Source organism: Moschus berezovskii, chromosome 4, assembly GCF_049115385.1.
Source record: "Moschus berezovskii isolate FMDL1 chromosome 4, NW_MosBer_1.0, whole genome shotgun sequence".
Lineage (NCBI taxonomy): Eukaryota > Metazoa > Chordata > Mammalia > Artiodactyla > Moschidae > Moschus > Moschus berezovskii.
The window spans coordinates 95893159-95964476 of NC_142463.1; the positions used below are offsets into that span (position 1 = coordinate 95893159).

The 71318-nt window shown below is 46.4% G+C and overlaps 1 protein-coding gene across 1 annotated transcript; it reads left to right on the top strand.

Moving 5' to 3' along the window:
• Positions 1 to 16106: 16106 nt before the first annotated feature.
• Positions 16107 to 48718, top strand: ATP1A1 (ATPase Na+/K+ transporting subunit alpha 1). Its single transcript, XM_055402081.2, has 23 exons — positions 16107 to 16408; positions 27599 to 27703; positions 28282 to 28341; positions 30259 to 30462; positions 31952 to 32065; positions 32451 to 32585; positions 32697 to 32814; positions 33266 to 33534; positions 34064 to 34262; positions 34513 to 34622; positions 36545 to 36679; positions 37355 to 37547; positions 39733 to 39908; positions 40896 to 41032; positions 42259 to 42409; positions 43011 to 43179; positions 43294 to 43448; positions 43822 to 43945; positions 45098 to 45243; positions 45369 to 45499; positions 45963 to 46064; positions 48160 to 48251; positions 48357 to 48718. Exons 1-23 carry the CDS (start codon positions 16397 to 16399, stop codon positions 48383 to 48385), a joined length of 3066 nt encoding a protein of 1021 aa, XP_055258056.1. The 5' UTR covers positions 16107 to 16396; the 3' UTR covers positions 48386 to 48718.
• The last annotated feature ends 22600 nt before the right edge of the window (positions 48719 to 71318 follow it).

A 71318-nucleotide genomic window follows, 5' to 3' on the forward strand; every position in this document is an offset into this window, starting at 1 on the left:
TCTTGGTCATGAAGATCTTTTTTGTACAGTTCTTCTGTGTATTCTTGCCACCTCTTCTTAATATCTTCTGCTTCTGTTAGGTCCATACCATTTCTTTATCGAGCCCATCTTTGCATGAAATATTCCCTTGGAATCTCTAATTTTCTTGAAGAGATCTCTTGTTTTTCCTATTCTGTTGTTTTCCTCTATTTCTTTGCGTTGATCACTGAGGAAGGCTTTCTTATATCTCCTTGCTATTCTTTGGAACTTATATCTTTCTTTTTCTCCTTTGCTTTTCGCTTCTCTTCTTTTCACAGCTATTCTCATTCCTAGCACATGACTAATGACATTATTACAAAAATTCAAAGAGGAAATAGATTTATCTTGCATAGAGTATGTAGAGACAATACCTACTCTTTGAATCTAAAGGCAAAAATACTTAAATCAGCTGTAGCTGAAAGAAGAGCCATGACAGGAAAGAATAACAAACTCTAAAAACTTTACCAATGATTAAAAATTCCTACCACATTTATGCCAGACAAGGACATCAAAGACATGATTTATAATCATGTCTCCACAAACCAAATGCTTTCATCAAAGGTTTTTAAATCTGTGGCTAAAAGGAGATGCTCCCACCCCATGAAGACCACCACTGGCCCTGGGCTTTCAAAAGCAGTCCAGGAAGCATTAACTCTGAGCATCTGTTCTTTGGAGTCTAGGAGGAAGCTTCTGTGGGTGACTCTTCTGCAAATAGATAGTTTGAGCAGAATCCCAAATACCTGCTGTTGTGCTGAGTGTACTGTGCTTAGTCACTCAGTCATGTCCAGTTCTTTGTGACCCCATGGACTGTAGCCCTCCAGGCTCCTCTGTCCATGGAGATTCTCCAAGCAACAATATTGGAGTGGGTTGCCATGCCCTCCTCCAGAGAATCTTCCCAACCCAGGGATCAAACCCAGGTCTCCCACATTTCAGGCAGATTCTTTACCTTCTGAGCCACCAGAGAAGCCCATGAATTCTGGGGTGGGTAGCCTATCCCTTCTCCAGGGGATCTTCCCAACCCAGGAATTGAACTGGGGTCTCTTGCATTGCAGGCAGATTCTTTACTGCCTGAGCTACAGGAAGATGTTACATGTGTTTAAAGCATAGTTGAAATAAATAGGAATCCCTCTTTTGCTTTGTTATTGTTCATCTTTTCCATTAGATTAGAAACTGCACAACAGCCGGGACTTGATCTATCTTGTTTATGTGCTTAAACCAGTGGTATGCGCAGAGTGGGCTCTCAATGAACACTTTTTGAGTGAATGAAGGGAGCCCAGATCTATCAGAAAAGGAGTGACAGATCCTTCTTGTTTCCTCACATCATACTTGGGCATCAGCTGACCTTTGTGGCGGAAGTGGAATTGCTAGATGGAACTTGCTATAATAAGCAACTACTCAGTCAAGTGCTATCTCAAGAAGCACTTTGAATTGATCTGCCTGGAATTCCAGTGTTAAGAAGGATGAACACAATGGTTGGGCCTAACCTGACTTAACCCCTTAGTTCCAGTGAATCCACACATTCCTGAGTTTATCTTTCAGTAATCTGAAATATAGAGCCCATGGCAATGGTCTTGAATAAATGACTAATGCAACAAGTTACAAAGTTCTTAAAAGAAAGTTTGAGGATATTTCCTTATTCTCTTGGGCTTTTCCAGCTTCTATTCATTGCATAAGGTGGGTTACATTGGGGAGGGAGGAGGGTTAATATAAAATAATAATCAGTTCTGTTTTTCCTTTGCTCCTACCCCTCTCACTTTATTTTTCAAGAGAAAGAATGAAGAGGATAGGACTGGAAAGGTGGCAGATTTCTAATTAAATCTCAATTTTTTTCCTAAAAGGAAATGATAACACTGAAACCTTAAGTCAAACGAGTAGCGGGTATTAAAGATAAAATTACCACTCAGAAGTCAATGGAAATGTAGTTAGAGGCAATTATTGCATGTTCTCTGTGTCTTTTGTGAGAGAGGTGACCTTTAAAAATAAAATTGTTCTAGATTGTATTTTTTAAATCTTGTTTTCCATGATTCTGAAATTGTTTCCAATTGTTATCTGTATATTTTTTATTTTTTAAAGTGAAAGTATTAGTCACTTGGTCATGTCCTACTCTTTGCGACTCCATGGACTGTAGCCTACCAGGCTCCTCTGTCCATTGGATTTCCCAGGCAAGAATATAATAGTGAATTGCCATTTCCTTCTCCATGTATATTTTTTAAGTCTTGAAATATACTGTTATAAATAATAACAACCAAAATTTCTTGGATTATTAACTTTTCCTTATATTTTAAAAATATTCATATTGTATATCTCACCATGAATAAACAAATCATGCAACTGCCATAAAATGGAATACTATATAGCCATTAAATAGTATTTTTTAAGGAAACTTTAAGATAATATGGTAATATTCATTATGAAATCTATAAAAAAAAAGGATAGAAAATGGCATACAGAGAATGTTCTTCATCTGTGTTTTGTTTAAAATGATTGTGAGGTTATAAGTGATATTATAGTTGAGTTTTATTTTCTTTATTATATGACTATCTCACTGCAGTTTCCATATTCAGCTCAATAAATGTCACTCTTATAATCAGAAAAAATATTAAAATGCTCAGATATCTTTTCAATAGAATTTAATTTGTCTCTAAAGTATCTTTAGAGATAGATAGGGAATAGATATAATTTTTCTACTTTAAAATAGATAAACTGCAAGGTGTCATGAAGTGCCTGCTTCTAATCTCATAACTCATGACAGAGAATTGGAATCAAAAGAGAAGCCAGCCTCTGGGAGTTGTATGGGCTCCGGGGCTGGTCTCTCCTTGGAGCCTCTAGGTGGCTGTACTCTCAGGACCAGCTTCCTCACTGCACCTGGAGGAGACCCTGAGGCCAAGGTAAGGCTCCACCTCCCTGCGTCACAGCCCTCACCAGCCTTTTGCCAAGGGAAGGGAAAAATCCTTAAATGTATCTCTGGATTACCACAATTTCCAAATAACTGGATCTTCTGGTTAAGATCACCTTAGATACAAATGCTGTCATCAGCAAAGGCCAATATTCCATGTTTTAAATTACTGGATGTCTAATTTTAGAATCTTTGGGCTCTTTTTACCTTGAACACCTCTTAAGAACAGGTTCTGTGTAAATTCTTTTCCAGAGGCTCATAGGCAAATTCCTCATACAGAGATATAATACTCATTAGCTCATCAACCATCTGCCTTAGGACACTGTACCTTGAGGGCACTAGTTCACATTCAGACTTCGTGGACAGTAGATGCAATATGCAGTGTCTTATTACCATGCGAGGTGACTCATTCATCCCTGCGGGATCTCTAAATTTCCACTTGGAGAAGCAATAAATCTTATGATTTGCTTTTCAAGTGGTTCTTGGTTCTTTTAATTTTTTTTTTTAAGTCCCAAATGGCAGCTATTTCTTTCATAGCTCTTGATTAAAAAAAAAAAACAACAACAACTTACCTGAGCTCACCTATGAAGACTTGGCTTTGGACTTACCTGGTGGTCCAGTGGTTAAGAATCCACCTGCCAATGCAGGGGAAACAGGTTCTATCCCTGGTCAGGGAAGATTCCACATGCCAAGGGGCAATTAAGCCTACGAGCCAACTACTGAGCCTGCACTCTAGAGACCTTGGGCCACAACTACTGAGCCCATTCACCGTAAGGAATGAAGCCCCACTTACTCTAGAGCCTGAGTGCTGCAACTACTGAAGCCGAAGCCCTAGAGCCCATGCTATGCAACAAGCGAAGCCACTGCAATAAGAAGCCTGCATCCACAACTAGAGAAAGCCCAATAATGAAGACCCAGTACAGCCATAAATACATTTATATATATATATAAATATACGTTTGGCTTTAACTGGTTACCAGTGAGACCCAGGCACTGATTTGCTAATTTTTTTTTTTTAATCTTGTGTGCTAATTCTAGTGCTCAGCCAGGGTTGAGAGTTACTAATCTAACCTCTGAATCTTTGCTTCTATGACATATTTAGCATCTCTGATTTATCTGAGGCCAAGTCTTTGGTCAAGAATGCAACATCCAGGACTTCCTTGGTGGTCCAGTTGTTGAGACTCTGTTTCCATTGCAGGGGGCATGGGTTTGATCCCTGGTTGGAGAACTAAGATCCCTCAGGCACACTGTGTGGCTAATAAAAAAATAACATTAAATAAAAATACTTTAAAAAAGGCAACATCCAATTAAAACACAGATCCCATGGGTAAAATTAGATTTAGGATTTTCCACATGGTTTCCAGAAACATACTGCAGCAACAATCAACTATTTTTGGATATTTTATAGTTGTCTAATGGCACTTAGGAGAGGCCTGTTTTCTTAAATCTATAGCTCAATTTAGAGAGAATGACTTCTTTGCAATAGTGAGTTTTCCCAGTCCATGAACATTATTTATTCCTGCATTTATTTAGGTCTGGTATCAGTCAGGGTTCAATGGAGAGATAAAAACCAGACCAGACTTTGAATGGAAAAATTCTAATATAAAAATTTTTTTACAACGAGTAAAAAGGTGAATATTCAGAATCTTGGATATGCCTCTAAGGGGTACAGCAGGGGCCACTGTAGAAAGGACCTATGACCTCTGGGGCAGAGGAATAGTACATGTGAAGATACTTGGAAACTTATTTTTTATTTGTTTATTTTTGGCTGGGCTGGGTCTTTGTTGCTGTGTGCAAGCTTTCTCTAGTTGCAGAGCGCGGTGGCTCACTCTCTCGCTGTGGTGTGTGGGCTTCTCGTTGCAGTGGCTTCTCTAGTTGAAGAGCACATGCTCCAGGGTACATAGGCTTCAGTAGTTGTGGCACATGGGCTCAGCAGTTGTGCACAGGTTTAGTTGCCCCGTGTCATCCTGGACCAGAGATTGAGCTTGAGTCCCCTGCATTGGCAGGCTGATTCTTAACCACTGGACCACAGGGGAAGCCCAGATGCATGGAAACCTAAAAGAACCCACTGAAAGGGAATGGAGAGTCAGACTTCTTTGGAGGTGTGGCTGCCATAGAAACATGCAGTCCACTAGTGATGGAGAAACAGGAGGGTGTGGACCACAGTTGAGTTGTGGGAAGGAGGAGGAAGTTGCTAGAGGCATGGACTGAACTGAACAGGACTTCTGTTATGGTGGTCGAAGAGGTGGTAATGGGTAACAATCACTCATTCCCAGCTTTAGGGTGAAAATGTTCACTATTTCACCAGATTTATTTTCTTAATGTTCTTAGAGGCTGCAGACAACACCCAGGGAAAATCACAATATAGTTCTCCCCCAAAAAGGCAACATTTTACTACCAGTGGGGTATGATTTATGGTAAGAGGGGTAGCCTTAAAAAGGAAAATGAGGTTACCAAAGAAATCTCTGATCCCTGTGTTGAAAACGGTAGGAATTTTGCCACTAACACAGAAGCTCTTACCTCGAGGGCACTGGGGCTTATCGGTACCCCCAGCCTCCCAGTAAAAGGATCTAGAACCAGTACTACACCTCCCACGACCACTATCCCAAAGTGTGGGGATCTGATTTTCTGTACATTAAACATGATCCAGATTCGGGCAGATGGAGTTTTTCTGATTAGAATTTTCAGAGGAGCCAGGAGAGGCTGCTCTGTGTTAAGGTATGGCTGTGGATAGACGGATGTTGTGGCAGCAGAGAGAGAAACAAGAGTGGGCGAAGGAACACGGAGATTTGAGACACTGTCCATTTGGCAAGAAAGAGGAGAGTAATGAGACAGTAATGCTTCAGATGCTATAATATATTACTGATTGTAGATCAATATTGAAAGAGCCCTATCAGACAGAAACTAGTTTTGAAGAGGAAATTGGAACTTAACTGCTTCAGGACAGGATATGGTGGATAAAATAATTTTATGGCACCTTTTCAAATTTAGGCAAGTGCCCCTTTATTGGATTAAGAAACAAGATCTAAGCCAGGCTGATGGAGCAGAAGAGAGCGTGCTGGGAGTTGGACCAGGCAACTGGAGGCTACTCCAACTGCCTCAGACTCCCCCCTCCCCTGGCCCCCATTACCTGCCCAAGCCCCAGCTCAGCTTCCAGTCTCTGGCCCCCATGCTACTGCCCTCTGTGTTCTTTTTTGAATGCTCTTCCATCAGCTGGCAGAAGGAAGAGAAATTTGAGGATATTGGACCCAAGATGGCCATGGAGTGGAGCTGGCATTGTCACCTAGCAGCTTGAGGAAACCCCCTACAGGTGTGATGCCAGGCCCAGGAGACTGTCACTGATCAGAGAGCAGGCGTCCCAGGAAAGAAGTGAAGGAGCTTGTCCAAAGCCTGGGACCCCTGCAAGGGATTTTAATTGGATTTTACACTGACACCGTCCAAGGCTTCCTCGAATTCTCTCAAATTCAGAATAATAGTATGTGTTTTGGCTATGTGTGTGTATCTTTGTGTGTGTGTGCATTCAGATATAGCTCCCTTGATGTGAAAAGAGGTCAAGATTTTTAAGATGAACCTATATGAGTACCCAGTGCATCATGGAAAATTCTATTTTCAAAAAGCTGGCTCTTTAAACTACATGTTTTGGATAACCCTCAGTTTTTGGTTTGGAAGCAGAACAGCTCTGTCCTTCAGTAGATGTTTTCAAGTGGTCCTAAAGCAAAGGAAACAGCATAGCGTGCTGGAAAGATAAGTGACTGGGGTCTCTTTTTGACATTAAGCAGGTGGTCAGTCATACTAGGAAAAGCATATGCAGGCTTGATTCTGTAAAGGAGGAGAGCAGACCAGGTTATCTGTGGTGTAGAAGTCTCATTCCATAAGCTCAGTGTCCCTTGTAAAACATAACTGCCTGTGAGCAAGATTTCTGTCCAGTGCAGAGCTCTACTCCCAACTCTAGTATCCCATGTTGCCTGAACACGGCTCCTAATTGTACTCAGTTCTGTTAAAGACATTTCAGATACCGGGAAACAGACCTGAAGTGTAAGGACTTGCTCAAGACCACCCAAGTTCCCAGCATTCTGTTTCTTTTTATATCTCTGTCCTCGCCAACCCTCCTGCTTGACACCAGCTCTGCTGTGCATGTAAACAGGAGGCGGGGTTACGAGCTGCATAAAAGGTACTGACTTTTCCTGGTGTGTGGGCTTCTCAGGTCGGGAAACGACTGCAACCCCATTCATGCTGCTTGATGGTGCCTCCCTATGAGGCACAGGGGTGGCAACTAAGAAGGCTGCTGAGAGAGGCAGAGCCTGGCATCCAGCCCATAGACACCTGATATCCCTCCCTGGCTGCCCACCCTTCTTTCCACCATCCAAGGAACTGGAAACACTCAGCCTCCCGAAACCTCTAAGAAAGCAAGGTGATTTCACTCACACATATTTCTATGACATGGATGTCCAAACAGGAAGCCAAAGAAAACCAGCTTTTCCGTTTTTGGGTTTTTTTTAAGGCAGCATGTGACCAGGAATGGATGAGATGAACACAACTGCTTTAATTCTAAGTGTCTGCAGTCTGAGAAATCTACCATGCCTTGAGGTAACCTGATAGAACACCACTTTGGCTACTCAGAAATTAAGGTTTCTGTCCTGTATCGTGGACCGCGAGCCTGTATTTAGAAGTCAATGCAAGACCTAGGCTGACACTTCCATACCTGCCAGGAGCTGCTGATGAAAACCAGGTGGCCTGCTTTAAGCAGAATTCAATTACCCAGATGGCAGCTGTTTCTTAATTCAAAACTTTAACATCGCCTTTTTTTTTTACCCCCTTATGAAAAAAACCATAGGGGGAAGAGAATACATTGAGTTTGAGCACTTCTGGTTGATGAGTTTAAAGGCACGACAGGGAAGTGGATTCTTGCCCCCGCCACCCCCCACACCCCCTCTCCCTATCCCCTCATTCCCCGCCCCAAGCTTCCTGCAGCTCTAGCCTGCAGCACCGTGTCTGGCAGACTTTCACCAGGAATGGGAGTGATGGTCCTGAAACCCAGCATTCTCGGTCATTCTTAGGAAGAGAAAGAACTCTGACTTGCCAATTAGAGACTACATTAGCGGGTGGTATCTTCCTTCCTCTCTCTCTTTCTCTCTTGCTGTGGGTGAAGGGGGAGGGAGGCTGTAAAAAGAAAAAAAAGAAAAACCGTAATGGTTTTAAGTTACACTTGGACACAATGCTTTCTCTGTCTCCCGCTCCCAGTCCCCTGCCCTCCCCCACCCCACCCCCAACAGAAAGGGTGCATGCCACCCTTCTTTCTGTATCAGCCCCTGCAGTCCAGAACATGGATAGTCAAGCTTCTTATTCCGAAGGTGACAATTTCTCAGTGAGGCCAGTGCTGCTGTGCTCCAGTGCAGGGTTTATTTCCCTAGTCCTCACCTGTGGTTTGGTGATAACAGGGACAGGGGACCCTGGTGGGCTTCTGTCTATGGGGTCACACAGAGTCGGACACGACTGAAGTGACGCAGCAGCAGCAGACCAGTTCAGCCAGGTGGAGTGTTATCCAATCCTTTCTCACCTAGCTCCTGCATTCTGTGCTGTGGTTTCTGCTACAAGCTGGCTGCATATCCCTAGAGAGGCCCACTGTTGGATACGGGAGGTTGCTGGGGCAAGAGGAAAGCCAGCACAAAGCAGGTTCTCTTCTTACTCCCTTCTCCTCTAGACAAATTTTTGTGGGTGTCTTCATCCTTCTTTGAACCTTGTTTCTTGCAGGATGAGTAGGAATTTGAAATCAACAAGATCATTCCTTACACACTTACAATGTGACAGGCAATGTTTCCTTAAGAGTATCATGTCAATTGATTCTCACAGCAGCAGCCCTGGTGATATGGTTACAGATAATATAGGCTCAGAAGTTACATTTGAGGAAGGCAGACTCAAATTGAGCCACCTTGTAAGGTCAGGGATTTGTACCCTAACAGATTGCTAAAATTATGTCCAAATCCCAATTTTTCACCATATCTAGCAACTTGAACGCCTCTGTTTGGGTTAAGGAGTAGATAATCGGGATCATGATGAGGATCAAGACATGCATGTAAATGCACAAAAAAGGAAGAAAAAAAATTAACATGCCATCTCAGAGCTAAACATGGATATCCTGAGATTCCGAATCCAATAATACGATCAGAAGATCTTTGGTAAATGCACTGATTATGAAAGCTTATCCCACGGCTCTGGTTGTTGTTGCTATTGTTGTTGTTCGGTTGCTAAGTTGTATCTGACTCTTTATGATCCCATGGACTGCAGGATACAAGGTTTCCCTGTCCTTCACTATCTCCCGGAGCTTGCTCAAACTAATGTCCATTGAGTTGGTGATGCCATCCAACCATCTCGTCCTCTGTTGTCCCCTTCTCCTCCTGCCTTCAATCTTTCCCAGCATCAGAGTCTTTTCAGATGAGTCAGCTCTTCACATCAGGTGGCCAAGGTATTGGAGCTTCAGCTTTAACATCAGTCCTTCCAATGAATATTCAGGTATGATTTCCTTTAGGATTGACTGGTTTGGTCTCCTTGCTGTCCAAGGGACTCTCAAGAGTCTTCTCTAGCATCACAATTTAAAAGCATCTGTTCTTCAGCACTCAGCCTTCTTTGTGGTCCAACTCTCACGTCTGTACATGACTACTGGAAAAACCATAGCTTTGACTACTGTTTTTTATGGACCTTTGTCAGCAAAATGATGTCTATATTTTTTAATATGCTGTCTAGTTTTCTCACAGCTTTTCTTCCAAGGAGCAAGGAAATACTACCACAGAAATCTTTCCAAAGCACGAATCTGATCATGACACCTCCCTGTTTAAAACCCTGCAGTGTCTCCCTATGGCCAACATGATAAAGTCCAAGTCCTTAGAATGGTATCGAAGTCCTCCACAATCGACCCTGCTCACTCTCCAGGCTTATCTCCTACTGTGTTCTTCCCCTCTCTCTCACACACACAACCTATGCTCTAGTGATTTTAAACTCCTGGCCAGTCCTCCCCAACAGATTAAGTTTATTTAGGTGCCAAGGGTCTTACTCATGCGGCTGCTTTTGCTTACAACCACCCCACAGTACACAAGCACACATGCGTGCACGTACATGCGTGTGCACGAGCACACACACACACACACACACACAAGAGGCTCCACTTTATGAACTCCCATCTATCTTTCAAGATCCCACCAGGGAAGCCCTTCCAGCTTCACAGGCAGAACTGACCACTTCTTCCTTCATGTCCCCGTGATATGCTACATAGATACAGCACCTCTCACTGTGTTACTAATATCCCTTTGCATGCCTTACTTTATGCCAGATGGTGAACTATTTGAGGGTAGAAAATGTGTCTTAGTTGTCATCATATGCCATCATCAAGCATGATGTTAGGCTCAGAGTAGATCCCCAGTAATGGCTATTTTGGGTTTGGGGGTTTGTTTGTTTGTTTGGTTTTTAAATTTAATTTTCATTTGTTTGTTTTGGCATGAGTTAGCTCTTACCTCTGTTAAACAATGGAGAGTGCCAGAGGTAGGGGTGGAAGAAGGGATGAAAGAGAGGGAACTTCTCGAGGGGGCTTATCAGTAAGAGTCTACATGTAGAGGTTACCCATCAACCAAATGGCAGCCTCCAGAGTAAAACCTAAGCTGTTAAAAATGAATTGAGCTGGTTACTATTTTTGTATCTGACCTACTTTGGGGTTACTTTCTTCAAAAACTCCCAGACTTTTGTAAATGGACCAAACCACTTTGATGATTCTGTATTCTCTCCTATTATGGTGATTTCTCACTTCAGTGAAGGGAAAATCTGCAAAGTCCCTGAAACCCCATTTTAGTGCAAAGGGATCTAAGGAAGAGTGCTGTTCTCAGTGGAACCAGCCTTCACAGAACTTTCTCAATTGTTTTTCCATGGAAGATTTAAAGGCCAAGAATAGCAGATCTATCCACCCCAACAGCAGCACTCATTTCCTCAGTGCTTATGGCTGTATTCCCCTGAGAACAAGGAGGGTTCCATGACAGTTTTCTCCTGCTGCCTCTTCTCTGCCTCCAACTTGCCCATGCTGGCTTGTAAGCCTGCTTGAAGCCACGTTTCTGCTGCCTGGGTGCAGATAGGACTCTGGCAGTATAATACTTTTAGTTCCAGACCCTTTGTTTGTTGCCATTTAATTTTTGTTTGCAATGCCCATGGTGGTTTATTTGTAGAGAACAAAATATGCATTTTTACATGCCAGGATGTTGTAACATTTAATAATGTTTTGCTACTATTATCACAATAATCATCCCTGGGGTGAGGGGAGTAGCAGTGTGTTGGAAAGTGATAGAAAAGAAGACCGAGCCTGACTCTAAATTTGAGGACACAGTGTAAAACACTTGGGGGGGACAACTAAAGAGTCCTTTATAATTGCTTTCTTTACAAAGACTGCTATGAATAAGAGCAAATTGTTTAAGTGGCAGTTGTAATAAAGGAGGGCTTCCCAGGTGGCTCAGATGGTAAAAATCTGCCTGCAACGCAGGAGACCGGGGTTTCATCCCTAGGTCTGGAAGATCCCCTGGAGAAGGGAATGGCAACCCACTCCAGTACTCTTGCCTGGAGGATTCCATGGACAGACGAGCCTGGCGGGCTACAGTCCATGGGGTTGCAAAGAGTTGGACATGACTGAGCAACGGACACTTTGTAATAAAGGAATGCTGAGGAAAAACCTGAGAACTTGATTCTGTATGCCTGATAACAGCCTCCAGGACAGGTACCAAGTAAATGTTGACTTTTCTAAATTTCTAGAGGCAAAAGCTGAGGGCTTCAAAAATCATTAACAGAAGAAAATATGTTTACAAGCATACTAAAGAGCTTTTATAGGGAAAAGAGGTGAGTGGAAAATGGAGTCAGGGAGGGAAAATTTCAGGGGTCAGAATTCTTTGGCTGACAGATTTCTGATGGTCAGTGGTCTGCCTAGAACCGTGCTTTAACAACAACAAAGATTATTTATTTATTCAGCTGTGCCAGGTCTTACTTGTGGCATGCAGGATCTTTAGTTGAGGCATGTGGGATCTAGTTCCCTAACCAGGGATCAAACCCAGACCCCTGCATTAGGAGCATGGAGACTTAGCCACTGGACCACCAGGGAAGTTCCTAGACCTGTGCTTTTAAAGCAAGGGGTAATACATATGTCTGCTGCTAGATGGGGACAAGCAGATTTGCAGTGGTGGGACAGATATTGGCTAGGAGAAACTTTGAAATTGTGAGAAGAACTGGCTTTAATGCAGTAAATATGGTAACAGTGGCAGCTAAGTGGCTTCCTGGAGTACCAAGGAAATGGTAAAAAATAAAGATGCATGCCTAAGATTGTTTCCATGATACCTCTAGTGCAAGCTGGACCAAAGAGACCTCTATCTTTCCAGTTTCCGAGCTCATTGATCTCCCAAGTGTTTGCTTCCAATGGAAAATGCTAACTTCGTTGTAGGTTCCAACTCTTTTTCTAAAGCCCTTAATTGCAATGGCATGTTTATTCATTTCAGCAAGTACTTACTCAAAGTGCTAGCACTCTTGGCTCAAAATACTGACTTGCATCATGTTTTTCAGACGTCTGCTGACTATTCACAATGCCTGGGCCAACACTGGTTGTGTCAAATCCTCCTCGAAGCCATCCACGTTTGGCAGCCTTGGGGGCTGTAAATGCTGAGTCTCTGGTTCCATCAGTTTAATAGTTTCCCAAGCTAGGAGCTTAATAAGAACTGATCGGATACGAGGTAGATAGAGTAGAGAGACAGAATTTGTCCCCACATTCTCTTCTGGAAGTTTCGTTATCCTCAGCACTGCTCTGGGAGTTTGAAAAGATGCCCAATAGTTCTGCCAATGTTCAGGGACTGTCCAGTTCCAATCACTCTCTGAGCTTCAGTTTCTTCACATAAAATGAGGGGAATGTTTGCTCTCCAAGGTTCCATTCAGAAAGCTCTCCCAAGACGGGAAAGAGGCCTGTCCCCTCAAAATGGTATTTCCCCCTTTAGTCACCCACAACCCAAGGCATCTGTGACTTCTGCACCTCAGTTCCATCCACAATGTCTCTTTGTCTTAATTTTATAGGCATGCTCAGGGCTCCATTGTATAATCCAGCAGGGATGCTTTTCATCACTCTTTCCAATAAAGAGTTTTCAGCTCCAGCTTCCTTACCATATTTTTTTCCCTTCACCTCTTAAGATTTGTCCTCAACACCTGACGATAAACTTTATCCCTAAAAACACTCCTGAGAATTGCCCAGAAGTGCCCGGACCATAACACTTGATTGAGCACTTATAGAAACATCAACGTTAGAGGAACAGTAGCAACAACATAACTTGTCTGATATTCTGAAATGTTTTTGTCAAATTATGTGTCTTTCAACAGGACTGAAATTAAAAAATGGATTACCAAATAACTTAAAAATGGAATGGGATACACCTTGAAAAGTGGAATTAGGTGGATGAAAACAGGGATAAGCGAGTGTCTGTTGATCTATAGCAGACACTTTTATAAAATGTTCTCAGCCTCACGATGACGCGCACGATAGACTGATGAAGGGTAGAAAAAGGCAAAAGAGGCTCTCGCTGGGGTCTTCTTGGTTATAAAGAGGAGAGGCACATGGAAGCCCTCTGTATTTGTGAGGACAGCCCCGCTGAAAGCAATTAGTGTCCTTCAACCAAAAATTCCCTGGTGCCAAATTTTACAAGTAGGAAGATGGTTCCCATCTTGCAATTTTGAGACCAGGCTCCGCCATCACTAGTTGAGTGGCCTTGTTTTGAGAAAATCCTCAAACCTCCCGTTTCCCACTCTGTAAAATGCAGCTAAAGCCCTTTGCCTTCCAGACTTGTGAGAAGCCCAGGGAGGATTTTATATGTAAAAGTGTAATGTGGAGGCAAAAGTAAATTTCAGATTTTAATACTTCTTCCTTTTATGCCTTTTCCCCAGTCTGGAATATAGCTAGAACTTTGAGGTCCTCTTGAAAGGAGCTTCAGCAATCTTCAGCTGCCAAATAAACAGCTGAAAAGGCCAAAGGAAATAAATGCCTGATCTTTCAGGGTTATGTTGTTGAATGAAAATTTTAAAAGTGATAATTTTAGTTAGTTAGAGTGGAAAATGGAGAAGGCACTGGCGACCCACTCCAGTACTCTTGCCTGGAAAATCCCATGGACGGAGGAGTCTAGTAGGCTGCAGTCCATGGGGTCGTGAAGAGTTGGACACAACTGAGCAACTCACTTTCCCTTTTCCCTTTCATGCATTGGAGAAGGAAATGGCAACCCACTCCAGTGTTCTTGCCTGGAGAATCCCAGGGATGGGGGAGCCTGGTGGGCTGCTGTCTATGGGATCACACAGAGTCGGACACGACTGAAGCGACTTAGCAGCAGCAGCAGCAGCAGCAGAGTGGAAAAGGTGATCCACCAGCAGGAGAAACCTACATTGTTTAGACTTTTGCTTGTTGTTCTTGCTGTGCTTTTTCCGGTCAGAGCAGGGCCCAAGGGATAATTAATCTCAAACAAGCTGAAAGATCTTTAGTAAGCAAAATCCTCCTACAGGTTAGCAGTAATGGGGGATATAGTGCATGAAAATAAAGCATTTTCTAGACTTTTGGAGGCAGAGCCCTGATAATACTGCATAAATTCCTTCTGTTGAATTAGCAGCATTGGGAACTCTGTTCTGGATTTGGGGGTTCTTTCCCCAGCAGGCATGGATTTGAATTTACAATTCCTCTGCTCTTCAGGGCCTGCGCTGATTTAACCAAGCCTGAAGGTCGCTGGAGGAGGCACCAGTCCTGAACAATGCATTCTCAGGCAAGAGGAAAGAGTTTCTTCTAAGAAGGAACAAGACTTACTCTAATGGCCTAACTGCTAACACAGTTGCTAGTTTTCTCCCCCTTCGATTTTCTTTCTTCCTTCTCTTCTTCCCAGTTTCTTTCAAGGCTTCACCTCTTTATTTTTTCATGTTAAATTAATAGTTGAAATTAACAGGACCAGTTTTAACTTGCTTAGGAAGTTAATGTTTTCCCTGTTTGTTGTCAGAATTCCCAGAGACATGGAGTGACTGTCTACTGCAAACCTTGTGCTTTCCCAGAGCATGCTTGACTTCCTGAAAATATTGTTAATAATACCTTGCTTTTTAACTGCAGGAAACCTTCAGCCATTGCAGCCTCTGCAGAAGCTGTAAAGGGAGGAATGCCACACAGCGCAGCCAGGTCAGGGCCCTCTGGGGGGTTTCTGGGCTCCTCACCACACTCCGGGCCCAGATCCCTCAGAGAACCAAAGGCTGAGGTGAGAGAGGCCTTGCTGTGCCAGGTGGGAGGCCAGGAGACAGGCGCTCAAACATCTTCCCCTCCGAGGAATCCCTTTTGCTAAAGATATGCATTCCCTTAGGCTTCAGGTGTTCCTCCCCCGCTAAAGTGAATCCCCAAACAGGACAAACAGTTTATATTCACACAGCAACATGAATGAATTAATCGCAGGCCCTCTGAATTATCATTTGGGGGTGCTGAAGCAAAGGAGGGGTAGGGCGCTTGGGACCTCTGGCAATGCCAGCCCAGGCCCTGTGGGATATAGATAACGGGGATCCCAAGACCACAGGAGACATTCGTGAGAGCACCGAGAGGCTGGCCCCAGAGCCTGGCCGCGGAGGCCATCCGCAGGTAGGCGCGGGGCCTGGGGTCTGCAGGGACGCGCAGTCCCTCTTGCAAGCGCTGGCTACAGTCTCTCCGGACTCCCCACCTCAACCTAGTGTTTCCTTTAGGCCCAGAGGAGCTCCCTGATGCCCAGAAAGGCCCCTCCGCGCGACGATTCTGTCTCGGGTCCCGGGAGATTCGGGGGCCCAGTTCCACGGACATCCCCGCACCCACTGCGGACCTTGCGCGCGCTCCAAAGCGGGCCGGTCACGCAGGGTGGAGGGAGGAGGGACGCGGGAGCTGCATGGCCGCCGAATCCCCGCTGCCCAGCCAGCCGGGGCGCCCCGCAGAGGCACGGTCTCGGCCTCCCGGGACGTGGGCACGCGAGCCCCAAGTCCCGGCGCCCTCCTGCCTGGAGCCCTGGCCGGGCGCAGCCGGCACGGCCCCGGCCTGGGGGTGGGGTTGGGGCGGGGGGCGGAGCCAGGCCCGTGGTCGGTGTCAGGTTGCTCCGGTAACGGTGACGTGCCGTAGCGTGGGCGGGGCTAGCACGCAGGTTGCATATTTTAGGAAGTGAGGAGGAGGCGCGGGCTTGAGCTGCGGCGGGGTCTGGGGCTCAGAGCAGCGGCGGGAGGAGGCGGACACGTGGCAGCAGCAGCAGTAGCAGCCCCGGCGGCGGCGGCGGCGGCAGAAGGCATCGGCCCGAGCCGCCTGCCGTCTTCCCTCCTTCCCGCCTCGCGGCAGCCCTAGCTCCTTCCTCTTCGCTCCCCCGGCCGCGCTTGTTCGGCCGGGAGCCGCTCTCTTCTTTTCCGTCTCATTCTCTGAACAGAAGGACCCGGCGCGGGGCGCAGACCACCGCCGCTATGGGGAAGGGGGTGAGTGTCGGGCGAGCCAGGGGAGGGGCGCGGGGAGCCCTGGACGGGAGGCGGAGGAGGGGGAGGAAGTCTGGAGGGCGACCGCAGCCAGCGGGAGGCGGAGGAGGAGGAAGCGGCGCGGCGCGGAACGGGCAGGCGGAGCGGCGAGGCTTGAAGGGCGACGCACTTTGGAAATGGAGGGAGTGCGGTAATGAGGGGCGGACGGGGGAAGGGAGCGCCGAGGGGCCCGAGCGCGGCAGCGCCGGGCGGGGCGCAGACCCTGCAGAGAGAGGGTCTGCGGGCCCCCGAGGCCGAGCGCGCCCGGCGGCCGGGGCTCCTGGAGGCGGCGCTCGGGAGCCGCCGGCCGGGGAGAAGGAGCGAGCACGGCGGCCGGGCGGCCCTGGCCGGGAGCGGGCCGCCGGCGGCATCCCCAGCCCGCTCCTTCCCTCCTCCTTCCGCCCGCCCTCACCTCTCGTCTCTGGCCTTCCTTTCTCCCTCCGCCCTTCTCGCGGGGAGGAAAGCCGTGCTCCTCCCCTTCCCCTGTGGGCGCTCTGCCCGGCCCCTTCCCGGGCTGCGGTTCCCGCCGCGGCTCCGGCCCGGGCTCTAGGGAGCTTGCGATGCGGGGCCGGCCTTGGGGTCCTAGGCACCTCCTGGAGGCGCCAGGGTTTAGCCAGTTGTCCGCTGAGGCGGCCGCCCTCCCCCAAAGGGGGAAAAAAAACTGGCTTCCCCTTAGTGTGGAGCCGGTCGGGCGGGCTGGTGCCAGAAAGGGTGTGCCTTCGCTTTAGGATGGCCTTGAAGGTATACTTTTGAGAGCTTTGATGGGCCACTGTCCATAAACACGGGACGCACTCGGGGCAGCCTGAGCAACAGGAGTGGTCATCTTGATGGTGGGGAGAGTGAATGTAGATTTTTTTGGAAGAATGAACCTGGAAGGAGCACAGGCTGATCCACCAGTGTCTCCGGGTACTATAAATACGAAAAAAGGAAGGGAAGCGAGGACAGTACAGGTTAGGAGTGTCTACGCACGGGAGATTCTAGAAGGAACGAATCTCCTCCTTCCCGGGCAGGAGAGGCGAGCACTGTGGGAATACCAGAACGAAGGCTGGTTCCTGCATTTTTGTAACTCAGAGAGTTAACCTATAGGCCCGAGGCCAGGAGTCCATTCGAAAAAAGTTTATACAAAATGACGATCAGAAGTATCAATTGATGGGATAAAATGACCAAGTCGTGAGAATACTGGTAGGAGAGAATCCCCTCCATTGTGTCCAGGGCTTGTCCTCTGTCCGGCGCTTAGTAGGACTCTGAAGGGTCTGAGGGCTCCTCCGTGTGGAGTGAGTGATGGGGGAAGAGGGAGGGTTAATTTTTGGGGGACTCTAAATGGATTTTACAGAAGGTCATTGAAAGATTTGGACCTGGTGGAGAAAGGAAGAAGTGGGAATGCACAACTTGAATCTTTTAAAAGCACTAAATGTGGAGGGCTGCTGGCTCAGGTCAAGTAGCTGAAGAGAACTGAGCGCCAGCGTCTGTACTAGGGAGTGCAAACTGGGTTACTGGCCTGTGCTTGTACACACCATCAAACCCTAGGCATTCCAGTGAATAGGCTCTTAAAAGCTCATTTCTTTCTCTTCCTCCTCAGAAAAAGAGTTGATTTCTTGAGCCACACATTACTGATTGCAGGATTGTTGAGCCCCGTAGATATGTACCCAAGCTTGGCCTAGGAAGGTGAAGGGATTTGCTCAAGGTCAAATGGTTGGTTCGTGACACACCAGATGTCCCTGATTCGTGAACAGCCTGTAGTGTCCAAGCCTAAATACTCACTCACTTACTCCTTAACCTTGACTTATATGCAGAACTCTAAAGTTATTTTTCAGATGAAACTGGGGTGTTTGTTATGTTGGATTAGTGAAAGATGTTTGAGTAAATTATGTCCATAGACCTGTATGTCCCTTGGGTAACCACACACTTGCACAGTAGTGGTAAAGATAACAGCGTACCTGTGGGCTGTGGAGGTTCAACCTCGATGTCATATGGATTCTAATAACATGTCTAGCGTCTAGCAAACCCAAAGTTGGAATTGCAACTGGTTAACACAGGCTGACATGCTGCTTATCTGCTAGGTTGTCATTAGTATTTTGAGTCCTCCGATGAATTGAACATTAGGGAAGGTGTCTGTGTGTGTGTGTGTTCTGGTGGTGGCGGCGGTGGTGATGGTAATTCTCCTGGGATAAAATAACTGCTTTTGTCCCTAGTGACTTACTCTGATAGTCCAAATGTTCAGAAGGATATTTTATGCTGAAATGTTGGGATTTTTCCACATGGGGATTAAAATGTGGGTGGAGTGGTGACTAAAGCCCTGCTGATAATTGGTTAACCAGGAAGCCTGTGCTGGCAGCTAATTTTTAAGGTCATTGTTCATTTCTTCCCCTCCTCTTCCCACTACTGTTGGGGGCCCAGGTTTTGACTGTATTTCAGGTGATTTTAGTTCTTCTTAAAAAATTGATTTCCTAAGCTTTGGGTAATGAAATGAAAGAACCAGCTCCTGCTGAATCATTCCTGGATGAAATAGGATTTTGTCCTTTTTTTTTTTCATACTGGCTGCTTTTGCCAGTGACTTGGCTTAAATCCGCAGCTCGGCCTACCACCCACAATTCTTTAGCAAACCAAAGATACGCAAAACACTTTCTTTTTCTCAAGTTTACAAAAGACCAGGGTGGGGAGGAGGGATGTCACCAGGCCTTTCACTGCAGTTCTCCATTGTTAGACCATTAACTTAGTTACCTAGAAAAGAAACCATAGCTTATAGCTTATGAGTAGTGATGTAAAGAGGAGCTGGGGAAAAGGTGCTACACAAGGTATACGCATGTCAGCAGAAATCCTGGTTGCAGGGTAACACTGTCAGCTGCCCTTTTGGAGTTCAACTTGAAAGTGACTGAATCTCCTATGACTGCTGTAAAGCCAGTACTTTAGACTGAAAACATCATAAGGCAGAGTTCTCAGGATGGAAAGTTGCCTGGGCCTAGCCCGAGCAAGTGGAGTGGTTATGGGAGGAACTGGTGACTAGCCCTGGGGACAGAGAAGAAGGTTGGGGTTATATTACAGCCTTTGCCTGTCAAGTGTTCAGTGTATATGAGTGTGATCTTTTTTCCCCTGCCTCCCCCCGGCCCTCCCTTTTCTGTACCCTACTGTTCTGAGGGTGTATTCTCTTTGGGTAACTTACTGTTGGTTAATTTGTAGTTTTCTCTGCCAGTAAGTTTGTAACACTCTGGTGACTCACCTTTGGGTGGGAGGGTAGGAAAGGGGGAGGTGTGCATCATAAATCTGAGAAGATTGAGAGTAGGCTTGGCCTGACAACCCCCCTCCCCCAAAAGGAGGGGGAGGAATTTTTAAAAACCTAGTAAAATGTTTAGGCAGGTGAAGAGTAAAACTGAAAATATCCAGCCCCCACCCCCTGCCCAAGTGTTATTCCTAAATTGCATTTTAAAAAGAAAAAAGTGGATTCAGCATTACAAAACCCATCCATTCTCCTCCCCAGAACCCTTTTAGAGCATTGTTTCCTGGTTATTTTAGCAACAAATGAATAGATCAGTGACTTTCTGTTCAGTCAGGCTGTGTTCTTTCACATAGTATATCCAAATTTAAGAATGACAGTGGCTTTAGAGATAATTTTCTTGAGAGGAGTTTGTGTGGAAAAGTAAAACTAGTTTCTTTATTTAAAACAAAAACGGTTTTTAAAGCCCCAAATTGTCAATTTCTCATCTGACCCTTAACTAGAGTACTCACCCAAGTGACATCGCCTCTGTACCGTTTAGAGTGCAGGGCAAGTGAGAATGGCACCTGTTGTTGTTAAGCTTTTGGCACTGAGAGATCAAACATGTATCAAGTATGGGTTTGTGCTGTTCACCAGTTAGTCTTAAGCCTTTTCAAAACTACAAAACAGTTTTTCTTTCACCTGAAAAAAAAAAATACTGAGGGTTGGAAAGAATGGAAAGTATTATGAATTACCCTTCCCAGGGAAGCTGAGTGAGAGTGTCAGTGGACTCTGCTGGGATGATGGCTTTTTAAGTTCTCATCTACTTTCACTTTCCAAGTAAAAGGCTTTACATTTTTAGAGTCTTGGTCAAGGTCGTAGGAAATAAAATGGGCTTTTCAGCCCTCTCTGAGGAGTGGGAGGATGAACATTTGTGCTGTGGTGCCTCCTCCTAGCTGCCCAGGGCCCTCTGCCAGCCAGCAGGCCAGAAGAAGAAACACGAGTGTCAGATCAGATGGCCTCACAGTAATCAGAGTGGCTGCTTTTGGCCAGCACAGCACTGGGCAGAATGTTTCCCCGTCCCTGCCAGAGCTGTCCAATTCTGGATTCCGCTGAAATTACATGTCCAGTAAGTGATAATGTGAAGGACGGAGACTTTTAAAATCCACTAACTATTTTCTTAAACTCATCTTCGTTTATGTATTTTTGGAAAAGGAGACGTAACCAAATCAGGCTTGAACTTTCTCACGTTGCTATGAATCGAGTGAGTGTGTGTGCGAGAGGAAGTGTATTCTTTGGCTGGAGTCGGAGAGAGACTGTTCCTCTGCATATGAGTCACCTCCTTAGTTATGCTTAAATCTGTCATCAGGAATCCACACGAAGTTCTTCATTTGTGTGACTGATGTTTGAGACAGCAGGTTCTGTCAAGTGAGAATAGAAGCACCCAACTCTACCCCCAACCCGCCCTGTTTTTCTCTCTGGTTTCGTATGGACCTTGAGCCAAGGGAATTTTGGCCAGTAGACCCCATTCCTTAGTTCCGTTGTGGCTTTACGGTGAATTATATCTGAACGTTAATTAGTTCTGTATCTGGTTTTATTCAAACCCCATTTAGCAACAGCTATTAGATTTTTTTTTCTGTTGGTGATCTGAGAAGTGGATCCCTGATGCTTAGTAAAGACTAAGCATCTTTGAGACCTGCATTGTTTTCTGTATTCAGGTTTCATGGATCAAGGGGACTTGGTACTTAGTTTGTCTTTCCCGTTTGTCAGCATGGTGAGGGCAGAGGCTCATGCACTTTGGCATGTTAGCCTCTTGTGTTTTTCTTTTATCCTCCATATGATGCTTCTGTGGTGCCATATTGGTTTTGTTTCAACTCAGGGGGCATTTCTCTAGGTTATCACTGCCTTTGTTCTTTTCAGCCCTGCAGCTATATTACTTCCCACCCTAGGCTTTGGGGTACCAATTGAGAGGCGTGAACAGGACTTTGGAAATTAATTCAGTCTGCTTTTAATGCTTGTGCCAGTTGTTAATCCATGGTTTCTGAAACTAGATTCGTTTGAGTCGCACTAGCCAGAGTGGTGGTGAAGGCACTGGCACCCCACTCCAGTACTCTTGCCTGGAAAATCCCATGGACAGAGGAGCCTGGAAGGGTGCAGTCCATGGGGTCGCTAAGAGTTGGACACAACTGAGCGACTTCACTTTCACTTTTCACTTTCATGCTTTGGAAAAGGAAATGGCAACCCACTCCAGTGTTCTTGCCTGGAGAATCCCAGGGATGGGGGAGCCTGGTGGGTCGCACAGAGTCGGACACGACTGAAGCGACTTAGCAGCAGCAGCAGCCAGAGTGGTCCGACAAAATGAGAAAAGGGATGAGGAGGGCAGCCAATGGGGGGAATAGTCAGAATATTTTAACTCTTCATAACCTAGGTACCCAGTGTAGAGGTAGAAAGTAACACCCCATTTTTAAAACCAGGTTGGTTTGTTTTTTAACAACTGAAAAAGCACATTTTTAAAGAGGTAGTAAATCTAAAGTACATTGATTATTTAGATGCTTTAGATTTTTTTTTTTTTTTTGAATGATCATGAATGTATACTAACTGTTGCAGGTAGGGTGGGCTGTCAGGCTCCTTAAATTTCACATGCAGGTAAATTGGGGAGGAAGGTTAAGCCTTGTTCATTTTGGGCTGAGGGAACCCGCCAGCTAGAGCTGGAGCTGTTTTCTTTGCACTCTGCTGGCTGATGGACTGCAGCCCAAGTTTAGAGGGACTGAGCTGAGTTCACAAAGAGACCCACTGCTATGGCCTGGCTCAAATGCCAAACGTATTCCCCAGCTCCACTGTGGTTTAGATGAGGGAGAGAAGGAATGTGAAGGTAGGGTGGTCCCTTGGGTCACCTCCTGTTCCTCACTGCCCTAAATGCTACTCTGGGCTGCAGAGCGGCTGTAGAATCACAGCAGTGCCTGCCCTCTCCCATCTCCAGCCTCAGATCCCTGGCAAGAGAAAATTCTTTGTGCATAAACTACTTAGTCATTTGGGAGTGATCAGAGCTGTAATGAACTTGATGTGGTAATATTTTCTGTTTTCTTTGTTTCAGTTGATGATAAAATTTAAAAACGCCCAAAATGAGGTTTCTCTTTTTAAGGTTATGACTTTTCATAGTCAATGAGGAATGGCAGTGATATAAGTTAATTAAAACCGAGTTATAATAACTTTCATGTAGTGCTTTGCAGAGTACCTTCACATACACTATTAGGTTTGATAATGATGTAATAATACATCAGGAAGATTTCCCCCCACCCCTGCTCCTTTGTATATAAAAGAAAGATGTAGTTCACTCTAGGCAGTACTCCTAGGCAACCAGCAGGATCAGAGAGAGATAGATCATCCCTTTGACTTCCCTGCCTAACTGGAATCAGAGGTACCCTTTCTACAGCCCTTTTGGCCAGCTTTTAAATGGTATGCCTTTGGGGCAGTTACTTTTACCCTTCTTCTGGCCCCTCTTGATAGTCCAAAGCTTGCTTTGTCAGTTTTAGAAATAGTGCTGGTTTTAGGTGTTTTGTTTTTGGATTTGACGGTGGCCCCTTGATTCATCAGACTATTGGAATGCCATCTAGAGTCTTGAGTAGTTACCCCCAAGTGTTATTCCATTTTAGGCAAGGAGGAAACTGAGGCTGACTGTTCAGGATTGTCTTGCTGGCATATGGCAGAGCTAGAATGACCTGGGGCTGACTTAAAAGCACCATCCATAGTCCTTTCCCAAGGGTATAGATGTCTCTGCTCCAAGTACCCTCCAGACGTCATCAACAGCAACTTCTGAAGTCTGAAGGCCTCTGACCTCCCTATTGGCCACAGGAGATTGTGCTAATAGGGTGGGAACTGTGGTCAAATTGTCCACTCTGCTCAATTGAGAACGTCTCCAAGGCCTGCCCTCCTGGGGGCTGGTAGAGGTGGATCTGAGGGCCTCGGGACAACTTTAGCTTATGCAGACCTCCATGACTCAACCTCTGGGATAGAAGCTTCTTTCCTAAACTCATTGTACCTTCTTTGTGTGCCTTTAAAAAAAAATTAGGGATAATTCTTGACTTCCCTTATGGCTCAGCTGGTAAGGAATCCGCCTACAATGCAGGAGACTCCGGTTCAATCCCTGGGTCAGGAAGATACCCTGGAAAAGGAAATGGCAACCCACTCCAGTATGCTGGCCTGGAGAATTCTATGGACTGTATAGTCCATGGGGTCACAGAGTCAGACATGCCTGAATGACTTTCACTTTCACAGGGATAATTCTCTGTACCTGTCATATCTGCTTCCCACTCCTCCTCCTTTAAATTGTCATTTACTGAAGAGGAGGAAGGTGCCTCGCCAGCCCCAACAGGACGTGCTCATTGTAAGGATTCAATCTGTGCTTTTAAAGAAGTGAAGGTTGGGGCCTCAGCCTGAGGGCTGGGGGCACCTCCCCTGTGCTGCGTACCAGCCCTATTCTGCTCTGTGCGTAAATTCACAGACATGACTAGATGACAACAGAAAATGGTGTTAGAGCAGTAAGAATCAGCAACTTTGTACAGGAAGCTTTGGAAGATGTTGTTTACTGTTGTCTGCCTGCAGTTTGGACAGAATTGAACAAACAAAAGGAGTTTGGTGCTTGGGGCTGTGGGGAAAGCTGCAAGTGAACTCTGTTCTCTTCTGTCAGGAGAAGTCACTGAAACGAATGAAGCTCTTGCCAAAAATTCAGGGCTTGTCATCACATTTTGTTGTGAAGATGGTTGGCTAATCAAGATGACACTCAGTAACCATTCAGAACTAGATGAGCTAATTCAGATGAAGAAGCAACTGAGAAATACATAATCTATTGAGAAGTGAAAACGAAACCCTAAATAGACTAATTTGAAACAATTTAAAATAAACACTAAATAAATGAACCTTGCTCCAAGTTTCAGCCTTGGCTCCTTCGGTTAGGAATTTTCTCTGCCCACATCCTGAGCACCCTTTTCCTCTACCCAGATCAAATGGTGGCAGAACTTGTAGTGAACCTTTGAGAAAATGAAATCCCCTGCAAGCACAGGATGAAGTAATGACACTTGATTTTAGGCTGTGTCACCCTGGGCAAGCCCCTGCCCTTGTTGTGACCTCCCACTTCCTAAATTAGAATGGGGGGGGCAGTTCACAAGTGTCCCTTTTGGGGAGGGTGTAGCAGTAACCTTGAGCCTCCATTGCACCTATCCTAGGGAGATAGCACTGTGGTGCCCCAAGGGTGCTGCCCACGGAGCGTGGGTCCTGCCTGGCCTCTGGGCGTTTCCTAATTGAAAAAGTGACTTGTGTACCTGGAGGAGTGCGAAGGTCAGGGGAGTAGATTGGGGAGGCCATGTTATCATTCCCCTTTCCATGACCTTTGTTTTTCCCAAATGCTTTTCAAAGAAATAATAAAATGTTATCTACCCAATTTTAAGTTGTTCCCTGTTCCACCCTGCATTCCACCCTTCCACACACAGATTTTTTTTTTTTCCCTGCTTTGAAACTAGTAATTGAGATTGGTAGGGACTGGAGTAATGTTTGGTTCCCATCAAGATGAGTTAGTATTATTGTTTTACTTGTAGGGAAGAACTGAATTGCATAAGCAGCCTGGTCTTCTGGACAAACAGTGCCTAGCGAAGCAATTAAAATCTTGAAGGAAAAGAAATAATCTCTTGTTAGTACTTCCCCATCTCTTTCACACATCTCCTGTTTAAACTTACCCTCCCTTAGTATGCCCTGAATTGATGGAGAAAGGGGAAGGTTATTAGGGAGCCTCTATTTCCAGCTACCTTAAGCATTGAGAACTGTGAAGCTTCAGGCCAGGGGTCTGTTTTGTAAATGGGGATAGAACTTTGGAACATATCCAAGTCTTCAGATCAGATCAGATCAGTCGCTCAGTCGTGTCCGACTTTCCGCGACCCCATGAATCACAGCACGCCAGGCCTCCCTGTCCATCACCAACTCCCGGAGTACACTCAACTTAGCTGCTCTAATAACTCTCTCCCCCTCTTTCAGAGTGTAAAATGTTGAAAGCCAGAAAATAAAGCCTACAGATGGTGAGGCTGAGGGATTTTAACTCTGATTTTCATATATTTAAATTAAATATCTTTTAATGATACTCACCTTTGCTTAGGGAATTGGTGGACTGGATTTTAAAAAATCAATACAGACTGGCCATGTGAGTCTTTGAGAGCTCCCTAGTCGATGTGTTTAATATAAAGTTTCAGTGTTGTGCTTCTTCATTAAATATATGAAGGAAATCCAATGGTCCGCGGTAAGGAGGGTGGAGGGGGCGGCCATTTTTTTTTCGGTTTGTGTTGTCTGTTTGCTTCCAGTGCGTGTGATGATTTTCCATTTTAACTCTGGCACCAGGGCTCTACCAGAGAGGCTCTCACCAGTGTGGTTGCTCCATAGTGGAGAGAATGTCGAGAATGTTGACTATCTTTAGCTCTGCTTCATTCTTAACAGATAAGAAACAGAAGCTAAAGGACACTCTGAAAAAATTAATCTGCAGGGAACACTGTAAATGTAACCACACAAGTTGAGCAATGTGAATACTGTACACGTCCTTATGTCTTGGCAGCACGAACTTGAAGTTACGATCTCTTTAGAGTCTTAAGAGGGTGTTTTCAAATTCAAGTGATTATTGTATTTATTTACAACCATATCCACTATAAGATATCTATATGTTTTGATTTTTTTATTTTCACACAGTGTAATTTTAATCTGGACGGCGTTTCTGCTTACTGCTTTAGTAGCTGATGTACTCCTGAAAATTAGAAATGAGTAAGGGAGAGCCATGAATGAATAGAAATTGCACCACAGAGCACCCATTGTAAGAAAATTGCTGAGATCGCCTTTCTTTGCCCTTCTTAGGAGATGGTGGTGGTTGCAAGTAGATTGTGGACTGGGGGCCACTGGAGTGAGGGGTTCTCGTCTGCTCTGGGGACCGCCCTTAGGAGCACTAAGTTCCAGCTTTGTGTAGCTGAGCGCAGGCATTTTCAACAGGAGGTGGGGGAGTGGAACAAGCTAAATTTAAACTATGGAATCAACATTTTCTCTAAAAATTGTTCCAGTTTTCAAGAGGCGTAGGTGGATCCTGTGAATTGTGTGACAATGCACATGCTTCTCCTATACCCTGCCTGTCAAAACATTTCCGGGGACTTTTCATTTGGGGCTTTATTCTCAGGCTGCAGATTGGGGTGGGGACTCCCTTTTTTGTTTTTCACTTAAAGAATTGGGCTGACTTCTTTTTTTAAATAAGGTAAAAAAAGTTAGTACTCTTAGGCAAGCCCTAAAGGTATTATATTTAAAGTTGGTATGTAATGACTTCTTTGCAAAGGTAAGAATCAAACATGATAATAAAGTCATTAGCATTTAGATGTATATCATTTAGTCCCCTCAAACATCTAAGGGAATGGGCACCGTTATCTCCATGCTAGGGAAGAGAATAGTGCAATTTCAGAATCAGTGATTTGCTCAAGGGCACACAGCTGTTAAGTGGTGAAGCCCAGGATTTGATGTCTGATTCAGAGTACAAGTGCATAAGTATAGTTTATTATACTCTTAAGTTAGTGATGTGAAGATAGTTTCATCTTTCAATGGGGAAGATGAAGGGCCATGGTATGGAAATGTTGACAGTACAACCCTCTCCTCCGCCCCCCACCCCAGATGGAAGCAACTGGTAGGGCCATTCTGAGTCCTGTCAAGACCTTCCCACTGGTCTTAGTGTCCTAGGGTGCAGATGGCCTGTCTTGAGCTAGAGATGGCAGTATTCTGGATAATACTGGACTGTTATTGAGTATGCATCATCAGCACATATATTTCCATGGATATTAGCCCAGTGACTCTTCAGGATGCTTGCCTAAAACTGCTGAAAATCCTTTCTCCACAACCTTGAATTTTGAGATGCTGTTCCTAATTCACAATCACACCTTTCCCTCGTTCCTCTGTAGGTTGGACGTGATAAATATGAACCGGCAGCTGTTTCAGAGCATGGCGACAAAAAGAAGGCCAAGAAAGAGAGGGATATGGACGAGCTGAAGAAAGAAGTTTCTATGGTAAGTACCAGCAGGAAGGGTGCTTTCTGTTCTTCAATATGAATTACACCCTTTGAGGGTGTGGTGCCCCTCTCCCCAGCCATTCTTCAATCAGGTTTGCTTCATTTTCAAACTAAAGAGGTTATAGCAGTCCTACAAATGTTACTGAATCGTAGAGGTTGGTATGGAAAATTTTCATTGTAAAAGCTGTCAGCGGGTTGGACAAGTTATTCAGTACTCTGTTGTAACCAAAGGTCCACAGAGGAGTGGTTGATATCATGGGCCTTTGCTTCTGTGTTTCTGAATCATCCTGAATGTAGGGAATTTCCACCTCTTCAGGTGGTGGAGGCCTCCATGGATGCAGTCTGTCTAGAATCTGCCTGGTCAGGCTGTGAAGGCCCCCATCACACAGCTTGAGCCATTCTCTAGTGAAGACCACTCAGAAGGAGCTGTGTGGTCACCAAGCCATTGGCAATGGTGAGAGTATATATACTAACTTGTGTTCTGAGCCTAATGATAGTGAGGGATGATGCTGATGCTTTTTTAATTCTTTTTTTAGTGATAAAATGTTTAATTCTTTTCCTTTTGTTTTCCCTTAGGATGATCATAAACTTAGCCTTGATGAACTTCATCGCAAATATGGAACAGACTTGAACCGAGTATGTTCTGATTTTTATTTGTTGCATAGAATTCTGATCTTTCCCATCACATTTTTCCCTGGTAGGCTCTTATATGCTGTTTTACTATTTGGTTTCCCCTGAAACTTTTTGAAAATAATCATTATTTTCCCCATCTTGTAGCAAGTGACAACCAACAAATAGTAGGAGCTCCAGGATTTGAAACCGAATAGATCCAGGGTCATGCTCATCACCTGATCTTGCGGTCACAGATGTTCCATTTTTCTTCGACATTGTTAAACTGAGTTGAAAATTTCAACTAGTTGAATCTTGAACAATTCAGAATTTTTGTAGTTTTATCAGCTAGCTCATGGTAGTAGGTCAGAACCTTGGTTTATTCTGTCACTTATTAGGAACTTTTTTTAAACACAGTTCAAAGAAACTTCAGTAAAATATGTATTGTATATCCTTGTTATCTAGTGGATTTTGATATTAACTTTGCCGCAAACAGTATAAAAGTAAACAATCGGAGCAGGGGATAGTTTGCTGTTTCCTGGACGGTCACTAATAAGTCCAAGGAATGACTTGAGTGCCAGCTCCGATGGAGCTGTGGTTCCGGTAAACTCCAACAAGCTCTGCAAGTCTGGGGCCTTGCGCTCTGAGAGGCAGCGTGGCGCTAAGGCCCAGCAGCAGTGTTCCTGAGCACCTCGCGTGGGTTATCTCACTGGAGTTTACACTAGGTTCCTGTGACACGTGTTCTCTGCAACCTAGGTCACTTACTCAAATGCTGTGGGGCTGCCGTCTTGTAAAATGGGACTAATGAAAGGGTTGGGTCAAGGTTGTGGTGAGAATTAAAGTTAACTGAAGTACTGGATTCAGTGCCCGACATGCAGAGACAGCTCAGATGGCTGGTGTCAGCGGTGGTCATTCTGTCCAGGGGTCGTGTCGTGAACTTGAGGCAGAGGAAGGTCCTGAAATAAGTGCATGTGGACCCCTTAGGTGTTCTTGTCCCTTCCCCGTATTCCCTCGTTAATTCCAATATTAAAGATAACTTGAAAACAAAATATATATACCTGCCTCAGGCAAACATGTCTTTTATGTCTTTTGTGAAAGTAACCACATTTTCCCCTGATGGGAGCTGTGTGTCTCTTGTCCGCTGTCAGTGCATCTTGGATTTAAGGCCCATTAGGAAACAGCAGGGCCTCAGTACCGTGGGCTTTTCCTCCAGTGAATACCTTTTTTTTTTTAAGATTTTATTAATTTTTTGGCCACCCCAAGTGGTTCATAGGATCTTAGTTCCCTAACCAGGGATCACACCTGGGCCCTTGTCAGTGAAAGCCCACGTCTTAATCACTGGACCACCAGAGAACGCCCCCAGTGAATACTTCTCAACTGATGGGTGTCCTGGGGTTATTAGCTCAGATATTACACAAGTGTGACCCCTTCCGCACCAGACAGGTGTTTTAATTGCCATCCAAGGAATAAAGTTCTATACTGAAACTTGGCAGTTAACCCAGTAACAGGATGGATTTTGACAGATTTTTTTTTCCTCTTTTGATATTAATAGTGTATTTCTCTTTTTCCACTTCCTTGAGAGATTCAATACACAGGAAACTCTTTAAGCTCTTAATTTGCAAAACTGAACCAATTAGTTAAGGTGCTTATCTTTTTGGTAAATGCAGTTTGGCATGAATTCCTTCTGTAAAACTCAGAAGAGAGCATACCAGATTCCAGTCTGTCCATGGATCAGGTTTAAAAGAATTTCAGTCTGAGTGTTGTTTCCTCAGGACACTTGGGCTCTTATTTGCCTGAACCATAGGGTGATCATCAGGATTTTCTAGCTTCTGCATTGGCCTGGGACATTTAGTTTCTCTCTGCTTCCTTCTCAGCTCTCAGGTAGCTGTGTTAGCTTGTGAGCCCTGGAGCAGTTGGTCTTACTTATATCCCTCTGTTTCTCAGGGCTTAACAACTGCTCGAGCTGCCGAGATCCTAGCCAGAGATGGCCCCAATGCCCTCACGCCCCCTCCCACGACCCCTGAATGGGTCAAGTTCTGTCGACAGCTGTTTGGGGGGTTCTCAATGTTACTGTGGATTGGAGCAGTTCTTTGCTTCTTGGCCTATGGCATCCAAGCTGCTACAGAAGAGGAACCTCAAAATGATAACGTGAGTCCCATAGTTCCTAGTGTGGAATATTGCTGCTGCTGCTAAGTCGCTTCAGTCGTGTCCGACTCTGTGTGACCCCGTAGACGGAAGCCCACCAGGCTCCCCCGTCCCTGGGATTCTCCAGGCAAGAACACTGGAGTGGGTTGCCATTTCCTTCTCCAATGTGTGAAAGTGAAAAGGGAAAGTGAAGTCGCTCAGTCGTGTCCGACTAGTAGCGACCCCATGGACTGCAGCCCACCAGGCTCCTCTGTCCATGCGATTTTCTAGGCAAGAGTACTGGAGTGGCTTGCCATTGCCTTCTCCGAGTGTGGATTGTTGCTGCTGCTGCTAAGCTGCTAAGTCACTTCAGTCGTGTCCGACTCTGTGTGACCCCATAGACGGAAGCCCACTAGGCTCCCCCTTCCCTGGGATTCTCCAGGCAAGAACACTGGAGTTGGTTGCCATTTACTTCTCCAATGTGTGAAAGTGAAAAGTGAAAGTGAAATCGCTCAGTCGTGTCCGACCCTTAGCGACCCCATGGACTGCAGCCTACCAGGCTCCTCCATCCATGGGATTTTCTAGGCAAGAGTACTGGAGTGGCTTGCCATTGCCTTCTCCAGTGTGGATTGTTGCTGCTGCTAAGTCACTTCAGTCGTGTCCGACTCTGTGTGACCCCATAGACGGAAGCCCACCAGGCTCCCCCGTCCCTGGGATTCTCCAGGCAAGAACACTGGAGTGGGTTGCCATTTCCTGCTCCAATGTGTGAAAGTGAAAAGTGAAAGTGAAGTCGCTCAGTCGTGTCCGACCCTTAGCGACCCCACGGACTGCAGCCTACCAGGCTCCTCCATCCATGGGATTTTCTAGGCAAGAGTACTGGAGTGGCTTGCCATTGCCTTCTCCAGTGTGGATTGTTAGGTATGCGTAAAATACCCTCTGCCATCTATTTTCAGTCGCTACGGGTTACCTGATGGTTTTAAACTCTGGGAAAAGTAACATCAGCATCGATTGCCTTCAGGGCCCATACGTCTTCCTTTTTCACTTCAGGTTTTCTCTCTGCCTCCTGCCCTTTGTTTAGATGTTCTTCCAAGCTGGGCATCTGCCCTGCACGCTGCTGCCATGAATGGGCAGCTCTGCTCAGGCCCTATGCAGGTCCTGTTGCCACTTAGTGGCAGAGCATAGTTTTTAACATTGGAACATTACACACATCCAGAAATGTTTGGTAGCCATTCTTCAAGTCGCAAGTTGTTTTGAAAATATCGCTAACAAAGCGGGAGAAACTGTTTCATCTGGAACACTTCCCCAAGCTAGTGACCAAGTATCAGTGTGACTCCATTTCTGACTTTCTTGGACACTGTCTCTAGGAAGAAGCATGAAGGCATGAGTTTTGTATTTATGAAGCCTTGATCTCTCTCTCTCTTTAAAAGTGTTTTTTATTCAGTCAAAAATTAACTGAATGTTCCCAGTTCTTTACTAAGAGCTGTGCCTTCCTAACTCGTTTGTTCTGTCCCAGCTGTATCTTGGTGTGGTGCTGTCTGCTGTTGTCATCATAACCGGGTGTTTCTCCTACTATCAAGAAGCTAAAAGCTCAAAGATCATGGAGTCCTTCAAAAACATGGTTCCTCAGGTACCTGCTGCTTTTTGTCCTTCCCCATCTAGTAACTTGATAGCACCAAGAGTGTGAACTGATGTGAGGTTAAGGCCTTCCGAGTATTCAGTGGCTCCACCAGAGAGAGAGGGACACCTTCTCCCCCCACCCAAGACCAGATCTGTTTTTCTCATACCCCAGAAAGTGAGCATCTTCCCTCTGACCGTACCACATGATGGCAGCAGGAAGACTGCCTCTTAGGTAACCTGAGCAAGCTTTCGTTAAATTGTATAAATAAAAAGCTAAATCTTGGTTGTAATGCAGATAATTAAGATTACAGATGGTTTTGTAATTTTGACACTACCTTCCTGGTGGTATCCGTTTTTACCTGATGGAATGGTGTAAACTTCTCCCCTTCCAAAAGCAAGCCCTCGTGATTCGAAATGGTGAAAAAATGAGCATAAACGCGGAAGAGGTTGTCGTCGGAGATCTGGTGGAAGTGAAAGGAGGGGATCGAATTCCTGCTGATCTCAGAATCATTTCTGCGAATGGCTGCAAGGTAGGTTTAAACAGAGCCTCCGTGCTTGGGGCAGAGGGAGTAGAGTGGTCCCACAGCCCCAGATGAGGCTCCTGTTGCTCATGTGACACGTTTGACTTTATTCACGGGCAGGTGGATAACTCCTCACTCACGGGAGAATCGGAGCCGCAGACCAGGTCTCCGGATTTCACCAATGAAAATCCCCTGGAGACACGGAACATTGCCTTTTTTTCAACCAACTGTGTTGAAGGTAGCACCATTTTGAAGCACTCTTCAGCATGGCGTGGCATTTATTTTGGGCTTTAATGACAACCACCAAAAAAAATAACCCCATGGCCACAATTTCTCTTTGTTTTATGGGTCCCCTTTCTGACCACCTCAGTCAAACACGGCAGAAGCAGTTGACCTGCTGGCAGGAGGACACAGTAAACCTCGTGGCTATTTTCCCTGGTCCCTCTGCCTCACATGTGCCTCTTGTGTTGGCTTCGCTAAGCTCAAGTAAGGTTTGGAGCTGTGGTCCTGCTAATAGAGTGAAATCCCTTTGCCAGAGTCCATATAGTTTAAAACAAACAGCATATACCACAAAGAATGTGGCCCTTAAAATTATGGGTGTTTCTTCTCTTTCAACCCTGCTGTGTAGTTGTGCAAATTCTGCAGCTTCACTGATAAAATCCAGTACAATTTCCCATACTCTTTTTAAGGCACTGCACGTGGCATTGTTGTGTACACCGGGGATCGAACCGTGATGGGCAGAATTGCCACGCTGGCTTCTGGGCTGGAAGGGGGCCAGACTCCCATCGCTGCGGAAATTGAACATTTTATCCACATCATCACGGGTGTGGCTGTGTTCCTGGGTGTGTCTTTCTTCATCCTTTCTCTGATCCTTGAGTACACCTGGTTGGAGGCTGTCATCTTCCTCATCGGCATCATTGTAGCCAACGTGCCAGAGGGTTTGCTGGCCACTGTCACGGTAAGAGGCTGGGTGAGGGTGATGCTTGCCCACTCTGAAGGCCTGCCGCAGTGTGAGGCTCATCCACTACCTTCTCCTAGGGGGCTGCCAAATTGGTGTTTTTTTTTTTTTTTTTCTTGCATGTGTTTATATGTGGGTTTTCTTTGGAGCCACCTGGGTAGGGTTAGACAGTGAGAAGACGTCAGCACATTTTTATGTGGAAGATAGTAACCCAGAAGCATACATTTTTTTCCCCCTTGAATTATCACATGATCCAGAACAGTGTAGCCCAGAAAGGAGAAGAACTTAGGGCTGAGTGGGAAAAACAGAATATGGTAAATCCTGACTTTTCACTTTGCTTAATAGCCTTTTTTGAGGGGATGGAGGGAGCCCCATATAAACATGGCCCTTATTATTTCTTCCGACTTCAGAGGAAGGTTAAGAGATGTAGTTTTAAGAAAGACTTCTATGGGGGCAGGGGTAGCCAGAGTTCCTATAGAACGGCTGCCTGGCCATTTGAAGTATTAATAATCTGTTCCCAATGCTTTAGGTGTGCCTGACCCTGACTGCCAAGCGCATGGCCAGGAAGAACTGCTTAGTGAAGAACCTGGAGGCTGTGGAGACCTTGGGATCCACGTCCACCATCTGCTCAGACAAAACTGGAACTCTGACCCAGAACCGGATGACAGTGGCCCACATGTGGTTTGACAACCAAATCCATGAGGCAGACACGACAGAGAATCAGAGCGGTAAGGCCGGCCTGCCCCCACAGCTCAGCCTCCCCTGCATGAAGTTTATCATTTGGTAGAGCGTCATGGGTTTTCGATGTTTCTGGTTTGGGAGTTTTGTTTTGTGTTTTGCATGTCAATTCAAGCATGGTTGCAAAAATGCCTGAAATCTGACTAGTTTATGGGGAAAGGAGATGTGCCATTTCACATCTTTATGGGACTTCAGTACAAAGCTAAGCACTTTCTTCTTGTCTCTTTTTGCTCCCACCAGGTGTTTCATTTGACAAGACTTCGGCCACCTGGCTCGCTCTGTCTAGAATTGCAGGTCTTTGTAACAGGGCCGTGTTTCAGGCTAACCAGGATAACCTGCCTATCCTGAAGGTACGCTCAGCAGTTCTGTTCAGATAGCCTTCAGGTTGTACACATGCCACACAGGAGCCACCACCTGAGGGTTCTCTTTTAAGAGCACATGACCTTTGGGGGTTGTAAAGACGTTGTTTATTGTCAGACACTTGGAATGGTGTGTAACTCTTTGCTGTGTGTAACCTGAGTTGCATTGCCTGTAGATCCCCAAGTACTTACAGTACCCTGTGGTCAATAAAGATCAGTAAAGGGGGAATATATGGGGAAAACTGACTAAAGTGGGAGGGGGACAGGCAGTCCACCTAACTCGTAAAATCCAGCTTGACTTCTCTTGAGTTTATATCCTAATCACCTCACCTAGTGGACAGTGAGGGCTACTTTTGTGACTCGATAATCGTATTTGCATATTATGATACAGCAGATTCCAGTCAATCCCTTAAGCCATTTATTTTCTTAAAATAGCTCAGCTATTTCTCTTATCTTATTTGTTCTTAGCTTGCTTACTAATGATGCAAAAATAAGCGAATTAAGTTCAGCCTCCTGGAATTCGCATGAAATTTGCAGTGACTAAGGTATTATTGTGTGACCCAGTAAAGACTTGGTCCCAGAAAGGTCATGAGCTATACAAGGCCCTTGAGGCCGAGAGGAGCTGCATGGAGCCCTTGGGGTGGCTCACTCTCCCCGAAGCTGCCTGTGGTGGATCTGGGTAGAAACTGTGTTGTCCAAGAGAATATGACTCAGATGGAGCTGAGATGACCTCTGTTGTGAGGATGGGGCTCCTTTATTCTTTAAAGGAGTTTCTTGGCATTGAATTGATGTTGATTTGGGGATGTTGTTCATCTTGGGATAAAACTTGAGATGTCTGCTTCATTGTTTTCCTTACCTCAAAGTGGAAATTTTCTAGGCTTTGAGGACAGGAACTCATAAGTATCCAACCTTTTCTCATTTCAAAACTCCAGAAAGGTAGCATGAGCTGTTATTTCTAAGTTATTTCAGGGGTCTGGGGCCATGTTATGTTAATGACATTATCAAAAAAAAGAGAGGCCTACAGCCCTATTCTATTCTTTGATAATTGTCCTTTATTAAAGTGATCTTACTTACTTCCCACTTATTTCCTGCTTCTTACGAAACCTGGCCACATTTCTTATTAAACAGAACTCCTATATTTATAAGGGAGCATTAATTTGCCCATTTTCACGTGTGGTCTGGTGTGCCAAAGTTGTAAAATATTCTTCTGTGTGAAAGTTGGGTACAGCCGAAAATGTTATTTAGTATGTCAAAATGTGTCACGGTATATAGCACACAAAATGTGTGTTACCAGAAGTGTGGGCTTTAACTAAAATAGTAGCTGATGACATTAGTGTTGGAACTAATAATAACTTTCAGTTTGCATCATTCAGGCCCAGATAATCCTGCACAATTAGAATGTAAAGTCCTGCTTTGTCTTTAACATACAGACCATTTGCCCTCCATACTGAGAACCCAGGGCATTTTCTTTTTAAATTGCAGGGCAGTGATGGGGACTGTAACTATTTACCTTCTCACTCTGTATTTTCTGATTCATAGCTAGAAATAGGTGGTTTTGGAATAATACTGTCTTTGAGACTTCTCAGCAGGCCCAGGGAAGGTAAAAAAAAAAAAAAAAAAGGGCTGGAGTGGGTTGGAAGAGTGTGTCATGCCTCTCCCAAGGGTCAGTGACACCTTGCACCAGTTTGGGCAGGGTGAGGAGGGCAGGTGGCCAGGAAGAGTCTGGAATTTGAGAATAAAGGACTGTGATCGGTGGTCACACCCCAGAATGGTTCTCTTCCTCACCCACCTCCCCTCTCCTCCTGACAGATGGGAAGACAGTCCAAGCTTTCTCCTGGGTTTCAGTGGCATAGTGCTGAAGTGCTACAGGGTGAAACGCTTTCAGGGTGACTAATGGAGACATCTGTTCACAGAGGGCTGTGGCAGGTGATGCGTCAGAGTCTGCACTCCTGAAGTGCATTGAGGTGTGCTGCGGTTCTGTGAAGGAGATGAGAGAGAGATATGCCAAGATCGTCGAGATCCCATTCAACTCCACCAACAAGTACCAGGTCTGAGGCTCTGGGGTCTCATTGCCAGGGGGCACAGAAAGGAAGGACATAGGCTGGAAAAAGATCCATCCACCCTTTTGGAATTTTCCAGGTTTAAATGCTTTCTAAAAACGAATTAGGCACACTCTTTATGTGTGCTTGAATTTGACATCTTAATTGTGTGTCCCTGTAGAAAATTCTAATTTATCTGAACATTAGTAGGGTAAATGGAGCCTCTTCTTTCTAATGTGTTGTCCAGGCCCTTTTGAGTTCTCCTCTGTGGGCTGGAGTGGGTGTGGGGATGGGGAGAGGGCTGGGCAGGGCTGCAGGTGCACATGAGTCTGCCAGTCCCTGTTCTGGATTTTCTTTGGGGAAATTGTGTACATGAACATGTGTCAGGGATGCATGAGCACCTTCCACGCTCGTTTCCTCTGCAGCATTCAAAGGGTGCTACAGGGTGTGAGGCACTAAATTCAGAAATAGGGCATCTTGTATCTTTCAAAACAATTATTAGGGGCTTACCTAGTGCTCCACTGGTTAGGATGTGCTTTCACTGCCAAGGCCCTAGGTTCAATCCCTAATCAGGGAATGAAGATTCCCACAAGCCACATGTCGCAGCCAAAAAAAAAAAAAATCTCCCTCCCTGGGCTGTCAGGCCCAGCTGTCTAACGTTTGTATCCTTACCGTTCTTCACAGTTATCCATCCACAAGAACGCCAATGCAGGTGAGCCCCGGCACCTACTGGTGATGAAAGGTGCTCCGGAAAGGATCCTAGACCGCTGCAGCTCCATCCTCATTCATGGCAAGGAGCAGCCTCTGGACGAGGAGCTGAAGGACGCCTTTCAGAATGCATACCTGGAGCTGGGTGGCCTCGGAGAGCGTGTGCTGGGTACGCTGATAGTCCGGGAAACAGTTGCAAGTTACCGCCTTAACCTCTGCTTCTCGTTAACTTCCTTTTATTTGCCCCCTTTGTTTGGAAAACAATAAGCGCTGAAGACGCTGGGCAACAAACTCCTGCCGGTTTGCCTCTGATTCTGACTCAGACCTTTGGTCTCAAAGAACAGTTCTGTTTGCTCAGAAAAGGAGGGGAAAAGAGTTGTTGTCTGCTTTTGTTGCTCTGTCCATGATCTGTAAGTGTCATGAAATGAAAATTAATTCACTCCTAGGGCATCTAGAATGAAGCCGCTTTCCGGCTGCTACAGAATGACTGAATTTACCTGGGCACTTGTGTCACTAACTCACAGATGAGGTGAATGGTGAACTTGGAGCCTCGGATGCCACCTGTTCTGTGTCAGTCACTGCGGACAAGAAGCACATTCACCCACTGTGTCATAGGGAAAGTGGCATTTGTCATCTTTTGTACAGATAAAAAGTGAATTACATCATTAATGATGTGATTCCTCTGTTCCCCTTAGTTGGGTAACTGAGAACTGATTGCCTGGTCCCCATACTCTTGTTCTTACCTGCTCTTCAGTCTACCTGGAGGTGTCTTAGGTCTCTGTTCAACTGACAGGTCATTCTTAAGTGGTTTTTTGTTTTTCTGTTTCTGCACCTCCACCACCCCACAGTAGAAGCAGTCTCTCCTGTGAATCCACAAAGCACCTGATACCACTTTAAAGGACATTGTAACCTCCACACAACATCGAAAGAAATGTCTTCAGTATCACGGTTCTTGTAGTGACAACAATATTACTAGATGATGAACCCCTTGGCCAGAGTGTGTCTGATCTGCATTTATCCTCAAAGAAGCTTGGCTCCATGGCCTACACAACTGCTTAGCAGTATATATTTTGGTTAGATGAACAGTGAGCAGGGCCATGGCCTTGGTTTTTTTCTCCAGAGAGGAGAGTAGAGACAAGTAATCGCATGATGTGCTAAAGTCCAAGTAACTGAGAGGGCAGGTCTCAGTTCACTTCCATTCAATCGCTCAGTCATGTCTGACTCTGAAACCCCACGGACTGCAGCACTCCAGGCTTCCCTGCCCATCACCAACTCATGGAACTTGCTCTAACTCCTGTCCATCGAGTAGGTCATGCCATCCAACCATCTCATCCTCTGTCATCCCCTTCTCCTCCCGCCTTCAGTCTTTCCCAGCATCAGGCTCTTTTCCAGTGAGTCAGTTCTTCAAATCAGTGGCCAGAGGATTGGAGCTTCAGCTTCAGCATCAGTCCTTCCAGTGAATATTTATGACTGATTTCCTTTAGGATTGACTGGTTGGATCTCCTTGCTGTGCAGGGGACTCTCAGGAGTCTTCTCCAACACCACAGTTCAAATGCATCAATTCTTTGGCGATCAGTCTTCTTTATAGTCCAACTCTCACATCTGTGCATGATGGAAAAATCATAGCTTTGACTATATGGACCTTTGTCAGTAAAGTAATGTCTCTGCTTTTTAATATGCTGTCTAGGTTTGTCATAGCTTTTCTTCCAAGGAGCAAAGGTCTTTTAATTTCATGGCTTCAGTCACCATCTGTAGTGATTTTGGCGCCCAAGAAAATAAAGTCTGTCACTGTTTCCCCATCTATTTGTCATGAAGTAATGGGACCCGATGCCATGATCTTAATTTTTGAATGTTGAGTTTTAAGCCAGCTTTTTCACTCTCCTCTTTCACTTTCATCAAGAGGCTCTTTAGTTCCTCTTCGCTTTCTGCCATAAGGGTGGTGCCATCTGTGTATCTGAGGTTATTGATATTTCTCCTGCAATCTTAATTCCAGTTTGTGCTTCATCCAGCCCGGTATTTCTCATGGTGTACTCTGCATATAAGTTAAATAAGCAGGGTGCCAATACACAACCTTGATATACTCCTTTCCCAATTTGGGACTGAAACTATGGTGCTCAGGCTCCCATTTCTCCACATTAAACAGTCTCATCCTCTGTGGCTTGGTGATAGATTCTGTCTGTTGCATGGTTTCCAAAGACTCTGTATCATTCATAAATGTTCAGTGAAACTCATTTGGTTATAAAAGTAGAATTTTACAAAAGATTTCCAAACCAACAAACTGCTGCACAACAAGCTGGTGCCCTGAAGCTTCCTCTGTCACTGGAAGTCCTCACAGACTCCCTGCCCTCCTGCAGGTTTCTGCCACTTGCTGCTGCCAGATGAGCAGTTTCCTGAAGGCTTCCAGTTTGACACCGACGATGTGAACTTCCCTGTTGATAATCTCTGCTTCGTGGGGCTCATCTCCATGATTGACCCACCACGGGCTGCTGTCCCAGATGCTGTGGGCAAATGCCGAAGTGCTGGAATCAAGGTACTGCCCCCACCCCACTTGGCATCACCTCTTAGCAGCTCTGGGCGCCCTACTTAGTGCCTCTCAGGGTCCACGTGATCACTGGTGTTTCTTACCTGGAGTATGGATTTCTCATCTCCAAAGCTTTTTAGTTACTCCTGGAGAAAGCCAAATGGTATTAAAACGTTGGAGTAAGCTACAGATGAGGAATCGAAAAGTTTAAAAAAAAAAAACCTTTAAGAGAAATGTAACTAAGCAAATTAAAAAGCGCTGAAGACTTGGTAAGGTTTTCAATTTTGAAATATTTGCCTTATTCTAAATTAATACTCATGCAATGAATGGCCCGTCTTGTGTTTTCAGTTAGTTGGCTTTGAAGGGAATGTTTGGTGTAGTACTCGGTGTCTGTCTTAAGTTGCAGAGTGTTCAGGTACACCGCTACAGTGTGGCTTATACAGTCTGCCGTGTTACCGGCTGTTTGGCTTATTTTCAACTTCTCATTCTCATGAGTAATCCTGCTCTGAAAAGCTTTGTAAAAACTCTTCTCCTATCACTTTGATTGTATTCTTAATGTAATCATAGGGTCAGAAAGAACAGTAATTGATTTGAATTCTTGTTACTTATTGCTTTCCCTCCAAACTGGGCCAGTTTCAGGATGCTGACCAGCAGTGTGTGGGCCCTGTTATGCACCAACATGAGATTTTCATCCTTTTTTGTTGTTGCTGGGTTTAGGAAATTTGAGTATCTTTGTTTGATGGTGTAAAAAGATAACTGTTTATCCTGTGTGATTTTGTGCCAAGATAAAATCTGGGTTTTGCTTGGTGTTTTCTGTGAACTTCTGTGTTTGTGTTTTGGGCTAGTTCGTGTTTATCAGTTTTCTATTTGCGTTTCTTTCCCTTTGATATTGCAAGCTGAGTCATCCTTGATATTTATTCTTGCCCACTTGTAAGACTTCTCAAGGTCATTTGCTTGGCAGCTGCATTTAGCAGATTGTCCTCTTTTTTGCCACAGGTCATCATGGTCACCGGAGACCATCCCATCACTGCCAAAGCCATTGCCAAAGGTGTGGGCATCATCTCAGAAGGTAATGAGACCGTAGAAGACATTGCTGCCCGCCTCAACATCCCAGTGAGCCAGGTGAACCCCAGGTAAGGCGGGAAGGTCAGAGCACTGCTGCCTTGAATGTGCACATGCTGGTAGTTGGGCATCTTCGGCTTGGTTTTACATGGTTTCCTTCTAGGGTTACTCTGGGTAGGGAGGCCCCTTCAGTGGCAGAAAGCAGCCTTGTTCTCAGGGAGGGTTTTCGTTTTTTTTGTTTTTTTGTTTTTTTTTTTTCTTTTTTTAAAATTTATATTAATTGACAGCTAATTACTTGACAATATTATGGTGGTTTTTGCCACACATTCACATGAATCAGCCATGGGTGTACATGTGTTCCCCATCCTGACCCTCCCTCCCCATCCCATCCCTCAGGGTCATCCCAGTGCACCAGCCCTGAACACCCCAGGGAGGGTTTTCAATAAGAGCAATCATTGTAAGCAACACTTAGATGGTGCTTGCTGTTCTAAGCATTTGCTGCAGAAACCCACAGAGGTAAGTAGTGCTCCCAACTTTCAGAGCAGGGAGGCTGAGGCCGAGTCATGCAGTACACTCATCAGTCAGGCTTCCAAGTTCATGCTGTTAACCCCTTCTTACTGCCCAGCACCCAGCACCTTGTCATTTTCAGGTCCACCCTAACAAAATGGGCAAGGCACTATGACTCAGGCCAGAAAGGAGAGTTTTGGCAATAAAGTGAAATAGATAACTTGAGACAAATTAGTTTTCCTTTTTTAATGTTTTGTTAAGGCTTAGGGCTACCCCCACCAAACCCTACTTTGGGTTTGGTCTTTCATCAGCTCTGCCACTCTCTAAAACTTAGTTATGTTGTTTCAATGCATCCTGCAAACGTGGCATAAGGAAGGTGAGACAGGCCTGCCTCATGGTGGTCGTGAATCTTGAATGAGATAATATACATGAGTATGCTTGGTAACCTGTAAAACACTGCACAGGTCATACCTTTTACTTAATGGGACAGTTCCCCCTGGCTTTATGCGCTTCCCTGGTAGCTCAGACAGTGAAGAATCCACCTGCAATGCCAGAGACCTGGGTTCAATCCCCAGGTCAGGAAGATCCCCTGGAGGAGGAAATGCAACCAACTCCAGTATTCTTAAGAATCCCATGGACAGAGGAGCCTGGTGGGCTACAGCCCATGGGTTCACAGAGAGTCAGATATGACTGAGCGACCAACGCAACACTGCATAATGAGAGAACTTTTGTTCTCAGTAAAGAAGGGACAGACAGGTGACCTTAATCTGTTTTTTTGTCCTGATTGTAGGGATGCCCGGGCCTGCGTGGTGCATGGAAGCGATCTGAAGGACATGACTTCCGAGCAGCTGGATGACATTTTGAAGTACCACACGGAGATTGTGTTCGCCAGGACCTCTCCGCAGCAGAAGCTCATCATTGTGGAAGGCTGCCAGAGACAGGTCGGCACCCAGCCGGGGCCAGGCCTTCTCAGGCGCTGCTGACCTCTGTGATTGCAGTTCCAGTAAAAACAAAAAGCAAGGCAACAGTGCTGGAAACCTGAGCCAACCAGCTCCTCTCTGTCTCAGTATACATGGGCCAGTAAGAAGCTCCAGGCGTAGAGAGGATGGTGACTGGGTCATGGCTTAGCCAAGACACACACTCCACTGTACTGGTCTTCACTGTGGCCCAGAGTTAGAGCTTCAGCACTCAGCACCAGAAGAACAGTGCAGGGTCCTGATGTTCACACTGGAGATGTGAATGCCAGGAGGTTCATCCCATATCTAGGAGAGACCTGGGGGTGATGGGGCATAAAGGAACAGGGCTTTCCTGAGTGACACTCACCCAAGTCACGACTTCAGGTAGACCTTGTGAACAAGGTGGGGGTGTCTCCTGGATTCTGTTGTTTGGTAATAGCTGTGTGCATTCCTGGCTGAGATAGTTCTAAGTCTAGATAGAGTCTCAGTGGGAAAGGAGCAGTGTCTGTAATGAGAAGCGAATAGAGGCTGCATCTCACTTATGCCCAACCACTCAATTCCTAACCCACATCCCTCTTCCTGGCAGGGTGCCATCGTGGCTGTAACTGGAGACGGTGTCAATGACTCCCCGGCTTTGAAGAAGGCAGACATTGGGGTTGCCATGGGGATTGCGGGCTCAGACGTGTCTAAGCAAGCTGCTGACATGATTCTCCTAGATGACAACTTTGCCTCAATTGTGACTGGAGTAGAGGAAGGTGAGAGTGCTGCGTGAACCCTGGTCCAGATGCTGCTGAGCAATATCCATTTCTGTGTGTGATTTCCGGTCCTTTTCATTAAGCTCTACATTAAAAACGATCTTGCTTTCACAGGTCGTCTGATCTTTGATAACTTGAAGAAATCCATTGCTTATACCCTCACCAGTAACATTCCTGAGATTACCCCCTTCCTGATATTTATTATTGCAAACATTCCACTCCCTCTGGGGACTGTCACCATCCTCTGCATCGACTTGGGAACGGACATGGTGAGTCGCTGGCACACCTTCCACGCATCGCAGTGCTGAGGTGTGGCGTGAGCACTCGGCTCTGTGCTCTCTGGGTCCCCGTGGCCAGCATTTGGAAATGTCACTATTGAGAATTTCTTGGCCTGTGTGTGGCAGCCTCAGCACCAAAGATTTCAGTGTTACTCATTCTTCAAGACAGCTGTCAATACCTATTTATCAGATAGAAATCTTCCCTTTTCTATCATTTTGCCCTAAAAGAAGGGGGACTTGTAACATCTCGTTATGAAAAACTTCTTTTTTAAGGGAGAGCAGGAATTTGAGAACAAACTAAAGGGTCACAGGACGAGCTTGCTGGTTTCTGATGACTTAAAATCCCTTCTCGCCCCTCCTTCAGGTTCCTGCCATCTCCCTGGCTTATGAGCAGGCTGAGAGCGACATCATGAAGAGACAGCCCAGAAACCCCCAGACGGACAAACTTGTGAACGAGCGGCTGATCAGCATGGCCTATGGACAGATCGGTGAGCCCGCAGATTTCAAGTATCTGTAGGGGTGGTGTCTGCCTCAGACAGGGTTTCTGAGGCTTCAGAAGTGGGGTAACTTCCCAATCTAAGATGATCCAGGATCTAGGGTAAGGCTGGGGATTTTTTTTTTTTTTTAGATTCCCTTCCATGTGAGAAGACATCTTTTTCTTCCCAGAAACCTTAGTTCTTTAGACCGGGCAGTTGCAACTGAGCTCATCTGCATTAGAACAGAGAAACGCCCCTGCTTATGGAGCCTTTTGAATGCCAGGCACTGCTCCTAAGAGCTGCAGTATTAACTCAAAGGCAGCTTTTCTGGGGAAATATAGTACTACCGCTGATTGGACTCAGCAAACTCTTTAACTCTGCACCCAATGGAGTTTGGAGGTTTAGCTGACTGGTCACCACCACATGGCAGCTCTGCAGCCCCACTCTCCCCACCCCCAGTGCTTAATTTCTGTTCCACTTGTGGAGCAGAACCAGCTAACAGGTGGTCTAGATGGTCGACAGTGAAAAGGCCCTTTGATCCTAAACACTGCCTTTAGCAGAACTTGGTAAAGCCACCAGCAGCAACTCGTTCTAGGCTAATTGCATCACTGTGAACACTAGGGTAAGAATGAGACAAATCAAGTACGTTATGGAGATATGGCAAAGATTGATTTAACCATTTCTGACAACAAAGTTATTGGCTGATGGCTAGAAAGGCCTAATTTTGAAGTAGGAAAATGGTCCAGAGTATAGGATGAAATCCCATCCCAAAGAGTTGAGGGCAGTAGAGTCGGATTGGATCCCAGAGAGAAGGATCCTGGAAGTGGGGGAAGTGGAGGATCAGGTCAGAAAGTGCTGCATTCATGATTTCCACAGTGGCTGGCAAAAAGGCCATGTGTAAAAATTTTGAGAGATGGGACAGGAGTCGTAATTTGTTTTCAGGAATTAAAAAATGGGGATGTGGATTTTTACCCCTAAAGGGTCATGTCCTGAGAGAGGCAGATGACCAAGGAATAGAGTAGAGGTGGGTGTTTTAAGAGCAAGGGCCAGGTCCCTCTTTTAAGCTCTAAAAAGTGAGTCAAAGTGGAACAGGTGTGGGCAAGGATTGTGCCCTCAGATGCCTTGTACCAGGCCCTGGCATTCAATTTCTTTTCAACTTCTCAGGTATGATCCAGGCCCTGGGGGGCTTCTTTACTTACTTTGTGATCATGGCTGAGAACGGCTTCCTCCCAAATCACCTGCTGGGCATCCGAGTGACGTGGGATGACCGTTGGATCAATGACGTGGAGGACAGCTATGGGCAGCAGTGGGTGAGTGAGGGCTGCCCGCCTGCCAGTGCCAGACAGAACTCCTCTAGCACCAGAGGACAGGGCCTCATGGCCTCTGGACATGTGAGCCAAGAGCCAGGCTCATCGGTCTGCCTTGTGCATTTCAGACCTATGAACAGAGGAAGATCGTGGAGTTCACGTGCCACACTGCCTTCTTTGTCAGTATCGTGGTGGTGCAGTGGGCTGACTTGGTCATCTGCAAGACCAGGAGGAATTCCGTCTTCCAGCAGGGGATGAAGTGAGTAGGCCACAGTCGGGGGGGTCTCAACTCAAAGACGGGTCTGGTGATGGATGTCTAAACCCTGTGCTAAATACAGAAGTTCTAGAATCTTGTTTGGGGAGCTAATTCATGAAGCAAAATGTCATTTTCTAGGTTTTTTCATCTGACCACAGGTTCCTAAGTACAAATACAGAAAGACCTATGAAGACATCAACCTGCCATGTGAAACATAGTAGGGATTCCCCTGGCACGCCAGTGGTTAAGATTTCGCCTTCCAATTCAGGGGATATGGGTTCGAACCCTGGTCAGGGAGCTACGTGCCTTATGGGCAAAAAAGACCAAAACATGAAGCAGAAGCAGTATTGTAACAAACTCAATAAAGGCTTTAAAAATGGTCCACATTAAAAAAAAAAAAAAATGTTAGAAGATATACTTTTAATTGCAATTTTTTTTTAACCTCTCTCCCCCTCCTTGTTTTTAGGAACAAGATCTTAATATTTGGCCTCTTCGAAGAGACAGCCCTTGCTGCTTTCCTTTCCTACTGCCCTGGAATGGGTGTTGCCCTGAGGATGTATCCCCTCAAGTAAGTCCCTCCTCTTTTAGGTTGTCAAAAAGTTGGAAATAACCAGCATGACTTGTTCCTCCCATGGCACATGTTAGTAGCTGTTCTTTTCGGAGCTGTTGGGTGATAGGTACAAGAATTCCTCTGGACTGGGAAACAAAGGCTGACTCAGTGATGCAGACCAGGAATCAGCATTGCTAGGGCCACCCAGGCTCTGACCCTTGGGCTTGCTCACCAGCCAACTGAGCTGAGTGCCACAGCCCGGTTGTCTTGAGGCCAGCTGGGGGCATCCTCAGCTGTGAAGTTTGGGGTCACAAGTCCAGATCTTGACTTGCTTACCCAGTGAGTGATGTGCATCACATCGCAAGCCCCTCATCTCTGGGGCCTCTGACTCCTCTCAGAGGAGGATGGTGGAGCCGCAAATCTGAGGTCTTTATAGTCGAGCACTGGTAGTGTCAGGAGAGCATGCATAGGTAGAGACTCGGAGGAAGCCAAGCACTTGTCTTTGGTCAGAACCCAAATGGCCTTGAACATGGTGAATGACAACACCTTTGATAGGTTGAATTTTCACATGCAGAATTTGCCACAAACTCCCAAGAGTGTTTTGAAGGATTGAGTGTGTTTGTGGTATCTGCCAATGGGTTCCGGTTAGGCAGCTGCATCCTCATTAAATACGCTAGGCCACAGAAAGTGGGACTTTGATCAGAACATCAGTCTCCCCATCCTTGTTCAAACCCATCTGGACTCTCTGAGAAAGTAGCCTGTTTCCCTCACCACTTCTCCCTGTTCACATCCCAGAAGTAACCAGACCTCGTGGGTTTCCCTGTCTTCCTGTCAGCGGTGTAAGGGTAGACTGGCATCCAGGGTCTCGTTACTGTGCCAGACGGTCTTCCTAGCCTTGTACCCATCCAGGCTTACTTTAGGTGAATTGAGCACTCCTCCTCTGCCTTCTTATTTGGGAGGCCATTCCCTTCCCACTCCATCAGCCCTGACGGTTCGTCCAGGTTGCTTCCCTTGGGGCTTGTCCCCATGTGCTGTTGGCTTCCTGGGCCCGTGCAGCAGCTACACCCTTCCTTTGCCATTGCTTTCACTTGTGCACCCCATAGATTATAATCTTCAAAGCAAGGACCACAGTGTCTTTTTTTGGCTTTGTATTCCCAGCCCCCTGCACAGAGTTTGCACACAACGGGGGCAAGCCTTGCCCAAGCTGAATTCTGTCATCTTGGGCCATTGTTTTAAGAGGAGGCTAAGAGGATCGAGCTCTCTAAAAAGGCCAAAATGAAAAGTCTCACAACAAACTGATGCCTCTGAGCATCTTTTGCTGTGACTTGAGAGAGAACTTATTCCCAGTGGGTTCTACCCAGGGTGGAAGGTGGCTTAGTTACAAAGGTCCCCAAGTCAAGCGAAGTCATCTTTTAGCAGCTGTGGAGGGGAGGACACATCAGACAGGAAGAGGGGGAGATGCCAGAGCTCTGCCCTGGGACGGCCTTCCTCCTGTGGTTGCCCTGGGAAGTTGGGAGTCAAAGTGTCAACCTCCTCTAGAGGCTGCCCAGGGTGCCTGTCTCCAGGCTGGGGACCATGGCAGCAGCCCCTGGGTCCCCAAAGGCCTCTGATCTCTACTAGGACTCAACTGCTTACTCCCCAGCTCTGGGACTCAACACACTCCTAACTCTCCTAAACTCTGTCAGAGACCAGATTCAGGGGATGATTAAACCAGTCATGACCCACACTGGCAGTTCTTTTATCTTCAAATGCCGGGACATGAGCCAAATATACTTGAGTCTCTTAAATATTTTAGAAAAGGAAAAAAGGAAATATCCTGTTGGCTCTGGAATTGTCAACAAAAAAAATCTAAGCTGACCTACAGTACCAACCAGTTCTCATGGAAACCCAGCTGAAGGTGGCAGTCTGCTTTCTTCTGCGCTTCTAGGCTCTGAGCATGCAGAAGTGGGGTGTTGTTATCATGAGTTGTGTGTGAATGCTCAGCAGTTACCCAGGACTGTGCTTGGCTTCTCCTATGGGGATGATCTGTTTCACTGTCCCTTTGTTGATGTGCAGTTTCTTCCTTCCTTTGAGTGGTGTCCACATATAAATTGTCACCTGGTTCTATTTCCAGACCTACCTGGTGGTTCTGTGCCTTCCCCTACTCTCTTCTCATCTTCGTGTATGACGAAGTCCGAAAGCTCATCATCAGGCGACGCCCTGGCGGTAAGTACAAACATTTTTAGTTAGGATTGGGGCTGGGGAGGGGCCCCATCAACTTTGTTCCCTGAAGCTCACAGTCTTCCCTCTGTCTCTCTCTGCTGCCCGCAGGTTGGGTGGAGAAGGAGACCTACTACTAGACCCCCTCCTGCACGCCGTGGAGCATCATGCCACAAACTCTGCACCCACCGCCCACCCCCTCTTTGTGTACTTCAGTCTTGGAATTCGGAATTCCACCCTGGTAGGACAGCACCGAAGCATGTGGGGAGCGAGACATCCCGGAATGAAGCATGTAGCTCTATGGGGGGGTGGGGGTGGGGGGAGGGCTGCCCGAGAAACATCCGTCTGTGGAAACGACTGTGGGGAAGGTTTTTATGTGCCTTTTTGTTTTTGTAAAATGGAAAACTCGGAAAGACTGAAAGAATACATTTTATATCTGGATTTTTACAAATAAAGATGGCTATTATAATGGAGTCCGCCTCACAGCCCTCATCAGTTCTGTGGTCCAGATGTCTGCGCAAGATTGGGCCGGAGCGGTGCTCCCCAGCGCGTGCGTCCCTGGCTGGCAGCCTCTTCAGCATCACCTGGGGATTTGTTAGCACAGAGAAGCCATGGCCATGGAACAAGAAGCTAGCCAGCAATCTGTTTAATAAGTCTCCAGGTGATACTGATTCACATTCGAGTTTCAGAACCACAGGCTGAGGGAAACTTCCTGCCCATGCTTTTGTGGTCTGAGGAGACAAGCTCACCAGAACAGGTTTCCCCATGGGCTGCTGCAGGGGGCATGGCTGAAACCCCCCACTGCTGCCTCCACATCTGTTTCTTGATGAACATACCTGTCAGGAGAAAGATTTTCAGACCCTCAGAGAAGGCCCCCCGACCTCTTCCCATCCTGGGCGCAGCCGCAGCTGTGGTCTCCAATCACCAGGACCACTACAGCCTCAAGTGTCTCTGTACCAAGATCTAAGAAGTAGGAAGCTACCTATACACAGCTGGTTGGAATATATGTGCACATCACCAAGTGCTTCCCTTCCACATAACTCATACCTAATTTAGCATGGAATAGCTCCATTTCAGAGAGTGGTTATGTGCCAGAAGGTACTTAAGAAAAAAGGTGGAAATATTTGTTTACTACAGAGTCAAGTATTCGTTCTGCTTTCATAAAGTTAGTGTAAAGGACCCCTTCAAGTCCCATCACTCAGTAATCTTATCCTGAGTGCTGTTGACTAGCTGTATTTCAAGGCCATCCTTGCTTCAAGCAGACGCAATAAGGGGGGATCCCTCACCCCTGGCATCAGTGATCATTATCTGCCAGGTGATGATAGTTTGGGTTCAAGTTTATGGTTTTTCTCTGAAAAGCTTGATTCATTGCTCCTGCCTCTTGTGCTACTCACTTGCAAGTATGCAGATGGGAGGGGAATAAGTGACTCGCACGTACCAACCGGGCATCGTCCCCAGCCTCTCCCACTGGGGAACTGGGAGGGCAGGGTGATCTGTGCCTTCCTCGTCCAACACATCAGTTCTTCCTTTCTTTCTCCAAGATCATCTATGAGCACCTATGCCTGTGGGCAAGTCATTGTTAAAGAGCCACTTGTTCATAAGGAAACTTAGGATAAAGCTAAGAACTAACAGAGATCTCAGGCTCAGGGCTGGCAGACAAGTGACCACTGTGTCCTCCCTGAGAATATACAGCTCTGAGGGCAGGAATGAGGCTGCCCATGTGGTTACACTGGCAGAGACTTCCAGAGGCTTGCTGTCTAATCCTCATACATCTGTTTCCTGGTACCCTTGGACAGCTGACCAGTGAACATAACCCTGATGAAGGTTATGGGTTCCCTGACTTAGAGGCATTTGAAGCAGCCTGAGACTGCAGACTTGGAGGTGACCATGGATAGCTTTCTGGCTGGGGCTCCTCGCACTCTATGCAGTCCTGGACTTCCAGGAGCATGGGGAGGCAGGGGCAGAGTAACACAAGGGCTGGCCGGAACCTCCTGCCCTCTTTCCACCAGAATCTCTCTGCCCTTGTTCTGTTTGACAGTCCCTTGCAGAAAAAGTTTTATAGCCAAACATTTGATCTAGAGACCTCAGATACGGGGGTGGGCAAAGCTGGCATCAAAGCCAGGCTTCCTAAAAGGCCAGATCTTCCCAAGCCTCCTATAGGCAGCCCAGGCCTCATCCTACCCAACACTCACCCACTAACTTTAGCCCTGGCAGTAAGAGCTACGATTTGCTCCAGAACAGAAATGGCTCCTGAACACTGACGTCAGCTACTGTCTACCCCTACAAATCTGCAACTGAGCCCTCTTGACTCCCAGCCATGCTCCCCCGCAATGCCTCTCAAACATCCCTGGGGTAAAGCTCTCTTGACACTTCAGACCACGTGTCCCTTTGGCCACATCAATATCTGAGCTCTTGCCAGTCATTTTTTGGTGTCATTACTGGTTCCTTATCTCTTTAGCTCTCACCCTCCTTCCTTTCATGGACAGGCTTCTAAGGAGAATACCCATCACTTCTTCCCTTTACTGGCTCTTCTGCCATCGTCCCACCTGCCTCATTCCACTGCCTCCCATGAACTCTGGCCAACCAGAATTGTTCTGGTTGAGGCTGCCACTGACCTGAGTGTCAAATCCACTGGGTACTTCCTTGGCCTCTGTAGCATTAATGACGCCATCACATGTCTCCTGAAACCAGCTGCCTTGTCTTTCTGACATCACTGCTTCCCTCTCCTTACCTTTCTGCCCTCATCTCCACCTGCCCCTCTGTTGCTAGTTTCCTCGGGGAGGTCCCCACCCCCTTTCCCACCTACATTCTTCCTGTGTGTGTGTCCTCTGTCGTGTCGACTCTTTGCGACCCCATGGACTATAGCCCGCCAGGCTCCTCTGTCCATGGAATCCTCCAGGCAAGAATACTGGAGTGGGTTGCCATTTCCTTCTCCAGGGGATCTTCCCGACCCAGGGGTCGTACTCAGGTATCCTGCATCACAGGCAGATTCTTTACCGTCTGAGCCACCAGGGAAGCCTGAGCCCCAGACCCATAAATCCATTTTTCTCGATGTCTGTTCAGAGCACAGCACACTGTGGAGTCTTAACCCCAGTGACAAAACTGAATCTGGGTGAGGCCCCTCACAATGAACGTGCTCTGATCAAAGACATCTGTCACCCTGTGGCCACTTCAGAACCATAGAAGTCACCTGAGGCTTCTCTCCCTGATCTTGCTGTGGCCCCACCACCCCACCAGTCACCACCCACTGCTGGTTCCCGTGTGGTGGCTGAGAGCCGGGGCTTTGTGTCTCTCCAGCCTGGATACAGTGGTCCTGTCACTAACTGACCACGGGCATGGAATTTAGTCTCTTTGCGCTTCATTTACTCGAGAATAAGGATGGTGTTTCAGAGTTGTTAAAAGGATTATGTGAGATTACACATAAAGAGATTAGCACAGTGGCTGGTGTAAATGCTTTTCTCTGCTGTCACCGCCCTTCACATCTGGATGTCCTGGCTGGTCTCCACTTTCTGCCTTCCTCTAATTCAGTGGCTCTCAAAAAGGGTCATCTCTAGACCAGCGTCACCTGGGAGCTTGTTAGAAAAGTGCATTCTAATTCAAACTATTGAATTAGAAACTGGTGGGGAGAGAGAGGGAGGAGAAGAGCAGTCTGTTTTACAAGCCTTACAGGTGATTCTGATGCATGTCGAAATCTGAGAACTATTGCTCTACACTATCTTCCAAGCTCTACTTGGCTGCCTCTCACCAGGCCTGTCTTCACCCTTGACCTCAGCACATAAACCCATCTCTGCTCAGCCATCCAAATTCCTGAGCGGTCCTAATGGGCTCTACGCCGCTTCTGTCAGTCTGCAGTTCCCCTTGGCATCCTCCTTCCAAGGTAACCTTGGATCAACCTGCGTCCTCCTGGCTAATCGACTCACCTTTTCAGGTGCCTTTCAGGCCTTTGCTCCCTCGGAAAGGTTCAGTGGCCCCTCCCTCGTGCACACCTTGCTGTAGCCCCCAGATTTTTGTTTATTGGTTTATTCCCTCACCAGGGAACTAGAGTTCCCTAGAGCAGTGAACCAGGCCACACCCTCCTTAACATCTGACACGATCAGTGCTTGTTGAATGAATGAACACACGCTTTTTACCAGACGTTTTTCCTGCTGCCCAAAACAGCCATATTTTTAACATTTCACCTTCATCTTGGGTCTGTTTTTGGATCAGAACTGAAAGTCCCCAAAGGAAATCCATGCCCAGGCTTGCCAGAAATCTATGAGTTAGGGCCTCTCCCCATCTGTCAAGACCCGGAGGCTGGAAATTAGGGATTATTAAAAATCAGTCATGGATGGAATTAGGATGGCAATAAATTGCCTGGCAGACCATGGCAAGTGACATAAGAAGATAGAGAAGAGGAAGAGATGTACACAGAGACACCAAGACAGACCTGCCTCAGTTCCAGAGCTTTCCAATCCCTGGGCCTCAAATAATCTCAAGAGAAACCCTTCCCACTCCCTGATTAGGTTAGAATCTCCTTTTAGGTAGTTGATTAGTGCTCTGCTTCTTCATAGAACTCACTGTTCTCACTGTGTATTACTCAATTATGTAATAATGAATCTAACATCTATTTTTGCCTATGAACCTATAAGCCCCATGAGGTCTGGGAGCTGGTCTGTTCTTTTCTGTTTTATCCCTGGTGCTCAGTTCAGCGCCTTAAAAAGAGAAGTTGGCACTTAGCACAGTGGCCAACACTCTCTATTTAAAGAGAAGGGCGGGTTCCGGCACAAGATGACAATGTAGGAAGGTCCTGAATTCACCTCTTCCCACGGACGTGCTGAACCTACAGCTACACATGGAACATTTTCCTCTGAAAACGAAAACCTCTGAAAAACTAGCTGAGCAACTCCTCCACATCAGGCAAAGCACTTGGAAGACTTTACCCACTGTGCAATGACCCACAATCAGAGGGGAATCTAAAACCAGAGCTTCTCCCTGGGGAGCAAAGGCACCCCTACATTAAGACCTGCACCTGAGACATGCCCCCCCTTCAAAGCAGACTTCTAGCTTTGAAAACCAATGGGCCTCATGGCCACAAGACTCATAGGCTGTAGTGAATGGAGGAACAGCTCTTAGAGGGCTCCCGTGTTTGGGCTCATCCCAGAGACCAACGCAAAGGGAGCCAATTGAAAGGCACCCAGACCTTACATGAAACAGGCTTACTTGAGTACCTTATAGCATCAGTCCAGGGGCAGACACTTAATTCAACACACATCTGGGGCCTTCAGGGTTCTTTCCAGGGATGAAGCCTACTGTCAGACACCATCAAGTGCTCCCCCCTCTACCTTGCCCCCAGCTTGTCAGGACCTCCCAGGAAGGAGCTTGTACCCGCTTCTGACACCCTGATTTTTGTGGCTGCCACTCAATGGACACCTTGAGATCACCCGGCTCTGATGCCCAGCGAGGATTTTATGCTCAGTTCAGTTCAGTTCAGTCGCTCAGTCGTGTCCGACTCTCCGCGACCCCATGAATCACAGCACGCCAGGCCTCCCTGTCCATCACCAACTCCCGGACTACACTCAAACTCATGTCCACAGAGTCGGTGATGCCATCCAGCCATCTCATTCTCCGTCGTCCCCTTCTCCTCCCGCCCCCAACATTTCCCAGCATCAGAGTCTTTTCCAGTGAGTCAACTCATCGCATGAGGTGGCCAAAATATGCTCAAGGGTCCCACAAAACTGTAACCAAAGGAGAAAGGGTTTCTAAACAGCCAACCCTCACCCCCCCAAGGCATACAGCATGAGGCAATGGTTTCCAAGGAGACCAGTCTTTCTATGAAAGAGGGCTATAGGCTATCCTTGCAGGTGAGACCTGAGGGTTCCAATCAGACACACATCTAAGGTTCTACGGAAACCTTTCCAGAGACCTCAGAATGCGGGCGCTATCTTTGTACTCTCCCTCTGCACTCTAGAGCATCAGCATCTCCTGAAGGGGAGTTTTTGCACATGCCTGGTGCCCCAGGTTTTCGGTCTGGCACCCAGGAGACACTGATTGCCTGGCTCTCGTGGCCAGGAGGGCTTGCATCCCTGAGTCCCACGGGCCTGTGACTGATAGATCATCCCACCCCAGGGCAAAGCACAAACAGCAGATTGACATACACCCCTAGTCTTCCTGAGCAAGAGGCCTACTTTCTTGTCCTGAAGCTCTAGGCTGAGGAGTAGCCTTCTGGTCTGGTACACATCTAGGCACCTACTAAAGTGCACTCGAGGGATTATGGAAGCCGTCTCTGTGCGCTCCTTCTGCCTCATTCCAGGTAACTGCAAGCAGAACTTGAAGCTTCCAAAAAGGAACTTTCATCATCTAGCAACCCCATGTTTATTTGCAACAGCTACCCAGAGGACATAGTCACATTCAGTTCAGTTCAGTTCAGTTGCTCAGTCGTGTCCAACTCTTTGCGACCCCATGAATCACAGCACGCCAGGCCTCCCTGTCCATCACCAACTCCCGGAGTTCACTCAAACTCATGTCTATCGAGTCGGTGAGGCCATCCAGCCATCTCATTCTCTGTTGTCCCCTTCTCCTCCCGCCCCCAATCCCTCCCAGCATCAGACTCTTTTCCAGTGAGTCAACTCTTCACATGAGGTGGCCAAAGTATTGGAGTTTCAGCTTTAGCATCAGTCCTTCCAATGAACACCCAGGACTGATCTCCTTTAGAATGGACTGGTTGGATCACCTTGCAGTTCAAGGGACTCTCAAGAGTCTTCTCCAACACCACAGTTCAAAAGCATCAATTCTTCGGCGATCAGCGTTCTTCACAATCCAACTCTCACATCCATACATGACCACAGGAAAAACCATAGCCTTGACTAGACGGACCTTGGTTGGCAAAGTAATGTCTCTGCTTTTTAATATGCTGTTTAGGTTGGTCATAACTTTCCTTTCAAGAAGTAAGTGTCTTTTAATTTCATGGCTGCAATCAGCATCTGTAGTGATTTTGGAACCCAAAAAATAAAGTCTGACACTGTTTCCCCATCTATTTCCCATGAAGTGATGGGACCAGATGCCATGGTTTTAGTTTTCTGAATGTTGAGCTTTAAGCCAACTTTTTCACTCTCCTCTTTCACTTTCATCAAGAGGCCTTTGAGTTCCTCTTCACTTTCTGCCATAAGGGTGGTGTCATCTGCATATCTGAGGTTATTGATGTTTCTCCCAGCAATCTTGATTCCAGCTTGTGCTACTTCCAGCCCAGCGTTCCTCATGATGTACTCTGCATATAAGTTAAATAAGCAAGGTGACAATATACAGCCTTGACGTACTCCTTTTCCTATTTGGAACCAGTCTGTTGTTCCATGTCCAGTTCTAACTGTTGTTTCCTGACCTGCATACAGGTTTCTCAAGAGGCAAGTCAGGTAGTCTGGTATTCCCATTTCTTTCAGAATTTTCCACAGTTTATTGTGATCCATGTAGTCAAAGGCTTTGGCATAGTCAATGAAGCAGAAATAGATGTTTTTCTGGGACTCTCTTGCTTTTTCCATGATCCAGCGGATGTTGCCAATTTGAACTCTGGTTCCTCTGCCTTTTCTAAAACCAGCTTGAACATCTAGAAGTTCACAGTTCACGTATTGCTGAAGCCTGGCTTGGAGAATTTTGAGCATGATTTTACTAGCGTGTGAGATGAGTGCAACTGTGCGGTAGTTTGAGCATTCTTTGGCATTGCCTTTCTTTGCGATTGGAATGAAGACTGACCTTTTCCAATCCTGTGGCCACTGCTGAGTTTTCCAAATTTGCTGGCATATTGAGTGCCGCACTTTCACAGCATCATCTTTCAGGATTTGAAATAGCTCAACTGGAATTCCATCACCTCCACTAGCTTTGTTTTTAGTTATGCTTTCTAAGGCCCACTTGACTTCACATTCCAAGATGTCTGGCTCTAGGTCAGTGATCACACCATTGTGATTATCTTGATTGTGAAGATCTTTTTTGTACAGTTCTTCTGTGTATTCTTGCCACCTCTTCTTAATATCTTCTGCTTCTGTTAGGTCCATACCATTTCTGTCCTTTATCGGGCAGACACACTAAAATCATAATCACAGAAAACTGGTCAATCTGATCACACGGACCACAGCCTTGTCTCACTCAATGAAATTAAACCATGCCGTGTGGGGCCACCCAAGACAGGTGGGTCATGGTGGAGAGGTCTGACAGAATGTGGTCCACTGGAGAAAGGAATGGCAAACCACTTCAGTATTCTTGCCTTGAGATCCCCATGAACAGTATCAAAAGGCAAAATGATAGGATACTGAATGAGGAATTCCCCAGGTCGGTAGGTGCCCAGTATGCTACTGGAGATCAGTGGAGAAATAAATCCAGAAAGAATGAAGGGATGGAGTAAAAGCAAAAACAATACCCAATTGTGGATGTGACTGGTGATAGAAGCAAGGTCCAATGCTATAAAGAGCAATATTGCATATGAACCTGGAATTTTAGGTCCATGAATCAAGGCAAATTGGAAGTGGTCAAACAGGAGATGGCAAGAGTGAACGTCGACATTCTAGGAATCAGTGAACTAAAATGGACTGGAATGGGTGAATTTAACTCAGACGACCATTATAACTACTACTGTGGGCAGCAATCCCTTAGAAGAAATGGAGTATCCATCACGGTCAACAAAAGAGTCTGAAATGCAGTACTTGGATGCAATCTCAAAAATGTTTCCAAGGCAAACCATTCAATATTACAGTAATCCAAGCCTATGCCCCAACCAGTAATGCTGAAGAAGCCGAAGTTGAACAGTTCTATGAAGACCTACAAGACCTTTTAGAACTAACACCCAAAAAAGATGTCCTTTTCATTATAGGGGACTGGAATGCAAAAGTAGGAATTCATGAAACACCTGCAGTAACAGGCAAATTTGGCCTTGGAGTACGGAATGAAGCAGGGCAAAGGCTAATAGAGTTTTGCCAAGAGAACGCACTGGTCATAGCAAACACCCTCTTCCAACAGCACATGGACATCACCAGATGGTTGACACCGAAATCAGATTGATTATATTCTTTGCAGCCAAAGATGGAAAAGCTCTATACAGTTAGCAAAAACAAGACTGGGAGCTGACTGTGGCTCAGATCATGAACTCCTTATTGCCAAATTGAGACTTAAATTGAAGAAAGTAGGGAAAACCACTAGACTATTCAGATATGACCTAAATCAAATCCCTTATGATTATACAGTGGAAGTGAGAAATAGACTTAAGGGACTAGATCTGATAGACAGAGTGCCTGATGAACTATGGACGGAGGTTTGTGACATTGTACAGGAGACAGGGACCAAGACCATCCCCATGGAAAAGAAATGCAAAAAAGCAAAATGGCTGTCTGGGGAGGCCTTACAAATATTCACATTACCTGGCCCTAATGGCCTGTAGGACTTATGTTTGCAGTCCCATTGGACTATATATTACTTGCATACTTTAAAATCTATCGCCGGAGGCTCTGGGTCCTAGTTTGAATCTAGGTGCTGAGATCTTTTCCTCTGAGACACTGGCAGGTCTTGGCACACCCTTAACTATGGGGTGGTGGTGGTGGTTGTTCAGTTGCTCGGTTGTGTCCGATTCTTTGCCATCCCATGGACTGCAGCACGCCAGGCTTCCCTGTCCTTCACCATCTCCCAGAGTTTGCTCAAATTCACATTCATTGAGTCGGTGATGCCATCCAACCCTCTTATCCTCTGTCATCCCCTTTTTCTTCTACCTTTGGTCTTACCCAGCATCAGGATTTTTCCAAATGAGTCGGCTCTTTGCATCAAGTGGCCAAAGGATTGGAGCTTCAGCTTCAGCATCAGTCCTTTCAATTAATATTCAGGGTTAATTTCTTTTAAGATTGACTGGTTGATCTCCTTGCATCCAAGGGACTCAAGGGTCTTCTCCAGCACCACAGTTCAAAAACATCAATTCTTCAGCGCTCAGTCATCTTTATGGTCCAACTCTCACATCTGTATATGACTACTGGAAAAACCACTGCTTTAATTATATGGACTTACCTTGACAAAGTGATGTCTTTGCTTTTTAATACACTGTCTAGGTTTGTCATAGCTTTTCTTCCAAGGAGCAGGCATCTTTTAATTTCATGGCTACAGTCACCATCTTTAGTGATCTTGGAGCCCAAGAAAATAAAGCCTGTCACTGTTTCCACTGTTTCCCCATCTATTTGCCATGAAGTGATGGGACCAGATGCCATGATCTTTGTTGAATGCTGAGTTTTAGCCAGATTTTTCACTCTCTTCTTTCACCCTTATCAAGTGGCTCTTTAGGTCCTCTTAACTTCTGCCATTAGAATGGTATCATCTGCATATCTGAGGTTATTGATATTGCTCCTGGCAACCTTTATTCCAGCGTGTGATTCATCCAGCCCAGCATTTTGCATGATGTACTCTGCATATAAGTTAAATAAGCTGGGTGACAATATATAGCTTCAGTGTACTCCTTTCCTGATTTGGAACCAATCTGTTGTTCCATGTCCAGTTCTAACAGTTACTTCTTGACCAGCAGGTTTTTTCAGGAGACAGGTAAGGTGGTCTAGTACTCCCATCTCTTTAAGAATTTTCCACAGTTTGTTGTGATCCACACACTCAAAGGCTTTAGCATAGTCAATGAAGCAGAAGCAGATGTTTTTCTGGAATTCCCTTGCTTTCTCTATGATCCAGCATATGTTGGTATTTGATCTCTGGCTCCCCTGCCTTTTCTAAATCCAGCTTATACATCTGGAAGTTCTTGGTTCATGTACCGCTGAAACCTAGCTTGAAGGATTTTGAGCATTGCTTTGCTAGCATGTGAAATGAGCGCAATTGTACAGTAATTTGAATGTTCTTTGGCATTGCCCTAACTACTAAAAATAGACTGCTAAGACAATCACAAAGGATTGAGAGACAACCAAGAGCTAAGGCAAGGTTGGACCATAAAGTTCATCTCTTACATAATGTCACTGTTTCATGACTGGGAGAGGTGGCTGTTTTATCTAATGTATAAAAATCAAAAGAGAGTCGAGGGAAAAGAAATAGGGAAATATGTTCCATATGAAAGAACAAGACAAAATCCCAGAAAAGGTCCTTAAGGAAATAAAGATAAATGATTTATTTGAAGAATTAAAATTAACGATCCTAACACCCAAATTGGGAGAAAAATGGATGAGTGCACTGAGAACTTCAATGAGAAGATATAAGAGACATATGAAAGTACCAAATAGAAGTCACAGAACTGAAGAATATGATAACTGAACTAACAACAACAAAATTCTAGAGGAACTCAACAGCAGACTAGATGAAGAAAAAGAAGGATCTATGAACTCAAAGACAGGACAGTGGAGCCTACCCAATCAGACCAAAAAGAAAAAACACACCTTCTAGATGCTAGAAGCCTGGAGAGTTTTCAAATAAGATGCAATCAAAGTGACTCATACCAAGACATGTTATCATTAAAAGAGGCAGAGACTTGTCCATAACATCACGTAGCTGAAAGCAAAGGCAAGGCCTAGCTGGTGGGTCTCCCGCTCTCTGTCCTCCTGGAGGCAGACCCAGGCGTGCAGAGCTACAGAGAGCCTCCTGGCTGGTCTCAGATGGTTTCAGGTGCTGGGTTTCCTTTTTATTCCTTGTCCCTCTCAGCCTGTGTGCCTAGAGAGAAGCGGTCTCAGCAGTGGTGTGGGAGGTCTGTTTCCTCAGTTTGTGAAATGGGAGATCTGGACGAAGATCTGGACTTTCTCTAAACCTCCTTCTGGGCTTCCCTGGTGGCTTAGCAGTAAAGAATACTCCTGCCAATGAAGGAGACACGCATTCAATCCCTGGGACAGGAAGATCCCACGTGCTATGGAGCAACTAAGCCCATGTGCCACAACTATTGAGTTTGTGGTCTAGAACCTAGGAAGTGCACCTACTGAGCCCATGGGCCACAACTACTAAAGCTTGAGCGCCGTAGAGCCTGTGCTCTGCAACAAGAGAGGCAACTGCAATGAGAAGCCTGGGCACCGCAACAAGAGAGTAGCCCCACCTCACCATAACTAGAGAAAAGCCCCCGTAGCAACAATGGCTCAGTATGGCCCAAAATAATAAAAAAATAATTGAAAATAAATAAATAAACCTCTTTTTGTCTGCAAAGTGGACGCAACTGAAAACTAAATGAAGAGTACCTGACTCTTCATCAGGGTTCATTAAAGGGAAACTCACTTTCCACACTCGCCCACCAGCACATCTGCACAGTAACTGGGCTCCAAGTATCCCTGAAGACAAACCTAGGAGGGCAGACGTGGTGTTCCCAGAAGCGAAATAGCTACTTGGGCCAGGCAATGGCCTGCTGCTGCTGCTGCTAAGTCACTTCAGTCGTGTCCGACTCTGTGTGACCCCATAGACGGAAGCCCACCGGGCTCCCCCGTCCCTGGGATTCTCCAGGCAAGAACACTGGAGTGGGTAGGCAATGGCCCATACTACAACTATTTTACAAAAAGGAAACTGAGGCTCAGAGAAGTGGAGTAACTTGCCTGAAATCACACAGCTAAGGAGTGACAGTGATGGGCGAGTCTGTCTTGAAGCCCAGACTCCTAAGACTTTGTCCCTGGCCCATATTTAGCAAGCACTAAGAACATGTGTGGTTCATGGGGTCGCGGAGAGTCGGACACGACTGAGCGACTGAACTGAACTGAACTGAACTGAAGAACATGTCAGCATCGTGACAGAAAGCTAGTGCTGGGGCCAACAACTGCAGAAGGGCAGTTTTTATGAAAAACAAAGGTTAGAGTTGGTGTTAAAACATAAGATCATGGAAAGTTTCTTGAAAGTTAAGCACATGGTGTTCAACAGTTACTCAAATGGATTTGCCCTCAAGAGCTGCTGGCTGACTAAACCTGCAGTTTGCGTAACTGGGCAGTGAGCGTGAAGGCGGGTGGTTATAACCTCAGGCCAGCTCTGTGCTGCCTCTCCCGTTAGGCTAGTGGTGGTGGATCTGCTTCCCAGAATGTTGCAGAGCTGTCAGTGGAAGGATGGCGGGTCCCTTATATTCTCAGGTCCTGTGTTAATGATAGCTTCTCAGTGGTCAGGAGCTCACACTGCCCTTCCCAGCTCTGCCTTCTGTAGAAAGCAGTGATCCCTTCCCTTCTAGCATTCCAGGCTGCCCTGGTGTAGTTAATTTGTGCGCAGGAAAGCCAAATTGCTTAAAGAGGTTGTTCATTAACTCAAAGAATCTTTCTGTAGTATAAATAACTGCTCCCTTTAAAACTAGTTGGAAGGGGCTTCCCTGATGGCTCAGATGGTAAAGAATCTGCCTGCAATTTGGGAGACCCAGGTTCGATCCTTGGGTCGGGAAGATCCCCTGGAGAAGGGAAAGGCAACCCACTCCAGTATTCCTGCCTGGAGCATTCCATGGACAGAAGAGCTGGCTACAGTCCATGGGGTTGAAAAGAGTGGGACATGGTTGAGTGACTAACACAAAACTAGTTGCAAGTTTTTAATTTCATCCCCAAATGACAGACACACAAGGACATCTTGCCAAAGAAATTGTCCCAGAAATCGAGTTTCAGCCTTTACTATTAATGAGTTCTGTGGGGTATTTTCTCCCAAAGAATAGACAGCAAATCACTCCCAGCCAGAGTTTCATTGCATATGAGTGAGCTGGGGGGAGAAACCCAGAGTCTTGGCAGGTCACCTGTTTCAGTTCCTTTATCTCTGGTGCCTGGAGAATCCCAGGATAGAGGACCCAGATGGGCTACAGTCCATGGGGTTGCAAAGAGTCGGACACGACTGAACGACTAAGGAAGGATTCTGGTGACAGCTGGGCAATGTTTTCTAAAGGAAAGGGAACTAACATTCCCTGAACATGTACTATATGCCTTCAGCACTCTTTGGGCTTTAGGTTTATTTCACTTAATCCTCTGAAGCAGATACAGATAGGTAGATATTGTTCCCACTTTACAGAGGAGGGAAACTGAGGTTTGGAGAGATTAGGGGCTTTCCAGGTGGCTCAGTGGTAAAGAATCTGCCTGGCAGTGCTTACCGGTTGCAGGAACCACAGGTTCGATCCCTGGGTTGAGAAGTTCCCCTGGAGAAGGAAATGGCAACCCACTCCAGTATGCTTGCCTGGGAAATCCCATGGACAGAGAAGCCTGGTGGGCTACCTATGAAGCAAATAGGTAGATATTGTTCCCACTTTACAGAGAAGGAAAACTGAGGGCTGGAGAGATTAGTAGCACATAAAAGGTGGTTGAGGAAGGAGCACAGGTCTATAAGCCTTGAATCTTTCAACTATATCAAGGTGCCTTCCTCCAGGGACATAAAAGCACCCCAGGATACCACTGGAAGCTTTTACCCAGACTTATTCACCCTAAAGCCTTGAACTCCTACACTCTCACACTGGCTCACAGAGACTCCTGAATCCACACTTGTGGGCATCCCTCCAGGTATGCTTGTTCCAAAGCAGCATGGAGTTATGGCAGCAACTCACTAGTTTTTCAGCAAACGATGCCCCCTTTCCTCCTGAGCTCCCAGTGAGACCACACTTCCCAGTCTTCCCTGTAAGCTACGCTACACTCCTACAGGTCACCTCCAGGCCTGGCCCATACACCCTTCCATGGAGAGAGTCCTCACTCTCTTTCCACATCCACCTGTGGAATGCAGGAAGAGACTGATGTTGTAGCCTTCCAGGCTCCTCTGGGATTTCCCAGCAAGAATACTGGAGTGAATTGCCATTTCCTTCTCCATGGGATCTTGCTGACCAGGGATCAAATCCGCATCTCCTACACTGGCAGGCAGATTCTTTACCGCTAGGCCACCTGGGAAGCCACAGGAAAAGATGTGTACATGCTCATTTGCTCAGTCATGTTCAACTCTTTGTGAACCCCCAGACTGGAGCCCACCAGGCTCCATGGACAGAATACTGGAGTGGATTTCTTTACCACTCAGCCACCTGGGAAGCTACAGGAAGAGATAATAAGGCCCTAAAGCAGTGGTTCTCATCCTTCATTGCAAAACGAAATCAGCTGGAGAGATTTAATGATCTCCATGGCCAGGCTGCTTCCTAGGCCAGTTAAATCAGGAGCACAGGAAGTGGAACCCAGCCAGTGGGAGTTGTCAATGTTCTCTGCTGATTCCTCCTTGCAGCCAAGGTGAAGAAGTGTTGCCCTAGAGTGGTGGTTCTTGGTACGTGTGCGTGTCCAACAGCATCAGCATCACCTGGGAATGCGTAAGAAAATGCACATCCTCCAGCCTCACCCTAGACCTGCTGAGTCAGAACTCTGGGGAATCATGTTTTCAGCTCTGCATCTGGTTCTGCTGAACACTGAAGTTTGAGAGCCACTGCCCTCGAGGAACGAAGCCACAAGACAGCAGGAACCTGGGTCCCAAGATGCTGTATCAGGAATACCTATGTTGGAGTATGAATGAAAAATAAACTTTTATTTTGTTAAGCCACTGGTCCGGTAGGTCAATGTTGGCAGAGCTTAAAAGAGAATAGGGAAGAGTTGAAGGTGGGACTAAGCAGTGGTGTGTGAGAGCTGGCTCCTATCAGCTCATTTCATTGATCGATTTTTGGAAATTTTTCAAGCCAGGTGACTTCACATCAGTAGCTTGACGCGGGAGGAGACTAGAATATTTACACCATGGAAAATGTCAAATGCTGCAAACCATGGCTTGTTTTCCCAGAGAGCCAGCTGTTAAACATTAACCAGCACATTGTTAGGACCAAGTATCAGGGTAAGACAGCAGCACTGTGTACCCCTCCTGAGCAGTAATGAAGCATCAAAAGAAATGCCACCAATGTGTGAGGCTCCCTAGACCCAGCCAGCCAAACTCTGTCTTGGCCAAGTCCTTTAGAGCTTCTGGAGGCTTGAGAGATGGGGGCTGTAGGAAGCAGAGGGGATGAACGGTCAAAACTTTCTTACAGATTGAGTGATTGATAGGTTCAGAACAGAGTTTCCCGACCTTGGCACTGTCGACATTTGGGGCCAGCACATTCTTGTTTGGGGGGCTGTCCTGTGCACTCTAGTTTCTTTAGCAATATCCCTGGCCTCTGCCCACTAGATGCCATTAGTCAGGTATTGCCAAATGTCTCCTGGAGAGCAAAGTCACCCCCAGTTCAGAAGCACTGATTAAGAACTACCTAGAAGAGAAGAGACCTAGGAGGCAAGAGACACACCGAGGAGTGCTATGCTCAGCATACCATCTCAGCCCCAGAGCAATTTTGAGAAGATGCTGTTGGAGTCCGTTGCAATCACATGCTGGCCTCCTGCCACTGTCCTCAGCAAGCTCTCTCCCTTGGTTTCCCATCTCCTTGATCAGGCCCTTTCTTTCTCAACGATACCTGTACTCCTGGAGTCTTACCACCACCTTTAGCTCTGCGTTTAGGAGTATCTCTGTGGGTTCCATCCCATGGTTAGGAAGATGCCCTGGAGAAGGAAATGGCAGCCCACTCCAGTATTCTTGCCTGGGAAATCCCATGGATAGAGGAGTCTGGCGGGCTACAGTCCATGGGATCGAGAAGGACTCGGACATGGCTGAGCAACTAAACAGTAAAAAGCTGGTGCTCTCACAGTGCAGCAGGTATGTTCAGTTCTCTCACAACCCCAGTGGCCTTGCCCTCTTGCTCAGGACAGTGTGATACAGGGATTGAGGATATTGTTCCAATGGCAGATGGTCCGACTGGCCCCTGCCCTGCTGAGCTTTAGCTGTGTGACTGTTGACACACTTCTTAACCTCTCTCAGCCTCCATTTCCTTGACCAAATGCTGCTGCTGCTGCTAAGTCACTTCAGTCGCGTCCAACTCTGTGTGACCCCAGAGACGGCAGCAAATGGGGACAGTACTATTTCCTGCTTCATAGGGTTCTTTGTGAGAATAAAATGCGACAATACTCAACAAGCCGTGGCTATTGCTGTTTAATAAACAGAGCTTACAGACTGCACCTGGTGTGGTGGACTCTATACCACATGCTGGGGATGCACTGTTGCGCAAAGCACAACACACAGTCCCACGCCCTGTAACTCCCAGTCTGGGAGAAAGACTGTGCAGTCAGATCTTAACATGTTCTGAAGCAGGTGCCAGAATAGGACTCGCCCCCCTCCTGTGTCTGCTCCTGTGCCCCTGTCACCCAACTCCTATGCTGCAGAAACTTACAGGAGGCGCCTAACCAAACCTTGGTGGGGGTGGGCTGGAAGGAAGCTCCTGAAGGAAATCAATGTGGGCACCATACAGATCCTACTGTTTGCCTGCAAACATCCATTCCATGTCCCCTCCCTGCCTTATCCTTACCCATCCCAGGCTCCACTGGGACATCTGAGTTTTCAGGGCCTTCCTGATGGAACATGAAATATTTCCTCTATTTTCTTTTTCCTTTTATTCTCCAACTTCCATTCCTTTCTTCTGCCTTATAGGTATGGTGTAATTTTATTTCAGCATGTTCCCATAACGCTGGTATTGTTTTTTGAGTGTTCCTTTAAACTTCAATTATGAAAAATGTCTAAGGTACACAAAAGTAGAGATAATATAACAAAGCTCCACATAGCCATGACCCAGTTTCGACAACTGCCAATATTTTGCCAATTTTGTTTCCTCTATCTTCCGCCTTCCATGCTCACTTTTTGCTTCAGGAGTATTTTAAGGCAAATTCTGGACACCATATCATTTCACCCAGAAATATTAATACTTCACTATGTATCTCCAACAGAAAGTGATCTTTTAAAAAACTCACAACCACCAAGTAGATTTTTTTCTTCCAAAAAAAAGTGTTTTTAAGATACACACATGTCGCCATGGGTACCTCTGATTCATCACTTCTAGTTGCTGTCAGGACCTCTGGTGCACCCACATTTGGCCTCTTCCTTCTCTCAGTGATGGATATGGGGTTGTGGGTAACTCCCCTCCAGCACAGGTAAAGCTGCAGTGAACATCCTCACCCATCTCTTGTGGCCTTCGTGAGAACTTGCATGGGAGCAGAATTGCTGGTCACATGGTATAATGCTGATTTACATAATTTGACCAAGAACTGCCCTCCAGGAAAGCTACAGTAATCCTCACACCTACAGGCAGCATGTGTGGGCTCCCATGTCCCCACATCCTGTCAGCAACTGGAATTCCCGTTTTCTGTTAATCTAATGGATAGAAAAATCTCAGGCTTCCCAGGTGGCTCAGCAGATAAGGAAACCACCTGCAATGCAGGAGACACAGGAGACACTGATTCAACCCCTGGCTTGGGAAGATCCCCTGGAGGAGGGCATGGCAACCCACTCCAGTATTCTTACCTGGAAAATTCAAAGGACAGAGAAGCCTAGCAAGTTTCAGTCCATAGGGTCGCAAAGAGTCAGACACAACTGAAGTGACCAGGCATGCAAGCACACAAATCTCACTTGAATTCATTTCTTTAATGATATACTTAGAATATAATTAATCATTATATTCTTTAATGATTTTGAATATTTTGTCATATGTTTCTTAGCTTTTAGTGTTACCTTACCTCTTTTGTAAATTTCATGTTCATATCTTCTGCCCATTTTTCTCTTGGGTTGCTCTCTTTTTTCCTGGTTTGCAGGAATTTCTTGTACAGTCTAGAAATTAGTCCCATGTCAGTTTTCAACATCACAAGAACCTTTGCCCATTCTGTCATGAGAGCCAGTCTCTCCTTTCTGTGATGTTCTCTGCTATGACTCGGAGCTTCTGTAGCCATCTTGCTATTAGTCTGAGGATAAAGCCCTCATGAAGGCTTGGTGTCCTTGGTAGCAAAGAGGAGCCTGAATCCAGGGGCCTTGACCCATTTCTGGATTTCTTAATTGAAATAAGAAATATTCTTCTTGCCCACACTAGATCGAGCCAGATATAGCCCCTAAGCCAGAGTCTTTCAATTTTCTTTCTTAAAACAAACAAAAAAAAAACAAACAAAAAAAAGGAAAACAAAAAAAGAAAAAAAAATTTTCTTTCTTTCTTTTTCACTACAATCACCAATATAAATTCATTTCATACAGGTAACTGAAACAACAGGTATCTTTATTACATCAGATATACTTGGATGGTCTCTTTCTTTTACTGCTGGGTGTGACCTACTAGATTTAATGGTGTCGTGACAAGCAACTAATGGGTCATGACCCACAGCTTGAAAAATGCTGCTCTAGGGCTCAGTACTCTAAGTTAAGGTGTGAAGGTAAAATAAGTATTAGTCAAGTAAGACAGGGGGCTTCTCAAGTGGCGCTAGTGGTAAAGAACCTGCTTGCAAATGCAAGAGACTTGAGAGAAGCAGGTTCCATCCCTGGATTGAGAAGATCCCCTGGAGAAGGGCTTGGCAACCCACTCAAGTATTCTTGCCTGAAGAATCCCCTGGACAGAGGAGCCGGGCAGGCTACAGTCCATGGGATCACAGAGTTGGACACGACTGGACAACTTAGCACGCACACAAGTAGGAGAGTGGGCAGGGAGAGTGGCAAACAGAGCTTCTTCTACAAGGTGCCCAAGGGGAAGGAGCCAATCAGATACCTCCCTCCTGCAAGGATGACCAGAGTGAGCCCTTAATAAGCTTTCACTGATTAGCTGTGGCCTCTCCCACAACTCTCCTCCCCCAAAAGTACTGTGAGCAGATGAGGCTGGAGCTCTTATCTCACCTCAGCCTGGCCCTCAGGATGCCCCAAAGTCTGCTAATTAGAGATGGCTGGGAGGATTACCAGGGCCCAGTTCTGGCAACTGTGCCCAGCTCTAAATTCAATAACCAATGCCCCACAGGGTAAAGGTTCACCTTGATAAGCCCCCAAGACAAAGCAGAGAGACAGACAGGGTTTGTTCTCAACAGAGTCCTCACCCTCTGAATACAGTTTTTGTTTAAGCCGCAAGGCTGGGAACATTCCATGGCCTGGCCAGCTCCCCATCTTCTCAAGGTCAGGCCTTCCTCAGCATTCCTCTTTGGAAACATCTCCCACGGCTGGCCCTGCTCCTGCCCCCTGGCTTCGGGGGCAGTTATGTAACTCTTGAGAAGACCTAGAAATGCAAGCGTACGGTGTCCTCAATTCCCGGCACAGACTGGCTGCTTCACATTTTTAGCTGCTGCTGAGAGACTGGCTTCACACACAAACGAGCATACACGTACGCATCCCTGACTCACAACCACATTTCTGCCACAGAATTTTTTTAAAATTAAATCTAACATCTGGAGCCATGTAAAGGTGAATGCATAGGACATTTTGTCCCAATAACTGGAGTGAGAAGGGAGAAGCGAATTCACTAGAACAAGTGGGTGGTGAGGCCTCTGAGGCAGGATCCAGGGAGGCTCTATCATGGTGTCATTGCAGCTACAGAGCCAAGGGGTCTTGCGCCCCTGAATTTCGCTCTGAGGGCTTGGGTGGGCAGCAGGAAGTTTGCAACTTAAGTTTGAATTCCTTAACCAAAGCCTGCTAAGCGAGGTGCTGAGCTTACCAATTCAGCATGAATGCATTATGTGCTTACAATGAATAAAAGGTTAGTGAAGGAAGCTTGGTTTCATGGGGTGGAGGAGAACCTAGAAAACATGTTCAACAAAAGGCTTTATTAGAGCCCCAGAAAATGAAGACACAAAGCTTTGTATTTAAAACAGAGGATATGGGCATATATTTAGAGTAGTTGTGAAGAGCACACTGTTTATAGATCAGCCTATTTCATATTCTGGCTCTGCTGCTTTCTAGCTGTGACCCTTGACAAGTCTCTTAATCTGAGTCTCAGTTTTCCAATAAGTGAAATGGACAGAACACTGTGGGAGTGATTATAAGAATTAAATGAGATTACAGAGCACTTGAAATGCCTTTCCTTTGGACAACGGAATGAAGATGTCAATTTTCTCTTCTCTGAGCGCATGCTCAGTGGCTCAGTCATGTCTGACTCTTTGCGACCTCCTGGAGTGTAGCCCGCCAGGCTCCTCTGTCCATGGGATTATCCTGGCAAGAATACTGGAGTGGGTTGCCATTTCCTTTTCCAGAGGATCTTCCCAGCCCAGGTATGGAACCTGGGTCTCTTGTGTCTCCTACAATGGCAGACGAATTCTTTACCACTGAGCCTCCTGGGTAGCCCTTTCTCTTCTCTGCTGCTGCTGCTGCTAACTCACTTCAGTCGTGTCCGACTCTGTGTGACCCCACAGACGGAAGCCCACCAGGCTCCCCCGTCCCTGGGATTCTCCAGGCAAGAACACTGGAGTGGGCTGCCATTTCCTTCTCCAATGTGTGAAAGTGAAAAGGGAAAGTGAAGTCGCTCAGTCGTGTCTGACCCTTAGCGACCCCATGGACTGCAATCAGGCTCCTCCATCCATGGGATTTTCTAGGCAATAGTACTGGAGTGGCTTGCCATTGCCTTCTCCGTTTCTCTTCTCTAGTACTCTATAAATTCTGATTTACTGCAGATAGGAGGAGGGACTGACCACGGCAGGCCCCTGAGTTGGCTATTGCCGGGAAGCTAACCCAGAGGGTCTCACCAACCTGGAGGTTATGGGACCTTCACCTGCTGACTTTGAGGGCTACTGCCATTGATGAGTGCTGCACTCACTGTGCTCAACAGGACAAGCTGTCCTTGTGCTCATTGCCTCCGAGAACAGGTGTGGGAACTGATGGGTGCAGCGAATACAAACAGCAGGCAGGGTGGGGCAGACAGCATACACTGATGAGTGTCAAGACTGCCAGCTGCCTGGGCATGGCTGGCTCTCTCAACTCTGGCAGTATCTGCCGTCTCTCTGCCCCACTCCCACCCCCAACTCATGAGAAGCAGGTGCTAAGGGCGGATGTTTCCAATGGTGCCACTTGTGCAGTGAAACAAGAACTGCTACCATTTTCCAAGGGTTTCCCAGATGGCTCAGTGGTAAAGAACCTGTCAGCCAATGCAGGAGATGTGGGTACCATCCCTGGGTTGGGAAGATCCCCTGGAGAAGGAAATGGCAACCCACTCCAGTATTCTATCTTGGAAAATCCTGTGGACAGAGGAGTCTGTGCTGTTGCAAGAGTCTAACATGACTGAGCGACTAAACAACAACTACCATTCTCCAAGTCCTAACGAAATGCAGGCTTTGTATGTGTATTTTCTCACTTAATTCTCACAACACACCTATTAATTCCAGCTTACAAGCAAGCTATCTGCCGAGAGGCTGTTGCAGACGTCCATCTGTAAGGTGGCAGTAGCAGTAAAGGGAATAATTAATTTTAGCATCAGCCCCTGTAGCTGATGACATAATATAAACGAGATGGTATAATCTCGTTTAATCTTTTTAACACTCCAGAAGCATCATCCTTATTCAAGGGTAAAGGGATTTGGGATCTCTTTGAAGAGGCATTATTCCCTAGCTAGTGCCAGGAGTGTTGACCATGCACTGTCCCTAACAGGGGTACATTTGGAAACTTCCCTTTAGGCTGGCTGCCCACATCGGGCTTCAGTTCAGTTTACTTCAGTCTCTCAGTCGTGTCCAACTCTTTGCGATCCCACGGACTGCATCACGCCAGGCCTCCCTGTCCATCACCAACTCCTGGAGTTTACACAGACTCATGTCCATTGAGTCAGTGATGCCATCCAACCATCTCATCCTCTGTTGCCCCCTTCTCCTCCCGCCTTCAATCTTCCCCAGCATCAGGGTCTTTTCAAATGAGTCAGCTCTTGACATCAGGAGGCCAAAGTATTGGAGTTTCAGCTTCAATATCGGGCTTGGGCTGCGATGAACACTCTACATGCATTACCTCATTCGGCCTTCATACGGCCCATGAGGTAGGAAGCCAATTTACAGGTGAAGAAAGCAAGGTCATGAGGCTCTGAGGATGCACCGGAATTGCCCAGGTAGGTCCAACTGCACGGTTAGAATAGCGCTCAGGATGCGCGGATTCAGCTCCGCACTACGGTGGCCGCCGAGGGTCCTGCCGCTGAGCCCTGAGCTTCGCGGCGGCTCCTCCGGCCCTGGCCGCAGCAGCGGGAAGCTGATCTGAGGTCTCTAAACCAACCCCGCCTTGGCCAGCCGGGAGTGCAAAAGGTTTTTCCGGCCAAGAGCGCTGTCCCTGCACCGGGCTCTTGAGTCCCTCGCCAGGGCTCCTGCGCCCACGGCCGCCATCTGACCTTGGTCGCGCCCCTAGAGAAGCTCCCATCCGCGCTCGGGA

Bases quoted from the DNA above. Each gene is read 5' to 3' on its own strand.
- ATP1A1 (XM_055402081.2), top strand. The intron at 30,463-31,951 runs GTGAGTCCCATA...GTTCTGTCCCAG, and splicing joins AGGAACCTCAAAATGATAAC to CTGTATCTTGGTGTGGTGCT. The intron at 37,548-39,732 runs GTACGCTGATAG...GCCCTCCTGCAG, and splicing joins CCTCGGAGAGCGTGTGCTGG to GTTTCTGCCACTTGCTGCTG.